Source organism: Rana temporaria, chromosome 4, assembly GCF_905171775.1.
Source record: "Rana temporaria chromosome 4, aRanTem1.1, whole genome shotgun sequence".
Classification (NCBI taxonomy): Eukaryota; Metazoa; Chordata; class Amphibia; order Anura; family Ranidae; genus Rana; species Rana temporaria.
The window spans coordinates 30,013,682-30,085,770 of NC_053492.1; the positions used below are offsets into that span (position 1 = coordinate 30,013,682).

The 72,089-nt window shown below is 45.1% G+C and overlaps 1 protein-coding gene across 1 annotated transcript; it reads left to right on the top strand.

Annotated features, from left to right (window-relative positions):
- Window positions 1-22,994: 22,994 nt before the first annotated feature.
- On the top strand, window positions 22,995-43,004 carry LOC120936076 (fucolectin-like). Its single transcript, XM_040348179.1, has 4 exons — window positions 22,995-23,158; window positions 28,005-28,302; window positions 35,963-36,138; window positions 42,894-43,004. Exons 1-3 carry the CDS (start codon window positions 23,092-23,094, stop codon window positions 36,111-36,113), a joined length of 516 nt encoding a protein of 171 aa, XP_040204113.1. The 5' UTR covers window positions 22,995-23,091; the 3' UTR covers window positions 36,114-36,138; window positions 42,894-43,004.
- Window positions 43,005-72,089: the final 29,085 nt, after the last annotated feature.

Consider the following 72,089-nt stretch of genomic DNA (forward strand, 5'->3'; position numbering starts at 1 on the left):
TTGAGCAGAGGGAAAAGGTTGCGTTGGCAGCTGCATTGCCAGACAAAGTACCCTGAGACTGGGTGAGAGATAATGAGGAGGAAGAGGACGGCTTGGTCATCCACTCTACCAAGTGTTCGGCATGTTGCGGCTCAACACGACCAGCTGACGAAAAAAAGGACGAGCGTGTCCCACGGCCACGTGCTGATGAGGATGCACCGTGTCCATGACCAGCACTGTTGCCTCTAGATGCAGAGCCTGCTTGCCCTCTTATATCGGCTCGTGACTCTCTGCCTTTCCTTGTTGTCCTTCCAGACATACTAATGGCCTGCAGGGAGATGTAGCTGCACAAATACTGACAATACTTGCTGATCACTGCCTGTGGCATTAATATGAGAACACCAGCAATTGTATTCACACCGCTTTTAGGTGCACACTGTGCAGAGGACGCAGTACACCAAGTGAAAATACTTGCAGATCCCTGCCTGTGGTATTAATATGAGAACACCAGCAATTGTATTCACGCCGCTTTTAGGTGCACACTGTGCAGATGATACACTACACCAAGTGAAAATACTTGCTGATCACTGCCTGTGGTATTAATATGAGAACACCAGCAATTGTATTCACGTAGCTTTAGGTGCACACTGTGCAGACGTGACACTATACCAAGTGAAAATACTTGCTGATCTCTGCCTGTGGTATTAATATGAGGACACAAGCAATTGTATTCATGAAGCTTTAGGTGCACACTGTGCAGAGGACACAGTACACCAAGTGAAAATACTGCAGCTAGCACAATCGCCTGCCTGCCTGTCAGTATGTTAGGAAGAGCATACAGGAACGGATCTAGCTAAACTCAATACAGTGTATAAATATATATACAACACCTGGGATGCATATATATCCTCTACACACTGTGGCCCAGATTCACGTAGCTCAGCGCATCATTAGGCGGGCGTAGCGCAACGCAGATACACTACACCGTCGAAACTTAGAGAGGCAAGCAGCCTATTCAGCAAGCAAATGCGCGCTGCGATGCGCCATCGTAACATAATTTAGATGGCGTAACCCGACGCAATTCAAAGTGGGAAGGAGGTGGGCGTGATCCATTTAAATGAAGCGTGACCCCATGCAAATTAAGGTCCGAACGAACGGCGCATGCGCCGTCACGTGATCGCATGCCCCGCGTCCCACTGCGCATGCGCCCCAATTCGCCTATCGTATTCCCCCACGATAACCCAGCCCACCGTTTCCACCCAGGGCATAAATCCGCCCAGACATGCGCCAGTCAAGTGCAAAAGTACACCTGCTGGTTTTGGTCGTTTGGTGTGGCTACTTTTGCTTTCTTCTTATCCAAAAAGATGTCTGAGGCTGTGTCTAAGGATAGGAGGGATAAAAACTTTATTATTGAGGAGAAGGCGGTCATTATTGATGCCATGCGAAAATATAATAAGTTCCTCCACGGCAAGGAAAGTGGCTCGATCAGCAAGGTCCGTAAGGATCAAATCTTGGCACAGATTGCAGCGGAGGTGAGTGCCCTTGGCTATGCCAACCGGACCCCAGACAAGATCGCCAAGAAGATCAACGACCTGCGGCGTCTTGTGAAGGAGAAGGTGGCCAAGATCAAGAAACACAGTAGGGGCACCGGAGGTGGACCAGCCCTGAAGATAAGACTGACACCTGATGAGGAGGTCATTGCCAGGTGCCTGGAGAAGGAGCAGGTGGAGGGCCTGGAGGGCTTCGAGTCAGTTGATCAGCCCTTGAGGACAGGTGAGTGTGTTTTATCTTTTATCTGGTGTCTAGCATGTGGGGGGGGGAGTGAATATGTGACAAGTGTGTGGGTCAACCAACATGTGAATGTTTTGTGTCATCCACAGATGTGCAGGATGAAGCGGGCCCATCCTCGGCTGCTGGCCAACCAACCCCATCCCAGGATACCAGTGTCCACACCTCTCCATTAGAGGAAGTGGAGGAGGAGCACGGGCACCTGGATGATGGCATATATCTGGGGGATGAGACCACCGTCGCTGGACCCTCCCATACCTCCACCTCCATAGGGGATACCCCCCCAAGGGACTCAAACTTCATTGTAACCCCCCCAAGGCCCTCAAATGTGGGATCCCCCCAAGGGCCTCCACCCTTTTGGGAAGCCCCCTAAGGGCCTCCGACCTTTTGGGAAGGCCATCCTCCCTAAGGGAAGTGCCCTCAGGGGCCTCCCCATACATTCGTCCCCAAGCCTCACCTGCACCCAGGAAGGCAACTAAGAAGACGAGGGGTGATCCTGACGCCTTAGAAGCCACTTTGGCTATGGACCTGGCAAGACAGACCCACCATGTGGGTTCTGTGGCATGTGATATGCGCCGGGTGGCAGCCAGCCTGGCCTCCATGCAGCAGACCCAGGCTGCTTTCACTGCCACCATGACCGAAAATGTGCAGGAGGTCAGTGCCAACAGCACTGCGTTGGTGACCTGCATTAGGGACCTGGATGACACAAATTCAGGCCTTGTGGCAGAGGTCAGGAGCCTGGGAGTGGCCATACAGGCCAATACAGCAGCCATTGAGGCGGTGGGGAATCAGACCACTGCGGTCCTCACCCGCATAGCCCTGGCTTTAGAGGGTATCCAGGCAGCCAGGGAGAGACTGGGGGATGTTCCTCCTCCCAATGACCCACCCCCCCCACCCGCGGCTGCCCCCAGGCAACAGAGGGCACGGAGCCTTGGCACTAGGCGTAGTCCACGTCGGGCCAGATGAGTGCCAGTTCGAATATTTTCTTTTTCTACTCATTATGATTTTTGGTTATTAACTGATACTCATGATATGAGTGATCTTATGTTATTATGATACTCGATTGGAGTTGTATTTATTTTATTATTATTCGGGATATTTTTTTGAGAAAATATTTTCAGAGAAAGATACAGCAACATAATTGGAGCCTTGACGTGGCGTTGCTGCTCCCAAGTACCGCACGGTGTACTTCGGTCTAATCCAATTTATTGTGGTTTGGGGGAGGGGGGGTGTGTTAGGGACCACAGTGGGGTGCATGCGTGCATTCTCATTGTGACAGGTTTCATGTGCGTGTTGCACATGAAAATAAGCCTACCACGAGGCATCTCCTGACTGCTCTTCCCTCAGCAGACGGGGGACCCTCGGTTGGGGGGGGAATGTCTGGTTCGGGGGTCAGGTCATGACGGAGTTCAACCTGCAGGCCCCTTCTCATGGCGAAATTGTGCAGAATGCAACATGCACCAATAATCTGGCACACAAAGTCTGGGGCATACAACAGTGTACCCCCAGACCTATCTAGGCATCAGAACCGTGACTTCAGGAGGCCAAACGTGCGCTCCACCACTCCCCGGGTACGTATATGAGCCTTGTTGTAGCTTCTTTCTCCTGGTGTTTGTGGGTTCCGGAATGGGGTCATCAGGTGGGGTCCCAGGGCATATCCAGAGTCACCTGGAAGGGAAAAGACAGGAGGAGGTTAGTCATGCATGTGCCCCTCGTGATGTCTGCATCATGGGGGGGACAGTCATGCCTGACACCCATGTCACTCACCAACCAGCCAGCTGTCCCCATACACGTTCTGTTCAAATTGTCCTGGGATGTCGCTTTGCCGGTAGATAAAGCTGTCATGGGTGGCCCCAGGGTGTTTAGCACAGACGTGCCATATGAGGCCTTGAGCATCGGTTATTACTTGTACATTAATTGAATGCCAATTCTTCCTGTTACGGTACATATGCTCAACGTCACGGGGGGGCTGGAGTGCCACATGAGAACAATCAATGGCCCCCACAGTGCGTGGAAATCTGGCTATTTTATAGAAATCGGTTCTTGCCTTTGCCTGCTGGACCTCCTGGGTGGGTCTCACAATGTGGTGGGACATCCGTCTCAGGATAGCGGGTACAACTTGGTGCACGCACCTACTCATTGTGGATTGGGACATCCCAGCCAAATTTCCACTGGTTCTTTGAAATGATCCACTGGCTAAAAAATGCAGGGTTGCCATGACCTTGAGCAGTGGCGACACTGCTTGTGATCGATGTGTTGGGCTGGTGAGGTCATCCTGCAGGGATCGTACTATTTCCATGATGGCTTCAGTGTCAAATCTCAACAAGCGAAACACCTCCGATTCAACCATGCCAAAGAGGTCCATGCGATCTCGGGGTACCCTCTCCTGTGCCCTCCTCCTCCTCCTGCGTGCTTGTAGACGCCGTAGTACTATGACCACGGCTGCCCCTGACATGTTGGCACACAGATGTGTTGTCCTGCAAGTGTTGTTGCTCAGCTCCTCTGTCACGCTGCTGCTGTTGCTGCTCTCCAGCTGACCTGTGCAAGTCCGTTGCAAAGTTACCCCTGCTTTTATGAAGGGTAACTTTAGATCGGGCGAGCAGCTTACGCGCACCGCGCGTAGCCTACGACGGACAATCGTACGCATGTGAATCGGCATTTCTCCCTCATTTGCATAATTGAATAGCAAATCAATGGGAACGAAGAATACGCCTAGCCTAAATATGCGCCTAAGTTTCGCCGGCGGAGGACAGTTGCGTTGGACGGGTGAAGCCTAAGTTCGCGTGTATGTGCTTCTGTGGGTATCGCGCATCGATACGACGGCGCACATCTACACTTACGCCGCGTATCTCGAGATACACCGTCGTATCTCTTTGTGAATCTGGCCCTGTAACTGTAACTGACTCGCCTGCCTGCCTGCTCTATCTAACTCAAAACCAATGACGTCCTTGCGGCATACTTTGGAGCAATGCACACTGGGAAATTCCACGGACGGCGCATGCGCCGTTCGGGAAAAACGTCAATCACGTCGGGTCACCAAGAATTAACATAAAACACGCCCCCTCATCCTCATTTGAATTACGCGCGCTTACGCCGGCCCCATTTACGGTACGCCGCCGTAACTTAGGAGGCAAGTGCTTTGTGAATACAGCACTTGCCTCTCTAACTTACGGTGGCGTATCGTAAATACGATACGCTGCGCCGCCGTAACAATGCGCGCCCCTACCTGAATCTAGCCCACTGCCTCTTTCTCTCTGTCTGTCTTTAACCACCCCAACACACTACACAAGTCTGCCACGGAGGCGGCCTTATATAGTGTGGGGCATGTACTAAACCCCCTGAGACATAATTGGCCAAAGCCACCCTGGCTTTGGCCAATCAGGGCTCTCCATTTTTTGTGCGCTGTGATTGGTCAAAGCATGCAGGTCATAGTGCATGCTTGGCCAATTATCAGCCAGCAATGCACTGCGATGCCGCAGTGAAATATGGGCCGTGATGCGAACGAGTGAACATACGATTTTCGAGTCGTACAAGGGTTCCAACGAGTGACGGCTCACTTGGACAGTCTTCCACCCATCACCATATAAGACCCCCCCAATCAACATTACTTCCCTGCGTTTTTTTCTGCGACCATGGGTTACCTAAAATACTCTGCAGAAACTATCCGGGAACTAAAACCATTTGCCTCTATACTCCCAGTTGTCACCAAAAAAGCTCTAAGGAATGAGCGACTGTTGAGAATCAATCGACGATCAACCGTCAAAAACTACGTGCAGGTACCCCAGCCCAAGCGCATAATATGCGCTTTGGTCAACACAAGATCGCCTGTAAAACACCGACAAGAAATCTATGATTTCATCCTTCAACACGATCTAGACTGCCTCTTCATCACAGAAAGCTGGCTGACAGCCGACTGCAACACCATTCTAGCAGAATTGGTGCCAGCAAATTATCGCATTCAAATGCAAAACAGAGTGGGGCAAAGAGGGGGGGGCCTGGCGGTGATCCACAAGACTCACCTCTCGATCACCAAACCAGTCCTTCAAAACTCGCTTCCATTCATGGAAACCCTCACTCTGCAGCTGCAAACAAATCCCCAAGATACGGTCCATATGCTACTTTGCTATAGACCACCAGGCCCAAAAACGCACCTGCTCACTTCATTGACTGAATTCATCTCCACATATACCCTAAACATCAAACACCTTTTGGTGCTTGGGGATTTCAACCTCTGGGCCAACTCCTCGCTGGACCCCGTAGCCAACGCCTGCATCGACCATCTGGAAGGATTAGGTCTGCAGCAACTAATACAAGGCCCCTCTCATGCCTCAGGCCATATGCTCGATCTCATTTTCAAACAAGATTTGGAAATTGACGTCCTGGTAAATGAGCCGCAACCATGGACCGATCACCATGCCATCAAATTCACAATCACCAAAAATGCCAGCCCAAAAAAAACGACAAAACCGGTGACAACTCACTGGACTAGATCTCAGAAGAAGCTCCAATCGGAACTATTCAAAACAACACTAGGGAACAAAATAAAAACAACCCAACAAAAACAAACAGCCACAGAAACACTTGACGCCATCAACAAGGCGCTACTACAGTCAGCTGACTTAGTAGCACCAAAACGCAAAACTTGCATCCGGAAAAACAACTCCAGCTGGTTTAATGACCAGCTGACGTTGCTAAAGCAAGAGCGTAGAAGAGCAGAAGCTGCGTGGAAAAGGTGCTCTTCAGATAAAAACCACACCATTTACAAGATAATAACAAAGAAATATCACAAAGAAATCTTCACGGCCAAAAAAAATCATTTCTCCAATATCATCGCAAATGCCCTTACCCGCCCCCGAGAACTCTTCAAGCTGGTCACTCAGACTATGAATCCAGCTTGTTTAGAGGCCCCCAATTCTGATTCACAAGAATTTTGCAACGAATTATCAGATTATTTCATTAATAAAATTGAAAAAATCCGTGAAAGTATTCAGCAAAATGGAACCGTCACCAACTCCCCCCCAAATCACAAACCTAATACCCACATAAATCCGTCGCAACCACCAAAATTCACTCTAAAACCCATTTCCATCGATGCCACTAAAAACATCATCGGGACTCTGCGTAATAGCACAGCACCCAATGATATCATCCCCACTAAACTGCTGAAAGAAAGTGCCGATATACTGGCACCAGCTATCACGCAGCTCATTAACCAATCATTCAAGGAGGGCATGGTGCCCACCTTGCTAAAACAAGGTACAATAAAACCAATTCTAAAAAAAACTACCCTCGACCCCAAAGACCCAAACAACCGGAGGCCCATAACAGCTCTAAATGTCTTCTCCAAGGTAATGGAGAAAGTAGTTGTACAACAGCTGCAACTGCATTTAGACACTCATAAATTACTCGATCCGTTTCAATCAGGCTTCCGTCCGGGTCACGGAACAGAAAGGGTGCTGCTTAAAATATGGGATGACGCTCTAGAGGCCGCAGAGGAAGGAGAATCTTGTCTCCTGATACTGCTGGACCTAAGCGCGGCTTTTGACACTGTAGACCACGGACTACTACTGGCTAGGCTAGCTGAAGTAGCCGGAGTCGGTGAATGTGTTTTACCCTGGTTCTCCTCCTTCTTGGAAAACCGATCACAAATAGTGAAACTGGGGTCTTTCACTTCTGAAAAACGTACGGTGTCATGCGGAGTCCCTCAGGGATCTCCCTTATCGCCCGTATTGTTTAATATCTATCTTCGCCCTCTCTTTGAAATCATCAGTAACCAGAAGTTACTTTACCACTCCTATGCAGACGACACACAACTGTATTTCCGCATCTGCAACAAAAAGGATCATTCTCTTGGACTAGAGAAATGCCTCACTCTAATAGATAACTGGATGACAAACAGTTATCTTAAACTCAATGGTTCGAAAACAGAACTTCTCCTGTTTCACGCTAACCGGAAAAATCACCCCGCGTCAACATGGACTCCCCCACCCATTCTGGGTAAAACTATCACCCCTAGCACCAAAGTCAAAAGTCTCGGAGTCATTTTCGATACCTACATGACAATGGATGCACAAATAGGGTCAGTAGTCAGCGGATCCTACTACGCAGACTCACGCCCTTTATCCCGAAAGAGGACATTGCAGACGTGGTGGGAACAATCATCAATTCCAGACTCGACTACGCAAATGCCTTCTATCTAGGACTCCCCCAATACCAAATCACTCGTCTGCAAGTCGTTCAAAATACGGCCGCTCGACTAGTGACTGGGAAAAAAACATGGAAATCAATCTCACCTTCACTGAGATCCCTTCATTGGTTGCCGGTAAAAGACAGAATCACTTTCAAGGCACTCTGCCTAATACATAAGTGTATTCAAGGCAACGCCCCCCAATATCTATGCAAAAAAATAAAAGCCCATAACCCCAATCGCATTCTGCGATCCACCAATCAAAACCTCCTCCAGATACCCAAGGCCAGATACAAGTCCAAAGGAGATCGAAGATTTGCAGTCCAGGGACCTCGCCTGTGGAATGCACTACCACCATCCGACTGGAGTCGGACCACTTGGCCTTCAGGAGAAAGATTAAAACCCATCTCTTCTGAGGTCAAGGGGTTCCTTACCCATGAAATGGATACAGCGCCCAGAGGCGATTCAGTTCGCATGTGTTGCGCTTTACAAATCTCTCTCTCTCTCTCTCTCTCTCTCTCTCTCTCACACGAAGGTCATCCCTACTCCCAGCAAAGATTACTCTTAACTTAGCGGTTTATGGCACTGGAACCCATCATCACATCTTGGGGTTGTGGTGGGTTATGTCCTCCCATAAGTTCCTAACTTCTTATATTATTCTTCGCCCTGGGGGAGGACAAAGCCGATCACTTAGCAAGTGTTCCTATCCCTCCAGCTCTTGACTTTGTATCTACTTTGTTACTTATGCCTAAATCCCCAGACACACAATCGCAATTTCTGATGGAAAAAGTGGCCCCTAGTGTTAACCCCTTCCCTGCCAGTGACATTTACATAGTAATCATTGCATTTTTATAGCACTGATCGCTGTATAAATGTCAATGGTTCCAAAAATGTGTCAAAAGTGTCCAATCTGTCCGCCATAATGTCGCAGTCCCAATAAAAATTGCAGATCACCGCCATTACAAGTAAAAAATAATAATAATAATAATAATGCTATAAATCTATCCCCTATTTTTTAGACACTATAACTTGCGCTTTAAATTGGTGCAAACCAATCAATATACGCTTATTGCGATTTTTATTACCGAAAATATGTAGAAGAATACATATCGGCCTAAACTGAGAAAAAATATGCATTTTTTTTTTAAAAAAATGGGGATATTTATTATAGCAAAATGTGTTTTTTTCAAAATTATCGCTCTTTTTTTGTTTATAGTACTAAAAATAAAAATCACACAGACGATCAAATACCACCAAAAAAAGCTCTATTTGTGGGAAAAAAGGACGTCAATTTTGTTTGGGTACAACGTCGCACGACCATGCAATTGTCAGTTAAAGCAATGCAGTACCGTATCGCAAAATATTGCCTGGTCATTGAGCAGCCAATTTTTCCGGGGCTGAAGTGGTTAAAGGCAAAAATTAAAAATAAAGCCAGTATCCAGTGCGGAGGGAGACCTTTGCAAGCTCCCAACATAGGTAGGCTTGTCTTTTAATCCCTACAAAACACAAAGGGAATTCACCTATGAATCCTTCCTCCCATGCCCCCATCCACAACATGTTTTACCAAGGAACCAAACCCTATCCAAAGGGGAAGTCCTGTTCTGAAAATTGAATGTTGACTTGTCGCCACCACCTGGTCCAACAAACTTTGATTTGAAGATAGGAGGAATCTGGCAATAAAATCTTAGCTCCATATTTCAGCTCTTCTGACAGATGCTGGAAAAGCAGTTGTCACAATACACTAATTAATAGGAAAAGGTTATTAACATGGATGGAGAACCTACTGGTTTCAACCATTAAGCCTGCATGTATAGCTAGTCCAAAGCTTGCCACACATGACTAGTGATGTCACAAACCTAAAATTTCGCTTTCGCGAACGGCGATTGCGAACTTGCGCATATGTTCGCGAATGCGCGAACCGGGCAAACCGCCATAGACTTCAATGGGCAGGCGAATTTTAAAACCCACAGGGACTCTTTCCGGCCACAATAATGATGGAAAAGTTGTTTCAAGGGGACTAACACCTGGACTGTGGCATGCAGGAGGTGGATCCATGCCAAAACTCCCATGGAAAATGATATAGTTGTCGCAGAGTCCGTTTTTAATCCATAAAGGGCATAAATCACCTAACATTCATAAATTGTTTGGAATAACGTGCTTTAAAACATCAAGTATAATGTTATATCGATCAGGTAGTGTAAGGCTTAGGGTTAGGGTTAGGGTTACAGATAGGGTTAGGGTAACAGATATGGTTAGGGTAACAGATAGGGTTAGGGTTAGGGTAACAGATAGGGTTAGGGTTAGGGTTAGGGTTAGGGTTACAGATAGGGTTAGGGTTATAGACAGGGTTAGGGTTACAGATAGGGTTAGGGTTACAGTCTGTAACCCTAACCCTATCTGTAACCCTAACCCAACTTTATCTGTAACCCTAACCCTATCTGTAACCCTAACCCTATCTGTAACCCTAACCCTAACCCTAAACCTATCTGTTACCCTAACCCTAACCCTATCTGTTACCCTAACCCTATCTGTAACCCTAACCCTACCTTAACCCTATCTGTAACCCTGACCCTATCTGTAACCCTAACCCTATCTGTAACCCTAACCCTATCTGTAACCCTAACCCTGTCTGTAATAACGCACCGCAAATACCTGCAAACAGTCCATTTGCACAACTGCAAACTCCCCATTTACACAAGGTTGGATACCAAGCTAGCCATGTCCCGTTCCTTGTCCTCACTGACATCAATGAACGTTTTGGAGATTGCAGACAATGGGGGGTTTTCAAAGCCTATGGTCGTGCTGAGGTAGTTCATTGACAGTTAAGTGACCCAGAAAACAATGATTCTGCAGTGTGGGCCCATTGTTGGCCTAGTAGGCTTTAATGATTTCCTTAGATGATCACAAAGAAAATTAATGTTTTTTCTATGCAAAATTATCCAGCCGATCGCTTTTGGTTTGATCACAATGAAGCAACGACCTTATCATCTGGGGTGTGCCAACATTGCCATTGCCAACACACTCATAGAGGTGGTCGCTTCATTGTGATATGCAAGCCCCTTCACCACAACAAGGTAACGATCACGAAGGGGAATTGACACATGTATGTGCCTTTTTTTTTGGTTTTGTTTTTGCAGCCACAGTACAGCACCAGAGGCCAGAAAAATTAGGCATGTACACATGCCTGAAAAAGTAGGTATTGTTGCAGCTGCTGCTGTAGCAGCGGCCAGAAAAATTTATGTTTTCCAGGCAGAAAGTGCACTAAAACATTGTGGCTTGAGCCCTAGTTGGTGGCGGATAAGTCACGCAAGTCATCCAGCATGCAGAGATAAAATACAGCAGAGTGTGGACCATTTGTAGCCCAAGGAAGCTCATCTCATCAGGCCTTTAGTCAAATGTATCGCCCACTGTCAGTTCCTTCGGGATCCATGCCCCATTCATCTTAATAAAGGTGAGGCAATCTAGACTTTTTTGACCTAGGCGACTTCTCTTCTCAGTGAAAGGACACTTGAAGCGGGGCAGGCCAGAAGTTCTATGGCAAATTGGGATAGCTCAGGCCACAGGTCAAGCCTGCACACCCAGTAGTCAAGGGGTTTATCGCTCCTCAGAGTGTCGATATCTGCAGTTAAGGCGAGGTAGTCTGCTACCTGTCGGTCGAGTCGTTCTCTGAGGGTGGACCTCGAAGGGCTGTGGCGATGCGTAGGACTGAAAAAGCTCTGCATGTCCTCCATCAACAACACGTCTGTAAAGCGCCCTGTCCTTGCCGGCGTGGTCATGGTAGGAGGAGGATTACTTTCACCTCTTCCACTGTTAGATTCCCATTGTGCTGTGACATTACCCTTGTATGCTGTGTAAAGCATACTTTTTAATTTATTTTGGAACTGCTGCATCCTTTCCGACTTCCAGTAATTTGGTAACATTTCAGGCACTTTTTGCTTATACCGGGGGTCCAGTAGCGTGGCCACCCAGTACAGGTCGTTCTCCTTCAGCCTTTTTATACGAGGGTCCCTCAACAGGCACGACAGCATGAAAGACCCCATTTGCACAAGGTTGAATGCCGAGCTACTCATGTCCCGTTCCTCGTCCAACACTGATCTCACTGTAGGTCTGTTCTTCCTCCCAGCCACGTGCAACACCACGGGTACCAGATAGGTGACAACGAGCACCCTGGGATGCCTGCTGTGGTTGGTCCTCCTCCTCCTCAAAGCCACATTCCTCCTCTGACTCCTCTTCCTCACACTCCTCTTCCAGCGTTTTTGCAGGTCCAGCAAGTGATGCTGATAAGGCTGTTTCTGGTTTTGATGGTGACCACAACTCTTCCTCTTCCTCTTCACGCTCATCTATGGCCTGATCCAGCACTCTTCGCAGGGCACGTTCCAGGAAGAAAACAAATGGGATGATGTCACTGATGCTGCCTTCAGTGCGACTGACTAGGTTTGTCACCTCCTCAAAAGGACGCATGAGCCTACAGGCATTGCATATGAGCGTCCAGTAACGTGGCAAAAAAATTCCCAGCTTCGCAGAGGCTGTCCTAGCACCCCGGTCATACAAATACTCGTTGACGGCTTTTTCTTGTTGGAGCAGGCGGTCAAACATTAGGAGTGTTGAATTCCAACGTGTCGGGCTGTCGCAAATCAGTCACCTCACTGGCATGTTGTTTCGCCGCTGGATATCTGAAAAGTGCGCCATGGCCATGTAGGAACGCCTGAAATGGCCTCACACCTTCCAGGCCTGCTTGAGGACGTCCTGTAATTCTGGGTACTTATGCACAAAGCATTGTACAATCAGATTCATCACATGTGCCATGCACGGGACATGTGTCATTTTGCCCAAATTCAATGCCGCCAACAAATTGCTTCCGTTGTCACACACCACTTTGCCGATCTCCAGTTGGTGCGGAGTCAGCCACTGATCCACCTGTGTGTTCAGGGCAGACAGGAGTGCTGGTCCGGTGTGACTCTCTGCTTTCAGGCAAGTCAACCCCAAGACGCCGTGACACTGTCGTATCTGTGATGTGGAATAGCCCCTGGGGAGCTGGGGGGGTGCAGTTGATGTGGAGCAAGACGCAGCAGCAGAAGAGGACTCAGCTGATGAGGTTATCGAAGAGGATGGAGTAGGAGGAGTAGAGGAGGTGGCAGCAGGCCTGCCTGCAAGTCGTGGCAGTGTCACCAACTCCTCTGCAGAGCCACGCATTACATGCTTGGCAGCCGTCAGCAGGTTTACCCAAAGCGCAGTGTAGGTGATATACCTGCCCTGACCGTGCTTTGCAGACCAGGTATCAGTGGTCAGATGGACCCTTGCCCCAACACTGTGTGCCAGGGATGCCATGACTTCCTTTTGCACAATAGAGTACAGGTTGGGGATTGCCTTTTGTGAAAAGAAATTTCGTCCGGGTACCTTCCACTGCGGTGTACCAATAGCTGTGATGCATTTGCCTATATGTCTCAGTTTAATGCTCCCTGCTAGCCATGTGTGTTAGAGGTAGAAAGGAATTTCATGTGTGATTCATTCCTCTAACAGGTTATTGAAGTGCTAATGTCCCCTCACTATTCTAAACGTTAATTGATCTATTGTGTTGTGTGAAGAAGATAAGTAGTTAATTATTCTGATTGCTTCATTGTGGTAATTATCTCTCTATATGCGGGGTCGAGCTGTCTAGTTAATGTATTCAGTACAACTAGTAATTAGCGTCACTGATCTCATTGTCTAAAGAAATGTGTCTGATCAGGTTAAACATAGCGGAGCCGAACCGGCTAGATACTGATTAGTTCAAAGAAATATCCTTATTTCAAAGGATCTGTATTGAAGACCCCCCACTGTGTAAGGGGGGGCGGAGATTGTCACTGTAACAGTTGTAACCACATATAAGCTCTGTGTTATACCATTAAAAGTCTGTCTGGTTCCAGCAGTAAGCTTGTCTCATGTGTGGATGATTCTGTGATGTTCTGTTATGGGAAGAAGGGGCTGTTTGACGGGGATATCATACCAATACCGTCACAATTGGTTGGCAGCAGTGGGATTTTCCCTTCTATTCCCCTTTACATCCGGATTCCAAGCAGACACTGGAAGAACTACTGGAAGTTCGTGGAAGGATTGCTAGCAACAAAACCAAGCGGGTCATCATAGCAGAATTAATGGAGATGGACCAGGAGAACGGGATTGCAGCAACGCCAGCAGTACAAGAGATGGAGACACCAGTGATTCAGGAAGAGGAATCACCAGCCAACAAGCTAATGAGAGAGAAGCTAGCATGGTTCGGGCCGAACCCAACACCGGATATGGTGCTGAAAGTGATGGACCTGTTAGCGAAGGAGGATAAACAAATAAGAGACGCAGAGCTACAGTTAAAACTGGCAGCAGTCCAACAAGCAGCCGCACATTCTCCGAACAGTGAGTACAGCACAGCAGACGCAAGGAAGATTCCGTTTAGCGCTTTTAAAGCTTTTGATGAAAAGGACTGTGAGATTGATAACTACCTGGCAGATTTTGAGTGACAATGTAACCTGCACCGAATAGCTAGAGGAGAGTGGGTTGCAATATTGTCAGGCAAACTGTCAGGCAAAGCTTCTGATGCTTTCCGGACCGTGCCAGATCAGGATATCCATAGCTACGCCCGGGTTAAAGAAGCGCTCCTGGCTCGTTATGCAGTAACCCCAGAGTCCCACCGACAGAAGTTCAGGGACTCACGCAAAACCACGAAAGACTCTTACGCGGAATGGGCATGCCAGTTATCCCTGTCGGCCTCTAACTGGGTTAACAGCAGCCAGGCCACCACCGCAGAGGACATTTTGCAACTAATGCTCCTGGAGCAATTTTACAATCACATCCAGACGGACGTCAAAGACTGGGTGAGAGATCGCAGGCCCATGACTCTACCAGAGGCTGCGAAATTGGCGGATGAATATGCGGATACTCGCAAGACAAACCAGGTCACACCACGGGTACAACCTCCACGACCAACGGCGCCCTCCCACCCACCAGCCGCTAGATACCAACCTCCTAACAGACCGGTGACATCTAGCCCTCGCTATCCACGCCAGGAGGACAACAACAACGCTGCTTCCGGTGCAAACAGCTGGGTCACTTCAAGCAGAATTGCCCCATGAATGACAACACCAGGTCAAATTGGTCTCAACCTGGGTACCGCCCACCAGCAGCAGCCCATTGTGTAGACTCGGCTTGGGATCCCCAGGAGCTGGGTCAGGAAGAACCATTGGGCACCCCTTACGAAGCCCTCACGGTACAATCTGTTATTACGGACAACAGGGAACACCATTGTCAGCTGGTCATGGGTGACAGCCATGAGCCGGAGGGGCCCTGGAGGGAGCTGGGCAGAAAGAGGCACCGCCGGCTACCCCCCAAGAAGAAGAGGTCCTGGAAGCTGTATAATCAGCTGACCTGGGAGGAGAAGAAGCGATTGGAGGAGAGGGAGTCGCAGCGGGCGTCCCAGATGCGGGCCGAGATGTTCACCAAGGGCCCACCGGTGGCCCCTTACACCACCACCCAGTTCCTGATGATGAAGGACCACGTGGAGAGCCTGCAGGACATGAGCAAGCAGGATCTGATCCGTGAGTACATAGAGCTGGAGGAGTGCATAAGCCGCATGGAGGAGGAGAACAACCACCTGAGGTCACAGCAGGCTGACCCCCCCAGGCTCCATGAACTGGAGATGGAGCTGGAGAAGCTCAAAGAGGAGAACCGGCGGCTGCGGAGGGAGCGGAGGGTGGCTGACCCTATGGGGCACTGATCCCCCCCCCGGACTCTGAGCACCAGTGCTACAGCATTTCAACAAATATTACTTTTTCTTTTTTTTTATGAATCTCCTGTGATTGTCACTTCAGAGCCATAACCTGCACTCCCATAGTGGGACACCTAGACGGCGGCGCACAGACCCATTCGCCGTCTTCACACTGACTTCTGGTGACTCTGCAGATCACACAAAGACTTGGGGACTGACCGGCGTGTGATCTGACGACCCGGTGGCATACCTGAGTCAGAAGCAGTTGCCAAGGGAGGTCAGTTACGCCAAACGGAGTTAACCTCGGACTAAAAGCTCTGAACCCGTCAACCCTACTGGACCAGGAAAGGTCCAACGGGGTTTGCCGGAGCAGGGAGAAAAAGGGGGGCCATTGTGATGCATTTGCCTATATGTCTCAGTTTAATGCTCCCTGCTAGCCATGTGTGTTAGAGGTAGAAAGGAATTTCATGTGTGATTCATTCCTCTAACAGGTTATTGAAGTGCTAATGTCCCCTCACTATTCTAAACGTTAATTGATCTATTGTGTTGTGTGAAGAAGATAAGTAGTTAATTTTTCTGATTGCTTCATTGTGGTAATTATCTCTCTATATGCGGGGTCGAGCTGTCTAGTTAATGTATTCAGTACAACTAGTAATTAGCGTCACTGATCTCATTGTCTAAAGAAATGTGTCTGATCAGGTTAAACATAGCGGAGCCGAACCGGCTAGATACTGATTAGTTCAAAGAAATATCCTTATTTCAAAGGATCTGTATTGAAGACCCCCCACTGTGTAAGGGGGGGCGGAGATTGTCACTGTAACAGTTGTAACCAACTGTTACAGTGCTCTGTGTTATACCATTAAAAGTCTGTCTGGTTCCAGCAGTAAGCTTGTCTCATGTGTGGATGATTCTGTGATGTTCTGTTATGGGAAGAAGGGGCTGTTTGACGGGGATATCATACCAATACCGTCACAATAGCTACACATTTTTTGAAGGCCTCAGACTCCACCAGCTTGTATGGTAAAAGCTGGCGGGCTAAGAGTTCCGACAAGCCAGCTGTCAGACGCCGGGCAAGGGGGTGACTCTGTGACATTGGCTTCTTATGCTCAAACATGTCCTTGACAGACACTTGACTGTGGGCAGATGAGCAGGAACTGCTGAAGGTGAGAGACGGAGTGGCGGATGGTTGAGAGGGGGCAAGGAGGACAACAGTGGTTGATGTGACTGAAGATGCTGCACCAGGAGGAGGATGGTGGCTTTGAGCTTGTGTGCTGCTTGTACTCTTCATCATGTGTTGATCCCATAGGCGTTTGTGATGTGCTATCATGTGCCTTCGCAAAGCAGTTGTACCTAGGTGGGTGTTGGATTTCCCACGACTCAGTTTCTTTTGGCACAGGTTGCAAATGGCATCACTGTTATCAGAGACAGACACACAAAAAAAATGCCACACTGCTGAGCTTTGCAATGCTGGCATTCTGGTGGTGTCAACAGCATGCATTGATTGGCGTGCTGTCTAGCTGACCCTGGGTGGCGATACATGCTGTCTGACTGTGCCACTAGCTCCTTGCGATGACCTCCCCCTGCTTCCAACTCGTCTCCTCCTCCTCTCTGTCTCCCTATCTGAACTTCCCCCCTCTTCTTCTTCTCTTCGAGCGGGCACCCACGTGACATCCCCGGACACATCGTCATCATCAACCACTTCACTTGTATCTGACAACTCAGCAAAGGAAGCAGCAGCGGGTACATCATCATCACACCATACGTCCATGTGTGTAATGCTGCCTGACTGAGTCATATCCCCTTTATCTACAACCTCTGGCAATAATGGTTGCGCATCACTCATTTCTTCCAACTGATGTGTAAATAACTCCTCTGACAGATCAAGTGAAGCAGCTGTGATGCTAGTGTTGGTGGTGGTGGCATGCGGGCGAGTGGTGACTTGAGAGGTGCCGGAAGCTGAGCTGGAGGAGGATGGTGTGTCAAGGTTATGAGCGGAAGCTGTAGAAGATTGGGTGTCCTGTGTTAGCCAGTCAACTATGTCCTCAGAACTTTTCGAGTTCAGGGTACGTGGCCTCTGAACACTGGGCATTATTGTAGGGCCAAAGGGAATCACAGCACCACGACCACGACAGCTCCTGCGGGGTGGCTTGCCTCTGCCAGTCATTTTTTTTATTTGTTTAGTTGTACTATGCGTGCAAGCTACTGTGACACCAGATATGCGTGGCACTGTGCACTGGCAGAAGTTGGCAGAGTAGACGCTGTAGGCCTGACACACGCCTGCAGACAACTAACTTCTATTCTATTGCAGTCAAAATTGTGTTTTTTCTTTTTAAATTTAATATACTATGCCACCAGATATATGAGTGGTGGCACTGGGCAAGTGGGCACAGTTTACACTATGAGCCTGACACACGCTGGCAACTGACTACTATTCTATTGCAGTAAATTTTATGGGGTTTTTAAATGTTATGTACTGTGCCACCAAGATACAGTATATGAGTGGTGGGTGGCACTGGGCACAGTGTACGCTGTACCCCTGACACACACTGGCAGCGAGGCAACTGACTAAAATTATATTGCAGTAATATATATTTTTTTTAAATGTTATGTACTGTGCCACCAAGATAGATGAGTGGTGGGTGGCACTGGGCACAGTGTATGCTGTACCCCTGACACACGCTGGCAGCCAGGCAACTGACTACAATTATATTGCAGTAATATTTTTTTTTTAAATGTTATGTACTGTGCCACCAAGATAGATGAGTGGTGGGTGGCACTGGGCACAGTGTACGCTGTACCCCTGAGACACGCTGCCAGCCAGGCAACTGACTACTATTATATTGCAGTAATACAAATTATTTTTTTTTTAAATGTTATCTACTGTGCCACCAAGATAGATGAGTGGTGGGTGGCACTGGGCACAGTGTACGCTGTACCCTGACACACGCTGCCAGCCAGGCAACTGACTACTATTATATTGCAGTAATACATTTTTTTTAAATGTTATCTAATGTGCCACCAAGATAGATGAGTGGTGGGTGGCACTGGGCACAGTGTACGCTGTGATCCTGACACACGCTGCCTAGCAGGCAACTGCAATTAGATTACATAGAAAAAAAAAAAGCTGACTGATATACTAGCCCTAAAATGGGCTTTTTGGGGTGCTGTCCTTACAGCAGAGATCGGATGAGTCTTTCAGGACTGGAGTGGACACTGAAAACACTAGTCTAGCTAGAGCTTTTCCTATCAATTCAGCAGCAGCAACACTATCCCTCCTCTCACTACGAATGCAGGTTCAGAATGAATCTAAAATGGATGCTGCCTGAGAGGTGGGAGGGTCAGGGAGGGAGGGTATGCTGCTGATTGGCTGGAATGTGTCTGCTGACTGTGAGGTAGATGGTCAAAGTTTGCTCAATATTAAATTAATAGGAGGCGGATCGAACAGCGCATATGTTCGCTCGCATCGGCGAACGCGCAAAAATCGCCGCAAATTATTCGCCGGCGAACAGTTCTGTACATATCTACACATGACTAGAATTTTGGTTTATTTTTTGGGAATTGGCTTAAATTTGAACCTATGTGTGGCCCTGCCAACACCACCTGGCTCAAATAAATTGAAAGATTGAAAGCAATGGGTGAAAAAATGTTGGCCGAGCAGTGATTGAGCAGTCACATGTTTGTGTATTTTGCCAACTGACAGAATACATAGCCAGCAGTGGGAGATGTGTCTATATACGGTATATCTATACTGTTTTGATTTGATAAAGGGAAGCTGACCATCTATACTCAGAATGCCTACAGTAGAGAATTAGAATATCAATCTAGAATATAGCATGTCAGCCACTAGTAAATGATGAAAACGAGTCCTGCAAGAATTCAGTTAATTTGAACAGATTAAAACGCGATAGCTTTACAGGTAATGACAGATAACCTCACTTGTCAATGCCAATTATAGTTTATATAGGAGAAACCCCTATAAATAAAGACTTTAACATTAAAGAATGTTATTTGTTTTTGGTTATCTGATTTATTTTTTTATCTAGAAAGGGTTGGTAAGAAATTCACAAGAAGCTATTTTCCTTGAGGAAATGTACAAAGTATGAATATAACGGTACTTATTGCCGGGTTCAATACTATATAAGAGACACTTTGTAGCTCAATTTTAAACTGGACAGAGAAGAAGACAAAAACGTTTGGGCTCATCAGGTAAGCACATCTTAGTTCATTGTCAGATGAGGTTAACCAACCAATGAAGAAATGGACAGACTATAAATTCATGAGTAATTTGTATACTATAAACACAAAATATGTGCCCTATAAATGTATTTTAATGATTCTAAGGTATTAGTAGCCAATAACCTGTTTTTCTATATCTCGTTTGTAGGAACCTGGTCTACCAAAGGATATAAAGTATTGGTGAGTACAAAGAACAGTCAAGAGTGCATTGGATTCATTGGTTGCTGGTTCTGAAACTCTGATTCTGTTAGTTCTCAGTATGTTTCCCTATATATCCCCATCACATCAGTACCCCACATCAGAAGCGCCCCATCACATAAGAGGCTTCTCCTCACATCAGAAGCATCCCATCACATCTGATGCCCTTTAGAACAGGAGATACAAGTGTCAAACAAGCTCTAATGCCACGTACACACGGTCGGAATTTCCAACAAGAAAAGTTTGATGTGAGCTTTTGGTCGGAAATTCCGACCGTGCGTAGGCTCCATCTAACTTTTTCTGTCGGAATTTCCTTCAGGAAAAATTTGAGAGCTGGTTCTCAGATTTTCCGACAAGAAAAGTTCTTGTCGGAAATTCCAATCGTCTGTATGCACCAAAAACCACGCATGCTCTAAATCAATATGACGCATGCTCGGAATCATTGAACTTAATTTTTCTTGGCTCGTCTTAGTGTTGTACTTCACTGCATTCTTGACAATCGGAATTTTGTGTGACTGTGTGTATGCAACACAAGTTTGAGCCAACATTCTGTCAGAAAAAATCCAAGTTTTTCTCGTCGGATTTTCCAATCATGTGTACGCGACATAACTCCAAGACACATACAGAAACTACATACTGTAATCACCAGCAGTTCAGAGACACCATGGCTGAGATTCACTAAAACTTGTGCACTCAATATCTGCTGCAGCTGTGCATGGTAGCTATTCAGCTTCTAATTTCAGCTCATTCAATTAAGCTTTGACAATAAAACCTGGAAGCTGATTGGTTTCTGTGTTGCCCTTGGTAAATACACCTATTTTTTTATTTTTTTTTAGACCTTACCCCACACATTTTTAACCACCCCTCCCTTGGCAGAATGAAATTTAACGCAATTCAGAAAAATCTTCTTCAAAAAGGCTTACAAAGTAACTCAACTTTTGTTAAGGAAAAAACAAACCCCTCTAGGTGATCAATGTGCATTGCAAGGATTTTAGCCTTTTTTTTAACAAAAAAACTGAGACATTAGTATCACTTTAGGCTTCCCATCACTTTTTGTGTCGGTAACAACTATGGATGCACTAAGCTCCGGCTGAAGCCAGCTGTTCCCCACCTATCAGCTGCACGTAACAAATTGGTGGGGATGTTGGTGAGATCATTGACCTAATATGGCTATATAGCTCTATCAACTATCCTTATCTACTCTAAAGCCCCATGCACACTATCAGTTTTCTTGCAGGTTTTTCTCTTCAGGTTTACCAAAACCATCTAATATGAGGTCAAACCTTAATGCCGCGTACACACAAGTTGTTTTTCGGCATGAAAAAAACGACGTTTTTCAGCATGTCCAAAAAACAAAGTTTTTCCAACTTCATCATTAAAAACGATGTTGCCCACACACCATAGTTTTTGAAAAATGATGAACAAAGCGCGGTGACGTACACTACGTATGACGGCACTCTAAAGGGGAACTTCCATTTGCCTTTGGGCTGCTTTTAGCTGATTCCTTGTTAGTAAAAGACGATTCACGCTTTTTTGTCTGTTACAGCGTGATAAATGTGCTTGCTCCATTATGAATGGTAGTTTTACCTGAACGAGCGCTCCCGTCTCATAACTTGCTTCTGGGCATGCGTGGGTTTAAAACGTTGTTTTTGCCCACACACGATCATATTTAACAACACGAAAAACTACATTTTTCAGAAGCCGAAAAACGATGTGAAGCCCACACACGATCATTTTAAATTACGTTTTTAAAAATGTTTTTTTTCATGCCGAAAAACGACCGCGTGTACGCGGCATCAGAGTTTCAATTTGTATGTAATCAGGCAGGCCCTTGCACTACATGGTTTTGGTAAACCTGAAGAGAAAAACCTGCAAGAAAACTGATAGGGCTGGATTCACGTAGATCGGCGCATCTTTGAGGCGGCGTAGCGTATCGTATTTACGCTACGCCGCCGTAAGTCAGAGAGGCAAGTGCTGTATTCACAAAGCACTTGCCTCCTAAGTTACGGCGGCGTAGCGTAAATGGGGCCGGCGTAAGCGCGCCTAATTCAAATGAGGATGAGGGGGCGTGTTTTATGTAAATGATTGGTGACCCGACGTGATTGATGTTTTTTACGAACGGCGCATGCGCCGTCAGTGTACATATCCCAGTGTGCATTGCTCCAAAGTACGCCGCAAGGACGCATTGGTTTTGACGTAAACGTAAATTACGTCCAGCCTCATTCACGGACGACTTACGCAAACAACGTAAAATTTTCAAATTTCAACGTGGAACGACGGCCCTACTTAACATTGGCTACGCCACCTAGGGGGCAGCTTTATCTTTACGCAGCGTATCTCTTACGGAAATGGCGTATCTTTACTGCGACGGGCAAGCGTATGTTTGTGAATCGGCGTATCTAGTCATTTACATATTCTACGCCAAAATCAACGGAAGCGCCACCTAGCGGCCAGCGGAAAAATTGCACCCTAAGATACGAGTTATGTCGGCGTATCTACTAATACCGGCGGCGTAACTCTCTGTGAATCCAGCCCATAGTGTGTATGGTGCTTCACAGTGGGACAGCTTTGTTCGGCCAGTGAGCAGACGTGCCAGGTGGTCACTTGGGTCTTCTGGTGGGACGAGGGAGCCTCAGAGACCCATGGAAGGTGGCAGGAGGGGGGTGTCCCCTCCTGCTGCTTGTAAAAGCAATTCAATCCAGTGGCTAGTTAGTCAGCTGAAGGCATTATCCTGGAATAACTGCTTGAAGTCCCGCAACGTACGGGTACGTCTCTGGTCAGCAAGTAAATATTGATTACGTTTTAATGGTTAGGTGAGGTCTACACAAACCTGAGAATTCTAAAATCAAACAGCAAATACAGTGAAATCAGTTTGATGCTTTACCTAACATTTCATTGTGGTAGGATTATCATTTGTCTGTTTTCCTTTCTTTAGGTGACTTTCTGAACCTTTCGAATCACGAGAATGACATTTCTACACATTGCCGCCGCCTTGTGGCTCCTCTGTGGGGTTTCTGCTCATCTCAATAAAAGTTAGTCCTGTTTGTTTAGAACTTTATATACTTTATATTAGACTGACATTAATATTGTAATCATTTATTAACCCTGTAGCCACATGTAAATGATGAGATATATAGATAGATAGATAGATAGATAGATAGATAGATAGATACAGTAGATAGATAGATAGATAGATAGATAGATAGATAGATAGATAGATAGATAGATAGATAGATAGATAGATAGATAGATAGATAGATCGATCGATCGATCGATAGATCTAAGGTTTATCTATCTATCTATCTATCTATATATCTATCTATCTATCTATCTATCTATCTATCTATCTATCTATCTATCTATCTATCTATCTATCTATCTATCTATCTATCTATCTATCTATCTATCTATCTATCTATCTATCATGTGCTAAAGAATCAAATAATGTCATAAATGTAATCACATTAGATATCATACATAACCATTCAGTGAGTACAGTTTTTTTTTTAAACATTTAAACATATTTTACATAAATGCCCCCACCTTTTGTAAAGCATGAATAGGGGAAGGGGTTTTCAGACTCTTTTATTAACAAATGGCCTCTTTTTTAACCACTTCCTGCCTGGCCTATAGACAAATGACGGCTGGGCGGTGGTTTAGTTATCCTGAGTGGACGTCATATGACATCCTAACGATCTGTTAAGGGTAGATCATTTTGTATTCTGGGGGGGGGGGGGGGGGGGTTAACAGCAAATTTAAATAAAATAAATTGTGCCAAAATTATAAATACTGGAAAAAGGAAAAACAATATGTGTTGCCCCTAGTAAGCAATCACATCCTTAATTCTATTTTATCAGGTCCTATAGAAAATCGAACCTGATTTTGTTTTTTTTCCTTCTTCCAGTTTTTATGAACGCTGTTGGCTATTGTCCAGTATTAGTGTCCAAACTGAATAGGTGCAAAGTGAGTGTGCTGCCTACCTACAAGCAGGGCCGGATTCCTGACAAGGCCACTGTGGCCTTGGTGCGGCAGTGGGTGCAGGGGCGGCGCTGCAGCAACAGGGGGGTGAAAAAATCCTGTCCTCCCGGCCGGTGTCCTGCCGAAAAAGGTGCCCCGGCAGATAAGGACCCCCCTGTACTACGCAGGCACAGTGCAGAACCGTCAAAAATAGCTGAAGATGTAGAGCTGAGAGTCAGCTCTACACGGCGCCTGCGCAATGACTATTACACATGCCGCACGCTCCCGTTGCTATTGCTACTCTGCAAGGGGCGGGGGTGATTTTAGCAATAAAGTACACGTCTTAGCGGGGCGTGTTAAAACAAAATAGGAGGTATTTTAAAATGATGGACAGAGATAAGGGCAGGTAGTTCAATGTTGATGGCAAATTTCAATACTTGTCACAGTTTATTGTTATTATGCTTATGGCTTAACCCCTTCACCACAGAATGGCTACAGGGGATGCATTTAAACTAAACGTTTATTATGTATGGAGTTTATTGTTATTATGCTTATGACTTAACCCCATTGCAAAACCCGCCCATCAACATTGCAAAATCCGTCCTTCATTTGTTTTAACACGCCCCGCTAAGACGTGTACTTTATTGCTAAAATCACCCCCGCCCCTTGCAGAGTAGCACTAGCATCGGGAGGGAGCATGCGGCATGTGTCATAGTCATTGCGCAGGCGCGTGTAGAACTGACTCTGAGCTCTACATCTTTGGCTAGCAGATCACATGACAGTTGTGCACAATAGATGGCTTTCTTTCAGGCTATCCAATGTGTACAATTGTATTACTGGCTGTGATTGGTCAATTTGATCACATGGTACAGACAGGGCCAATCACAGCCCATCTGTACCATGTGATTAGCTTTAACCAATCACAGCTAATGACAAGAAAACAGAATAAATAAATCAGTTTCATTATGTAAAATGCTTGCTTAAAGCGGATCTCCCACGCAAAACACATTTCTTTCTTAAGGGCTAGCTAAACTATTAATGCCACTAATTTGCAAAACTCACGTTTTCTGTCTCCCACGGCCGCTCCGCTGCCATTCTGTATTAAATATTAACTTATATTCTAGCTTCCGTTTCGGTTTCCATTTTAACTGTGGGCATAATCCCACAACCCGGCACTTCCTTCTTCCAGTGGATGCTGATGTCCCAGCATCCACCGCTCGATCTCACGCATGCGCACGAGCAACGGGTAGCAGCGTCTCGAGCGTCTGTGTTGCCCGCCCTCCTTGCTTTGTTTATGCCGCGCGTCACTTCCTTCTTAGGAAATCGTGCGATATTTGATGACACGGCTGCGCAGTGAACACGGGGAGCTGTACAGAGTGCACTGAATTGACAAGGAAGTGACGCAATGCCCGGATAATTCCCGCAGTGAGACAGACCGGAAGGCTCACTACTGTACAGGTACTGTACAGATTTACTTAAACAAAACATCCGTTTTTATAATGTCATACAGCGGCAGTGTTTTTAAATAAATGTTATAATTAGGGTGGAGATCCGCTTTAAAGCAATGTAATGAAAGCAAACATAGGGCCAGATCCACGTACCCTGGCGCATATTTCCATCGGGCGTAGCGTATCTAAGATACACTACGCCGCCTTAATTTACTTTTTTTTTTGGAATCCTCAAAGAATGCGCGCCGTAAGTTATGGTGGCGTAGTGTATCTTTGGCGGCGTAAGGGCGCGTGATTCAAATGGATGTGATGGGGGCGTGTTTTATGTAAATACGTCTTTCAACAGCGCATGCACCGTCCGTGGGGGTATCCCAGTGCGCATGCTCGAAATTAAACCGGAACAAGCCAATGTTTACGACGGTGACGTCATTCTACGCAAGCCCTATTCGCGAACGACTTACGCAAATGACGTAACATTTTCAAAATTCGACGCGGGAACGAGGGCCATACTTAACATAGGATACGCCTCATATAGCAGGGGTAACTATACGCCGGAAAAAGCCGAACGCAAACGACATAAAAAAATGCGCCGGCCGGACGTACGTTCGTGGATCGCCGTATCTAGCTAATTTGCATCGAGCCCAGATGCAGTCGTATCTTGTTTTGTATATACAAAACAAAGATACGACGTGGGAACTTTAAAATTACACGGCGTATCAATAGATACGCCGGGGTAATTCTTCTGTGGATCTAGCCCACAGTGTGTAAAAAAAAATCCCGATCACTTCCTCAGAGAAGTACAATGTTCATGCGGTAACATTATATTGCTCTTGTCACACTGTGTTGAAAAAAAAAAATCGTACAATTAAAAAATAAATAAATAAATAAACTTTTATATATACACCATAGATTGTGGACTCTATAACTTTCACACAGACTAAATAATATACACTGATTGGGTTATTTAGAAATGTAGCAGAATATAACATTTTAGGCTAAGTTTGTGAAGAACAATTATTTACTTGCAAAATTGTATAACAGAAACAAAGAAAAACATTTTTTCCCTTAAATTTTCAGTCTTTTTTTTTAGGCTACTTTCACACTGGGGCGGGGGGCTGTAAAGTGACACTATTTTTGGTGGCACTTTACTTCTGCTATAGCAACGCTTTACTGTTGTTATAGCGGTGCTTTTCGGCTGCTAGTGGGGCGCTTTTAGAGTGGAGTTCCACCCAAAAATTGAACTTTCGCTTTAAGACCCCTTTGACACTGGAGCATATTGCAGGTGCTATAGCATTAAAAATATCGCCTGCAATCCGCCCTTAAACAGCTGTCACATTCACTCCAGTGTGAAAGCCCAAGGGCTTTCACACTGGAGCATTGCGTTAGCAGGATGGTAAAAAAAGTCCTGCTAGCTGCATCTTTGGAGCGGTGAAGGAGCAGTGTGTTTACCTCTCCTTCACCGCTGCTGCCTATTGAAATCAATGGGACAGCATGGCTATACCGCTGGCAATGCGCTGCTGCAGCATTTTTAACCCTGTCTTGGTTGCTAGCGTGGGGTAAAACCACCCCGCTAGCGGACAAAATGCGCTGCAAATCCGCCCATAGCGTTGGCGGTAGAAATAGCGGAGCTTTACCGCCGACGCTATGAGGGGCTCAGTGTGAAAGGGGTCTAAGTGCTGGTGACCACCTGACATGCCACATTCGGCATGTCATTTTGTTTGGGGGGGAGCGGGTACCCAGTTTTTATAGGCACCCAGCTCACACTTCCGGCACTGGAAGGAAGTTCACTTCTCCCCCCTCCCTCTCTGCAATCTTCTGGTACACATAACAGGTCCCAGAAGGTCGCAATGTTGCGCCCGGCTGTAAAGCCACAGCTGGGCACCCACAGTTATAATGCCAGTGCCGGGAAGAGGAGGGGGAGAGGAGTGAGGCTTCGGACGGCTGCATCGCTGGACCGTGGGACAGGTGAATGTCTGATTATTAAAAGTCAGCAGCTACACTTTTTGGAGCTGCTGACTTTTAAATGGGTGGAACGTCGCTTTAACCCCCGTTAGTGGCCGAATAAAGGGTTAAAAGTACCCGCAAAAGCAGCGCTGCCCATTGATTTCAATGGCAGGGGCAGTTTAGGAGGAATATATACACCGCTCCCGCACCACCCCAAAGATGCTGTTTGCAGGTACCGAGAGAGTCCACATTGTTCTCGGCAGGGTTCATCCCTAGCCACACACAATATATGAGGATCTAGAAGCGGAGGTCTGGGGCAATAACTCCAACTAGACTGTAAGGTGAGGAGACCCAGTGCCATCACTGGGTCTCCTCACCTTGTAAATGTCTACTATTCAACAAAATCTTTATCATGATTCCATTTATTAAGAATCCCCCATGTGTTCCTGTTCTATGTCTCATGTACCTCATATCTCTTACTGTTTGTACATTGAGTAATATGGTGCTCTGCTCTCACATTGTTGAACAGATCGGAATGTTGCCCTTCAAGGTCGAGCAACTCAGTCCACAATTTTAAATGATGAACACTATGGCTTCCTGTCAGCAGCAATAAATGCCATAGATGGGAACGAGGATCCGCATTTTGACCATGGTTCCTGCTCCCATACACATAATGACGTGTCTCCCTGGTGGAGGGTGGACCTGCTGAAATCGTACAGAATTTCCTTCATCTCCATCACTAACAGAGTCAACTATGGTGAGAGAATAAATGGGGCTGAAATTCTGGTTGGAAACTCTCTGAGTGACAATGGAAACAATAATCCCAGGTAAGGATGATTCTTGGATATTATTCCCCTTCAGTTATCACTCATATATACCCTATATGGATCAGAGCAGTTTTTTCCTTTCTGCTAAGGGGCTGTGATAACTCCAAATACAAAAAGGTTTATTCACAGTTAAGCCTTGTACACACGATCGGATTTTTCGCAGACACAGCGTAGGACTTTGGTCTGAAGGGCGTTGGCCAGGAACTAGTCTTGCATACAAAGGGCACACAATTGTCGGCCCACAAACACGAAACAACATGTTTTTTCAGCTTTTTAGCGCCACCCTTTGGGCACCTTCTGCATATCCTGTGTTTGGTGAGCATTGCTTCCGAGCATGCATGTTTGTACAGGCAAATGTCCGCAAAAATTTTTAAAGCCTACCAACCCACATTTGTCTGTGGAAAATCCGACAATTGTCCAATGGAGCGTACAAACGGTTGGATTTTCCTCCAACAGGCTGTCATCACAAAATTCCCGTTGGAAAATCTGATCGTGTGTACGAGGCTTAAGAGCTGTGAAAATGTTGAAAATATTGAATAGACTCCCTCCAGAGGTAGTTCTGGCAGGCTCAGTAGATTGCTTTAAAAAAGGCCTGGATTAGTTCCTAAATGTACATACTATAACTGGGTACCAGGGCCGTAGATAAAACATTTTCCTGTGGGAGGGTTCAGGTCTTTCAAACTCAAAGGCATCATTTACACTTTTTTGTTGGGGGATGTACGGTAAAAACATGTCACAGCAGAGTGGGGTCATGAGGCTATGCAAAGAGACCTTGAAGTCATTTCATGCTTTTCAGGGGGACCCCTTCTTAAATTCAGGGGATTGGGCACAATAGAAGGGAAGCTGACTGATGCACTCCAAAACTCTGATTGCTTCTACTGTGCTGATGCTGAGGCTAAACAGCAGGGACACTGTTGGGGCATTTTGCCAGGATGCTCTGGGAGGGGGGGGTTGAACACCCCTGACCCCCCCCTTATCTACGCCCCTGCTGGGTACTAACATTTATAAGTAAAGTTGATGCAGGGAAAAACTGATTGCCTCTCGGGGGATCAGGAAGGAATTTTTCCCCTGCCAGAGGAAATTGGAGAATGCTTTGCTGGGATCTTTTGCCTTCCTCTGGATCAACTGTGGGTGACAGATTGTGTATATGGGATTGTATTATTATTATAATAATTATTATTATTATTTGGTTGAACTGGTTGGGCTTGTATTTTTTTTTTTTTAACCTGACTAACTATGTAACTTTCTCATTACACCTGAGAGATTATCTGTTTAAATCTTGTAGCTCTAAAATGCTCCACAAGCCAAATCCCATTCATCTCAATGACCCCTGTTCACATATGAGTGTTTTGTCACCTGAAGCAAAATGCCTGTTGCTCCAAAAAGTACATGAGCTTGCATATTTCAAGCGTTTCCTGCACCATAGACTTCAATAGGAACACCTGAAAACATGTGACTTGAGCATTTTACAATAGTTTTTGTCGCTCGTTTTCTGCTCAAACAGCAGCTGTCCACCCCTAAATAGACATGTACGGAAACATTTGTTTTGTTTTGTTTATTAGTTTTCTAACGAATTCCAAAAAATGATCAACCGATTAAAAGAAGAATGTGAAAAAACAGCTGGTTGTTAAAGCGGAGCTTCAGCAGCCGATTGTTTTTTTTTTCTGTGCATTCAATGTGGGTTAACATCACAAGTTTGTACTAACTTGTTTGGCGAATAAAACCATTCCCTGTCCATTTTCGTTTAAAAGATTAACTTTTAAAAATCGATCTAGGGATTTCCCATTTTGCTTGTGGGCATTGTGAAGCCCACAAGCACTGACTTCCGGGAAGCGGTGAATGCACGCCTCCCGGCATTCACCGCTCCTTCTTGCGCATGAGCAGTGTTGACGGCGAGCAGCGCCGTCAACACTTTCTGGTTGCCATCACAACTGGCTGCGTCATAGAAAGTATACGCCCCGTTGTGATGGCATTCAAAACTCTCACAGCTAAGAACGGGGACAGAGCATCATGGCGATTACAGCTACGCCCCGTCATGTGACCGGCCTCCAGTACACACTGCGGTTAGCTCCCAGAGAACACTGCGGCGCTGGGGAGACGCCACTTTAACTGCATTTTAGACTAGTTTAAAAGTTAGGATATAAGATCAGATATTAGTATTTCCCAAACAGTGTGTCTCCAGCTGTTGCAAAACTACAACTCCCAGCATGCCTGGACAGCTTGCTGATGTGCGGGGGGGGAAATGTGAGAAAGGAGTGTTTTTTGTTTTTTTAGCAAGACAGGCACGCAGACAAAGACGCAGACAAAGACGTAGACAGCTACTAAACTAGAATAAAACGACTACACCTAAAACTTTTTTTTTTTTTTTTTTTTTTTTTTTACACGGACAAAGACGTAGACTACGACACGGACAGCTACTAAACAGGAACTAAAATACTACACCTAAAACTTTTTTTTTTTTTTTTTTACATGGACAAAGACGTAGACTACGACACGGACAGCTACTAAACAGGAACTAAAATACTACAGCTAAAACTTTTTTGGGTCTTTTTTTTTTTTTAGACTGATTGACGCAGACAAGGATGAGAACTACAAATACTAAACTAATATGCACTAAACACTAACTCTACTTACACAAACTTATATGATTAAACTAAAGCTAAATGTTTTTTTTTTTTTTTTTACACTGACTGACAAGGACAAAGACGAGGACTACAAATAATAAACTAATATGCACTAAACACTAACTCTACTTACACAAACTTATATGACACTAAACTAAAGCTATTTTTTTTTGTTTTTTTTTATACACAAAACACAGAGACTAAACACACACTAAACTAAGCTACCTTAAAGAAATGTACACTTACACTAACTACACAGAAATCTATCTAACACTAAGCTACACTAACCTGGACAAAACAACACAAATCTGAGCTTTTAGAAAAGCTGTTGGGTCTTTTGCTTTGAAAAAAGCAGTTGGTTATAGAAGCAGGAAACTCAGAACTGAAAGCACTATAGGAAGCACAATGCTCTAAGCTCTAAGATCGCAATACACTGAAAAAACGCACAGAAACACTCCACTCTCTCTAGCCACCTTGTGAATCTGCACTGAAATACTGCTGGGAGTGATCTTATATACTGGTCGTGCAGGCAGGTTCCTATTGGTTGCTATGGAGGTTGCTAACCTCTGACAACTGTGGTAGGAGAACTCTGATTGGCTCTGATGCAAAAGAAGGGCGGAGAAAGTATTTGCGAATATTCATAATACGAATATTCGCGAAAGCGAATATTCGTCAACATAAAAGGATCGCCTCAGCTACTTGGCCCAGGGTCTCTAATCATACCAGCAATGCTTTTAGACGTCGATGGAGATCACTAGGATGTGATCTGTTTTAAAAATAAATTTGAAAAAATATGAATATTCGTAATAGCGAATTTTGACCGCGGTATTCGATTTATTCGCGAATACTCGAATATGCAATATTCGTAACGAATATTCGCAATACGAATATTCGTGAGCAACACTAGTCACAACACATCTATCATCAATAGCACACAAAGCAGCATCACACAATGAGAGGTCTTTCAGAAGCAGACTCAATTAGCATGTCACTAGCCAGGGTTAATCATTGAAAAGAGTCAGTATTGACTGGTTGGGTCACAATATCCTTTACAGACATTTAAAGAATATATGGTAGATAACTGCCCATGTCAAAACAATCCAATATATGTCTCTTTATTTCCTGGCTCAATCTGTGCCCAAAAGTGACTCCTGTTACATGGCTCCCTCCTTGTGGAACACTCCGGCAGACCCGGCTTGATCCTTTTCGGGTCAACTTGGGGATGTCCGGAACTAGGAGGCCGGGATGACGTCTGTTTGCCGGGATAAACCATCAGCATTGCCATCTGGCTTACCAGGTCGGTAGCTGATGGTGAAGGTGAATAATGGAATTCAGTTCTGGAACAGTCACTTGCTTTGCTCTCTCAATGGCTATCAAAACTTGTTGTTGATGCTCTTGGGCGAGATAGGGCACAACCTGCGCGCAAATCCCATTTAACCTTTTGGCAATTTCAGCCTGTTTGTGCATTTCAATGTTAAAGCCACGGGACATCTCATAATACATGACGTAGTGTCGTTGCATCTCCGATTTCTCACTGGCCAACTTGTCACATTCCCATTTTAGACTGTGATATTGTGCCGGATCTATGGTACATGTTGGGGAAGGTAGTCTTACCCAGGTCTCAGCAGCAAGCGAGTTGGTTCCAGCAACGCAGGTCGGGGCACAGGTAGTCACTGTGTGGGCTTCAGCGGGGGGCGCATCGGGGCGTACGCAGAAACAAGGGGGGCCAAATCATTCCCCAGTAGTACATCCGCTGGCAAATCCTTCATCACCCCCACATTCACATGTCCCGAACCAACCCCCCAATCCAGGTGAACCGGGGCAACGGGTAGCCGGAAGACGGTGCCTCCCGCTACTCTTACGGCTACAGTGTCTCCGGTGTGCTGGCTCTCTGGGATGAGTTTCTTCTGTAGCAGTGTCATCGTGGCCCCAGTATCGCGTAGTCCATTGGCTACCTTTCCATTGACCCAGACAGTCTGCCTGTGTTGCTGCCTGTTGTCCTGGTTAGCTGATTGTATCGGATCTGCCTCGTGCAGAACGCCCCAATGTTCTTCCTCCTCAACGCAGTGGGCCGCAGGCATGGGTGTGCGGGGGTTCCCCCTTTCTGGCTGTCTCCATGACTGTGACTGCCTGGGTGGATTCAATGGACAGTCTAGCTTTCTGTGTCCTAGCTGTTTACACCCAAAACACCTGATGGGCTGTGAGTAGTCCTGGGAGTTGAATCTGGGCTGCTGAGGATAAGTGTCCGCTGGAGGTGGTGTTGTAGGACGATCCGACTGGGGTTTGTAGGCAAAAGCCGGCGGGGGTGCCGCTGATCGATAATCCACCCGAGCTGTTGTCTTGACCACAGAGTTGTCCAGTTTGCGGGCATCTGTTTATTCGTCTGCCAGGCGAGCTGCTTCAGACAAGGAGAAAGGTTTTCTGTCCCGGACCCACTCTCTGACTTCCCGGGACAGTTTGTCAAAGAAGTGCTCCAGCAGGAACACCTGCAGCACCTCTTCCCCGGATTCTGAATGGCATCCATCGACCCAGTGGGATGCTGTGCGGTGTAGGCGGCATGCCCACTCGGTATATGAGTCTCCAGTCTGCTTGCTCGTCTCTCGGAACCGCCTCCGGTATGCCTCTGGTGTGACGACATACCTGGCCAAAAGTGCTTCTTTTACCAGTCCATAATTCATAATATCCTTGTCTGGGATGGCCCTGAACGCTTCACTGGCCCGGCCGGACAATTTCCCAGACAAAAAGGTAACCCATTCCTCTGTGGGCACCCGGTGTAGGGCACATTGCCGTTCAAAATCAGCAAGGTACCCATCAATCTCCCCTTCAGTTTCAATTAAGTTCTTAAAATAAAAAATGTATCTTTCTCCTTTCAGTTGGTGCTGCTGTGACTTCTGCTGCTGCAGAACGTCTTTGCCGTAGCCAATTTGCGTCCACAGCCGCTATAACTCGGTCTATGATCTCCGGTGGAGGGTTAGGACCATAGTGTGCCAGTCGTAGTTTGACAGCCTGATCAAAACTTGCCTCCTCTAGGGTCCTTTCTGTTACGCTGGGCCTTTCCGTTAAGTTGGGTCTTTCCGCTCGATCCATTTGGACAAGTTCTGTGATCACGTCCATCTTCTTATGGTTGCTGGCTGGTCTGCCATGGTTCTCCAGTAGTCCTTGTAGCCGTCCTTTAAGCGATGAAATTATCCCGCTGCTAGCCACCAATTGTAACGGTCACCACCGTTTACGACCTTCCATCACCCCACAACAGCTTATCGACACTCCAACCAACAGGACCCGATCCATTCCATAAGAATTCCCTCAATAACGAGACTGACAAGCTCTGTTACTGCGTCAAAATATGAACTAACTTTTAATGGTTTCTTCTCAGCTTTTTATGCAGTTACAAGCATGTGACAGTAATCAAAGGGACAATGAAATCTCCACCCCCCTTCACACCGTGGGGCATCAATCACATACTTTTATCAATAGAATTCACACAAAATACCATCACACAATGAGTTCCCTTCAATCCACATCCTTTTAGAAAATTACATAGAGGAGTTAATTATCCCCCAGACGTTACGTCTCCGACAATAAGTCATTCATCTGCCCAATCCCCACATTGCTATCATCAATAGCACACAAAGCAGCATCACACAATGAGAGGTCTTTCAAAAGCAGACTCAATTAGCATGTCACTAGCCAGGGCTAATCATTGAAAAGAGTCAGTATTGACTGGTTGGGTCACAATATCCTTTACAGACATTTAAAGAATATATGGTAGATTACTGTCCATGTCAAAACAATCCAATATATGTCTCTTTATTTCCTGTTACACTGTTGACTCCTGTTACAACCACCTAAAGAAATCTCTATTTGTGGAAAATAAAGGACATACATTATATTTGGGTACAGTGTTGAACAACCGTGCAATTGTCAGTTAAAGCAACACAGTGCTGTATCAGGAACAAATTACCTGGTCATTAAGGGGGTAAAACCTTCCGGGGATGAAGTGGTTAAAAATAAAAAACAATGTCCCTGATGTAGATCCATCTCACGCCAGAATTATCACACAAGGTCCGGCAGTGCGGCGGTAGATGGTTCTACATCAGGAGACATGTTTTTTTTATTTTAATAAAGGAATTGTCATAGGCTCTTGTTGTATCCTTATTCACTTTTTACATTTCTATTATGTTCTATTTTACTCTTTTCTATTCTATTCTGCCCTGTCCCTTATTTTCTATTATATTCTTTTCTTTTCTATTCCCTTTTTTCTATTATATGTTATTCTATTCTTTTCTTTTCTAATTTATTCTGTTCTGTTTTACTCTATTCTGTTCTATACCTTTAATGTCTATTTTATTTTATAATATTCTTTAATTTATTTAATTTAATTTTTTTCTATGCTATTATTTTATTTTCTATTCAGGTCTATTCTTTTATTTTATGTTCTATACTATTATTTTCCATTGTATTATATTTTTTTAAGTTCTATTCCTTTATTTTCTATAGTATTTTATTCTATTCTTTTATTTTCTATTCTATTCTGTTCTGATTGACTCTTTTCTATTATTTTCTTTGCTCTTTCCTATTCTATTCTTTTCTACTCTATACTATTATTTTATATTCTATTCTATTCTATTGTAGTATATATTTTTTATGTTCTATTCCTTTATTTTCTATAGTATTTTATTCTATTCTTTTATTTTATATTATATTCTGTTCTGATTTACTCTTTCCTATTACTTTCTTTGATCTTTCCTATTCTATTCTTTTTTATTCTATTTGTTTCCATAACAGTCTGGGCTCAGTGGAAGTGGGATGATGATGATACCGACTATTACTGAACATGAAATACTGTGGGAGGGAAGTGCAAGACTTGGAGATCTTTGCAGATTGCAAATATTTCCAGCTTTGAAGACAAAGCTGTTATTTTTAAATATATTATTGAGCTATTCTGCTTTACGTATTATGTAGCTGCTTTTTAAAATAAATACATACATGTATCATGATTGATATTACTGTTACTTTTATTACTGGTCACTTTGCAGGTGCGGAGTGATCACCTCTATCCCAAATGGAGGAACACAGACCTACTACTGCCATGGCTTGGTTGGCAGATACGTCAATATAATTATACGCGGAAAGACCGAATTTCTTACATTATGTGAAGTTCAAGTCTGGACCTCTGACAGTGATTGAATGGCCCACTTAAAAAGAGCAACAGGGGGGCGCATGCGCGGCGCGACGCTGATGGGAAGTGCCTAGTCTCTTCTCCTCCACACCCGGGCACATAACGGCCGATTCCCCAGGGCTATAACGCTCGTTTTTGGATAAAATTCATCAGCACCCCTGTGGGAACTCGAGGTGCATGCCAGGCACAAAAAAAAAAGAAAAATCGGAGCCAGCAACACTCGCTCACCAACTTTCTTCTGAACGTGGAGCAGAGAGCAGGGAGGATGTCCCAAAATGGCACCAGCAGCAGCATGTGGGGAGAGGAGGAAATCATCTCACATCCTCCTAAAAGCATGGATAACCGTGAGTACAACACCCCCCTCTCTAAAGCTGATCTAGATGAGAGTCTCACATCAATCTTTAATAAACTGGTGGAAAAGATAGAAAAAGAAGTGCATAAATCCACCGCTGCACTTTCCCAGGAAATTGCTAATATAGGAGGACGCACCGATCTCCTAGAGACAAAACATGATGAACTCTCCTTAGCACATAATGACCTGAGAAAAGACTATGAAAATCTGGCTGATAATTTTGCCTTTATGCAAGCCCAGGTTGAGGATTTGGACAATCGCAATCGCCGCCAGAATATTAGATTGCGCGGCATACCTGAAACCATCACAGATTTATTACCAGCAGTGTCCAAAATATTTCATGGTCTCCTCCCAGAGAAACCATTATCAGCCTTTGCCTGTGACAGGATACATAGGGCCCTCCGTCCTAAACCCCCCCCTGAAAACCCCCCCAGGGATATTATCATGTGCATGAAGGATTTCCTGGTAAAGGAAGACATCATGCGTGCTTCCAGAAACAGCCACAACATCTCCTATGAAGGGAAACGTGTACAAATCTTTCCTGACATCTCCCCAGCCACCTTAGACAGAAGACGCAGGATGAAGGAGGTCACTTCTGTCCTACAATCAGCCAGGATAAGATACCGCTGGGGTTTTCCCTTTAAACTGACAATTCCACACAATGGATCCACATATACAGTTTACAATGTGATAGAAGGTAAAGAGCTGCTGATTAAATTGGGTCTTTTGCCCAATGAACCCCACCCGAGACTTCCAGTCACTCCACGACCCTCTCCCATTTGGTCTACACCTTCCAACAGGCGCAGCCAGAGAGACCAGAGAAGATTATTCAACCCACATCAAAACTAACCCATTCCAAATCTTCAACTGTCTCATCATGTCTTTGCACTATCCCTACTAAAAGATCCTGCAAACCAAGATACTACAGCTACATAACAATTTACACATGCAGCCAAAGTAAATCATATTTGCAGTTTCTGCAGAGTAGACAGGAGGCTGCCAGGTCTTCCCTACTTCAGCTCACCCTGAAAATCTAGGATTTACATATCCTCCACGAAAGCTCCACTCCCCCCTACTGGAAGAATCTCAACTCTCCTCACTAAGCTACACAGCTGTTTCAGAAGATGCTGCAACAGTCACTTCAAGAGCCAGTGCTTTTTGCACTGTTCTACCTCCATCCAACAAATACTTTTCCTTATTCTGTACAATATACACAGCCATACAGATTATTTCTATACTGCAAACATGTGCAATTCATGCACAAAAAGGAGAATCATTTTGTATCGCCTAAAACCTGTTTCCCAGGGTACTACACGAGACTGCCACATATTCTGCAGAGTAGACATGGGGCTGCCAGGACTTCCATACTACTTCAGCTCAACTTGAAAACATGGGATTTACATATCCCCCACGAAAGCTCCACTCCCCCCTACTGGAAGAATTTCAACTCTCCTCACTGAGCTACACAGCTGTTTCAGAAGATGCTGCAACAGTCACTTCAAGAGCCAGTGCTTTTTGCACAGTTCTACCTCCATCCAACAAATATTTTACCTTTTTCTGTACAATATACACAGCCATACAGGTTATTTCTATACTGCAACCAGGTGCAATTCATGCACAAAAAGGAGAATCATTTTGTACTTCCTAAAACCTGATTCCCAGGGTACTACACGAGACTGCCACACATTCATCCTGGGCCTCACCATCCTGGCTGAAATGAACATAATTCTATCCTCAGGATCACATCTCTCTTCTACTCCCTCCTAAACAATTTAATGCTATAGTCAATTGCTTTGGGCCTGTTCTCTGTTCTCTATTATTAGAGTGTTATTGTTGCTACAATGCAGTTCTTAGTTGCCAGCATTGACATGCGGATTCTCTTACAGTTTAACCTGTTCTTTTGCCCGGGTGTGTCCGCCGATGCTAGTTTGACCCCACTCCTGCCTCGACCCATATCTAGGTCACCTCTGCGATGGCCTGGCTGGATCTGACGCAGGATAAGGATAATTTTTTTTTATTATCCTTCATATTGTTTTTTTTTATTTTTCTCTTTAGTATATCTATTTTGACTAAAACCAGTTCAAAAGGGTTTCCACCCCTTTTACTGAAACTGGTCCACTCCAGGAGTTATATCTCCTATAAATCAATACTGAAAAATTCGTATTTATTTTACACAAGCATAGAGTATAAGTTCTATTGTTCCTTTCTTCCCACAGGTATACATAACCTATATTTTTTGTATCTAAGTAATTTCCAGTTATTGACATGTATTTCAGAGATGCTAGGTCTACACAGCTCTCTCTCGCATTCACAATGTTTTCTACACCATAGGGACAGGTCTTGCAGGGTTCACAGCTACACTACCCAGTTAGACCTCCCTCTATATGGCTGGCTTTTGATAGTATTGGTTGTTCTGTTGATAGTTGACCACAGTTCTGATCATGGGTATTAAAATTATTTCCCACAACACAAACGGGTTTAACTCACCCAATAAACGGAAAAAAGCCTTTCAACAATACAAAAAACTTGGGGCAGACATTATCCTACTCCAAGAGACCCACTTTGCCTCCTCTAATCACCCCAAATATTTTCACAAATCTTATAATCAAGTATACTTCACCACCTATGATAATAAAACAAAAGGTGTTGCCATTCTTATACGAAACTCAATTATCTTTGATGTTCAGCATGTATTCAGAGATCCTGAGAGTAGATACATAATTCTTAAGGGCACTATTAATAATAGGGAAATCACCATAGCCTCTGTATACGCCCCAAATGATACCCATACATCCTTTTTTCTCAAATTTTTTGAGACACTGGATAAATACCACTCACCTCACATACTAATTGGTGGGGACTTTAACCTAGCTGCCCACCCAACCCTCGATAGAAGTTCCATATCCCCCCATACAAAATCCTTTTCTAAGACTATAAACAGACTAATCAACAAAACACAATTATTAGACACATGGAGAGCTCACAACACAGGGATCAAAGCATATACCCACTACTCACATCCACATGACTGCTATGCTAGGCTCGACTACATACTCTCCACTCCTGTCCTCCTAGCCAACTCCACTCAAGCACAGATTCACCCTTGCCCTTGGTCAGACCACAACATATGCACATTCACTACATCATACATAGGCCTATCTCCCTCTCCCCACAACTGGCGTCTCAATGACACCCTCCTAACAAACACCAACAGCAAGGCTACCATATCCACACACATAGTAAACTACTTTACAGATAACATCAATCAGGAAACCCCACCTACCTCAATATGGGTGGCCCACAAAGCAGTTTTGAGGGGCCATATAATTAGCTTAGCGGCATCCAAGAATAAAGAAAGACTGGCAGACATCAAACGCCTTACTAATGAGCTTCATCATCTATACATCAAATTGCACCATGCTGTGGATCCTGCTACTACTGCGCAAATACAAGAAAAACGCAAAGCCTTAGACACACTCCTCTCAAGCAATGTTGAAAAATCCCTCAGATTCGCCAAAGCTAAATACATGCTGCATTGCAATTCCCACTCAGCCATGTTTGCAAGGAAACTTAGACAAGACAACAACCCCACACACACATACAAACTTAGAAACAATAATGGTGAACTGGTCTCCCATCCACAAAAAGTAATGGAAATTTTCACCTCGTTTTATCGGGACCTTATGTCAAATCCCAACTCCCCTCCAAACGAGGCTGCAAAATCCTGGCTTGAAAACCTTAACCTTCCCTCCCTCAGTCGGGAACATGCTGACTCTCTCAACTCACCCTGCACAGTAGATGAAATCTTACGTATTATCAAATCACTCAAATCCTCTACAGCCCCAGGCCCTGATGGTTACACCTCCTTGTACTATAAGAAATATGCCCCCCTACTTGCCCCACATCTAAAAAACCTTTTCAATCACATCCTAGAAGGAAATTCATTCCCAAAAGAAATGCTATTAGCTAATCTATCCCTGATTCCCAAGCCCAACAAAGATCATTCACTACCCCAAAATTTCCGCCCCATATCAGTCCTAAATAACGACCTTAAAATTTTCGGTAGGATCCTAGCAGACAGACTCGCCAAAGTAATTTCCCCCCTTGTACACATCGACCAATCCGGTTTTATACCCAACAGACAAATTACAGACAACATCAGACTAGTGGCTAACGTGATTCAGGACGCTAACCTTCATAAACGACAAACCTGTCTCCTTAGTCTTGACATCCACAAGGCGTTTGACAGCGTCAGCTGGCCCTATCTGAATTACTTACTCCCCAAATTTGGAATCACTGGGGCATTTCTACAGGGATTTAATGCCCTATATAACTCCCCACAGACCCGCATCCGATTGCCTGGCATTAACTCTGATTTCTTTCCACTAGGTAAGGGTACCAGACAGGGCTGCCCCCTATCCCCACTCCTCTTTGCTTTAGCAATAGAGCCCTTAGCCCAAGCTATCAGAGATAACCCGGATATAAGGGGGTATACCAAAGAACATCAAGAATACAAAGTTAGCTTATATGCTGACGATGCACTGATATATATCACAAACCCACATACCTCACTACCTGTACTTCTCAGACAACTAGACCTCTTCCATAAAGTTTCAGGACTTAAAATTAATTTAAGCAAATGTGCAGTATTACCCATTAACTTCCCCTTACAGGAACTAGGCCTTCTTCAATCCAACTTCCCCTTTACGTGGATTTCTTCCTCATTTAAATATCTCGGTGTAAACATCACTCCCCTCTACAATGGTTTATTTAAAGCCAATTATACCCCATTATTCGCACGCATCACCTCTCTTTTAAAAACTTGGTCCTCCTACCATATCTCTTTTTTGGGCAGAATCTGTGCAATTAAAATGAACATTCTTCCCAAACTTTTATATTACTTTCGCACTATACCAATTAACGTTCCTAAATCTAAACTTGAGGCACTTCAAAGACTCATTAATAAATTCATATGGGCTGACAAGCGCCCAAGATATAGTTACGCCCTACAATATAAATCACAACCCAATGGTGGTCTGGGTCTTCCCAACTTATTTAAGTACTATTTAGCAGCACGCCTATCACAGATAACTCAATGGTATTCCCCAAATAGAAATGTTCCTTGGATAAGCTTTGAGTCCTCATCTATATACCCATTATACTTACAAGGGATACTCTGGTCCAAATACGTCCTTTATAAAGACCTCATCAAACGCAACATAATAGTTGCTCACGCATTTAAACTATGGCAAAACATACAAGACACTTTCTCACTTGCATCAACCATCTCCCCATTCACATCATACCTAGGCGATCCTAGACTACCTCTTGCGTATAAAAACAAACACTCATTCACCATCTGGATAGCTAGTGGACTAATTTCCTTAGGATCACTACAGTCTAAATGGACATTTAGAAGTTTTGAGTCCCTTCAGAAAGACTTTAATCTCCCCTCTTCAGAAAAGGAGAGATTCTCCTTAATTAAATCATTTTTCCAAACACATTTTTCACTCTCCACGAACCCAAATATTACAATCTTTGAGAGGATATGCAAATCTTCCTCCAGAGACAAAGGTACAATCTCTAGACTCTATAATTATCTCAATGACTTCTCTACCCCCGAAAAAACCCAACCCATGCTACACTGGGAAACGGATCTAGACATTAACCTTCCCCCGGACACATGGTATACTATGTCAGAAAACCTCAGAAAAAGCAACAAAGCAGTTTCCTTTAGAGAAACCCCAATAAAATTATTTACAAGGTGGTACCTTACACCCTCCAAAATACATACTTTCTACCCGTCGGTTTCCCCTGACTGTTTCAGAGGTTGCCGTGCTGAGGGTACTCTGCTTCACACCTTCTGGAGCTGCCCACGTCTATCACATATCTGGCATGAAGCAGCTCGCAAATTCGAAGACTCCTCCAAACACAAAGTCTCCCTCACCCCATTAATTTGCCTTCTATACGGAAATGTTCCAGATATTCCCCCACCATGCACCAAACTCCTCCATTCACTATGCAGTTCAGTGCAATGGATGATCGCATTCAACTGGAGAACTGACAAAGTTATATGGTCACAGGTACTCGATAGAATGGAAGTATTAAAACTATCGGAGAAAATTTTCCACACAATACATGATAGTCTTCACATCTTTGAGGCCAAATGGTCATATTGGTAGGTCAATATGTGATGCCTATGTTTTATCTCTTATTATTCTTTATTTTTATATATACATATTAAACTTTGGTGATATGCTGCTGGATTACCCTATACTCACCCAAGGACCAAACACTAAATTGTGCCTTATGTGTTACCATGTCATTAATATACCTCTAAAGAGGGTTATGTTTATGTTTTTTTTACCTATGCTTGTACTCTAATTTTTATTCTCACAATAAAAATCTTTTGTAAACAAAAAAAAAAGAGCAACAGATGATTACAATAATACAATTTTAAATGTATTGCCTTATGTGTCAGTAATCTGAAGGGGAAAGCAATTAATCAAATAATCAAATACTGATTAATAAACAATATTCAGCATTATGTCCGTGTTGTCAAATGTGTTATCCGAATTCACTGCATTCCAGTATACAGAGAAAGCATGTTACATGCATTAGATTTAAATGCAGGGGATGTATTAACCACTTAAATACCAGGCATTTTCACCCCCTTCCTGCCCAGACCAGTTTTCAGCTTTCAGCGCTGTCACATTTTGAATGAAAATTGCGCGGTCATGCAACATTGTACCCATATGAAGTTTTACCACCCCCCTCCACATATATAGCTTACTTTTGGTGGTATTTGATTAGTGATGGACGAACATCCGACGGGACGGTTTACAAACGCTAACGCAAACTTTCGCAAATGTCCGCGAACCCCATTGACTTTAATGGCAGGCGAATATTAAAAACCTTTAGGTCATATTTGCAGCCACAAAATACTTACTAGCTGTGCACAAATATTCCCACAACATGGACACTGACCTAACAGAAGTATTAAGTAAAAAACTGGATACATAAGTAAGTGCCGGCCATTACAGGCCGCAAAAATTAGCCGACAGGCTTCACCTGACAGCAAACAACTTTGTATTCTGTGGCTGGAGGTACATTAAGCTATTCACCGGATACAGAAGTAAGTGTCAGCCATTGCAGGCCCCAAAAATTAACCCACGGCGACAGGCGTTCACCTGACAGCAAACAACCTTGTATTCTGTGGCTGGTGGTACATTAGGCATTGTAACAGCACTGGTGAACAGATTGGACCTCAACTGCGGTTAGCAAGGAATTCAATGCGATTCTCTATGCGACAACTCAGTATTAGGCCCCAGGCGTCACTCCTCGCAACATGAGTTTGGGGGATCTATACATCATCTCTGTGTCACATAAAGAAAGGCGTTGAGCTACTAAGCATGGACAACATGCGACCAAGGCTTAGCGTTTAAAATTAGTTCAGGGTCAATATCCCAATACACCACTACATGCAGGTGATTATCAGTAGGGGACCCCATGCGTCACTCTTAGCAACAGGAGTTTGGGGGTTCTCTACATCATATCAACCTTAGCATGTAGAGGTGTATTTAGGCCACTAGGGGAGATGCTATGAAATAGCATCAACCCCTAGCATAGAAAAGTTAGAGCGAACATGTTCAACAATTAGGATGAGGCCTATAAGTATTTTATATTTCTGTCAAGCACGTAGTAAATTGTATATGTAGTAACAAGTATTAATTGCATACAAGAGATAGTGTAGCTCAAGTACTTTGAGGATACATGTATAATACACAAGTTGTACTGGCAACTAATAGAAATGTATGAGAGGCAATATAGCTCAGGTACTTTGAGAATACATATAGTATTTGTAGTAAGAAGTATTAATTGCATATGAGAGGCAATATAACTCAAGTACTTTGAGAGTACATATAGTAATTGTAGTAACACGTATTAATTGCATATGAGAGGCAATATAGCTCAGGTACTTTGAGAGTACATATAGTATTAGTAGTAACAAGTATTAATTTCATATGAGAGGCAATATAGCTCAGGTACTTTGAGAGTACATATAGTATTTGTAGTAACAAGTATTAATTGCATATGAGAGGTAATATAGCTCAGGTACTTTGAGAGTACATATAGTATTAGTAGTAACAAGTATTAATTGTGTATGAGAGGCAATATAGCTCAGTTACTTTGAGAGTACATATAGTATTAGTAGTAACACGTATTAATTGTATATGAGAGGCAATATAGCTCAGGTACTTTGAGAGTACATATAGTATTAGTAGTAACAAGTATTAATTGCATATGAGAGGCAATATAGCTCAGGTACTTTGTGAATACATATAGTATTTGTAGTAACAAGTATTAATTGCGTATGAGAGGCAATATAGCTCAGGTACTTTCAGAGTACATATAATATTAGCCCACGGCCACAGGCGTTCGCCTGACAGCAAACAACTTTGTATTCTGTGGCTGGTGGTACATTAGGCATTCAACGTATACAGAAGTAAGTGTCGGCCATTAACCACTTAAGCCCCGGACCTTTAGGCAGCTAAATGCCCAGGCCAGGTTTTGCGATTCGGCACTGCGTCGCTTTAACAGACAATTGCGCGGTCGTGCGACATGGCTCCCAAACAAAATTGGCGTCCTTTTTTCCCCACAAATAGAGCTTTCTTTTGGTGGTATTTGATCACCTCTGCGGTTTTTATTTTTTGCGCTATAAACAAAAATAGAGCGACAATTTTGAAAAAAATTCTATATTTTTTACTTTTTGCTATAATAAATATCCCCCAAAAACATATATAAAAATGTGTTTTTTCCTCAGTTTAGGCCGATACGTATTCTTCTACCTATTTTTGGTTAAAAAAATCGCAATAGGCGTTTATCGATTGGTTTGCGCAAAATTTATAGAGTTTACAAAATAGGGGATAGTTTTATTGCATTTTTATCAAAAAAAATGTTTTACTACTAATAATGGCGGCGATCAGCGATTTTTTTCGTGACTGCGACATTATGGCGGACACTTCGGACAATTTTGACACATTTTTGGGACTTTTGTCATTTTCACAGCAAAAAATGCATTTAAATTGCATTGTTTATTGTGAAAATGACAGTTGCAGTTTTGGAGTTAACCACAGGGGGCGCTGTAGGAGTTAGTGTTCACTTAGTGTGTGTTTACAACTGTAGGGGGGTGTGGCTGTAGGACTGACATCATCGATCGAGTCTCCCTACATAAGGGATCACTCGATCGATGCAGCGCCATAGTGAAGCAAAAATAGAGCGACAATTTTGAAAAAAAATAATTTTTTACTTTTTGCTATAATAAATATCCCCCAAAAACATATATAAAAATGTGTTTTTTCCTCAGTTTAGGCCGATACGTATTCTTCTACCTATTTTTGGTTAAAAAAATTGCAATAGGCGTTTATCGATTGGTTTGCGAAAAATTTATAGAGTTTACAAAATAGGGGATAGTTTTATTGCATTTTTATCAAAAAAAATGTTTTACTACTAATAATGGCGGCGATCAGCGATTTTTTTCATGACTGCGACATTATGGCGGACACTTCGGACAATTTTGACACATTTTTGGGACTTTTGTCATTTTCACAGCAAAAAATGCATTTAAATTGCATTGTTTATTGTGAAAATGACAGTTGCAGTTTGGGAGTTAACCACAGGGGGCGCTGTAGGAGTTAGTGTTCACTTAGTGTGTGTTTACAACTGTAGGGGGGTGTGGCTGTAGGACTGACATCATCGATCGAGTCTCCCTACATAAGGGATCACTCGATCGATGCAGCGCCATAGTGAAGCACGGGGAAGCCGTGTTTACATACGGCTCTCCCCGTTCTTCAGCTCCGGGGAGCGATCGCGACGGAGCGGCTATAAACGAATAGCCGCGCTGTCGTCCCGGATCGCTCCCCGCGGGAATCCGACCGCCGCATGTAACGGGGGGGGGGGTCCCCCCTCCCACTAGGCCTAGTACACACGAGAGGATTTATCCGCGGACCGTTTCCGCGGATAAATCCTCTCGAGGATTTGCGAGGATTTGGATCCGATGGAGTGTACTCACCATCGGATCGAAATCCGCGCCGAAATCCCCTCGCGATGACGTGTCGCGCCATCGCCACGATGATGACGCGGCGACGTGCGCGACGCTGTCATATAAGGAATTCCACGCATGCGTCGAATCATTACGACGCATGCGGGGGATCCCTTTGGACGGATTGATCCGGTGAGTCTGTACAGACCAGCGGATCAATCCGTTGGGATGGATTCAAGCGGATAGATTTGAAAGCATGTCCTCAAATTTCTATCCGCTTGAAATCCATCCCAGGGGATAAAAATCCGCAGAAACAGATCCGCTGGATTGTACACATCAGGGGATCTATCCGCTGGAGCCGGTCCGCGGATCAATTCCAGCGGATGGATCCTCTCGTGTGTACGGGGCCCTAGAAGGAAAGGACGTACATGTACGCCCATTTGCCTGTACGTGCCATTCTGTGGACGTACATTTACATGCGGCAGTCGGGAAGTGGTTAAAGACCCCAAAAATTAGCCCACAGCCACAGGCGTTCACCGGACAGCAGACAACTTTGCATTCTGTGGCTGGTGGTACATTAGGCATTCAACGGATACAGAAGTAAGTGTCGGCCATTACAGGCCCCAAAAATTAGCCCACGGCCACAGGCGTTCACCGGACAGCAAAAAACTTTGTATTCTGTGGCTGGTGGTACATTAGGCATTCACCGGATACAGAAAAAGTGTCGACCATTACAGGCCCAAAAAAATAGCCTACAGGTGTTCACCAGAATTTTAAAGAAACATGGTCTACTGGTCACATGTGTTGAATTCCTCCGAGATCCATGCTTCATTCAGTTTTATAAATGTGAGGTAGTCAACACTGTTGTGAGCTAGGCGAGTGCGCTTATCGGTCACGATCCCCCCTGCTGCGCTGAACGTCCTTTCGGACAGGACACTTGATGAGGGGCAAGCCATCAGTTCCATTGCAAATTGTGCAAGCTCTGGCCAGAGGTCAAGCCTGCCCACCCAGTAGTCCAGGGGTTCATCACTTCTCAGTGCGTCCACATCGGCCGTTAACCCGATGTGGATGCACTGATGCTGGATCCGGAGGACAGCTGTCGACAGCTGTCGATGGGTCGGCTGAAAGAATGATCTCATATCATTAGTGACTAAGACATCTTCAAACCGCCCTCTTCTTGCGGGCGCTGTTGGATTGGTACCCAAAACTGTTTCTCTGTGAGTGGAAATTCCTCTGCCAGCGGACGCAAAAGCAGAATGCAGTATTTCTCGAAGCAAGGCCTGGAAGTGCTGCATTCTGATAGCCCTCTGTGATGTGGTAACATTTCCGCCATGTTTTGTTTGTACCCGGGGTCTAAGTACATTGTCACCCAGTACTGGTCCTTGCCCTTTATGCTTCCCTCTTAAAACACTGGAGCATAAAGGCCCCCATTTGCACTAAACTGGAAGCGCTGTACCGACCTGGCTCTTGCTCATCATCCAGGATAATGTCGTCCTCGTTCTCCTCCCCCCATCCACGGACAACACCAGGGATCCCAGAAAGGTTTAAAGCATGCTCTTCTTGCTCCTCCTCCGCCCCGGCACCATCCTCCTCTGACTCCTCCTTAGACTCCCGTTGTTGACTTGTCTCAGGCGGAGTAGCCCCCCCTGGGAATTCATCCAGCATTGCGACTTCCTCATCTTCCTGCTCCTGCTCCTCGACGGCTTGATCAATGACACGAAGCAATGCACGCTCCAGAAAGAAGGCGTAAGATACAATGTCACTGATGGAGCCCTGGCTGCGACTGACCAGTTTGGTGATCTCATCAAATGGCTGCAGAAGTCTGCATTAGTCGCGCATGAGCAGCCACTGGTGCGGTGAAAAAAAAAACAAGCTCCCAGAACCTGTCCTACCGCAGAGTTCGTACAGGTAGTCGTTAACTGCACATTTCTGCTGGAGCAGCCTATCAAGCATATACAATGTTGAGTTCCATTGTGTCGGGCAGTCACAAATAAGACGTCTGACGGGCAGGTTGTGTCGCCGCTGAATGTCAGCAAGGCGAGCCATGGCCTGTAGGATCTTCTGATATGGGCCGAGATTTCCCTGGCCTGCCGCAAGATATCCTGGAGCCCAGGGTATTTGGCAACGAATCGCTGCACGACCAAGTTCAGGATGTGTGCCATGTATGGCACGTGTGAAATTTTGCCCTCTTTCAGCGCCCTCAGCAGATTGGCACCGTTGTCGCACACCACTTTACCAACTGTTAAATTGAGTGGTGTTAGCCACTGATTTGCCTGTGAACGCAAAGCTGAAAGGAGTGCAGGACCAGTGTGGCTCTTGTCTTTCAGGCACAACAGATGCAGCACAGCATGGCAACGTCTCACCTGGCATGTTGAATAGGTTCTGGGATCTTGGGCGGTGCAGTGGAAGAGACGGTGGAATCGGAAAATGAGGAGTCAGCCGAGGAGGAGAGGGAGGATGGAGTAGGAGGAGGAGGAGAAGAAGAGGCAGGCCTGCATGTAATCCGTGGTGGTAAAACCAAATCTACATGGGTGCCACAGGTTACATGCTTGACGGCCGTCAGAAGGTTCACCCAGTGGGCAGTGAAAGTTATATACCTTCCCTGCCCGTGTTTGCTAGACCACGTGTCTGTGGTCAGATGTATCTTGACACCGACACTGTGTGTAAGGACAAGATATATACCTATTATATAGTGTCAAAGGTGTATACTAAAATATACGTAAATATGAAAAAAACACTGACCAGTTCAGTGTTAAGCAATTACAAAAACTGTGATAGACTAAAATTGCATATGCCAGTAATAAATATCCACAAAAATTGATTTGAGTGAACAATAGAGAAAATCTCGTGATACAAAACTCAGGTAATGAATGGTGTGCTCCCAAAACCATACATCAGAAATAAGTCCAATATTATAGTGATGATAATAATGTCCGTGTTGTTCTCAAGGTGAGGGTGAACCACTATTTTGAAATAGTAACAAATCCTCTGTGTATTCCAAAAAAAGGAAAAAAAAACATGCAATCTTCTCATAAACAAAGTGCTTCAATAATCTCTTCCACCACTTATGCGATCGACACCCAAAAAGTGCTGATAATAGAATGCGCTTACCAAAGCGATTGGACTCCTTTAATTAAAAACAGAGTCAAATTCGCTTATGCAGATTGATGCCTGCAAACATATGATGCGTCTTCCAGTATTAGCATAGATACATCCTCTTCAAGGAGTCTCACAGATGGAACATAGAACAAAAAGACAGCTCCATAGTGCAACCGTTTTATTTAAAACTTATTTAAAAACAAAAGCATGGGCCAAGTGGCCACTTACACTAAAATTTGCCCATCCCGGCACTGGGTCTGCTGGCTCGATTCAGGGAGGCACAAGCCTGAATTTCCGTGCGGCGTATGTCCTCCTCTCGCCTCGCCAACTCACAGAGCCGGATGATAGGGGAATCAGCTACAAGCGTGACCAGGCTGCCCCTCCGACGATCGTTTCGTAATACGTCTTCAGAGGGGCGTGCCTGGTCACTAGGGTCACGTTTACTTAGCTACAAAAAACGGAAGTGATTGTCGAAACTGACAGGAGTTGCAGCCAATTACAGCGCAGTCCCGGCGGAATAAAAAAAAACGGAAGTGACCAAACTGATTGACAGGAGTTGCAGCCAATTACAGCACAGTCCCGAGGCACTGGGAAATCAAAAGTGGGTAAATAGATTGACACATGTTGCAGCCAATTACGGCGCAGTCCCAGTGGTGGCTTGGGCAATTACATCTCGCAGTATAATACTAAAGAAATAGCAATAGACTGGACACATTTACTTAAAGCGGTGGTTCACCCTCCTTAACAACAGTCTAGCATTAAATTCGGCATAGTAGCGCGAGCTACAGTATGCCTGTCTGTATTTTTTTATCCCCGTACTCACTGTGCAATTGTATATTGAAGATTCCGACTCCCGCGGGGAATGGGCGTGCCTATGGAGAGGGAGGATGATTGACGGCCGGCTCTGGCACGTCACACTCCCCGAAGACAGCCGGAGTAGGTCTCGGCTCTTCACGGCGCCTGCGCACAGGCTATGCGCAGGCGCCGTGAAGAGCCAAGCCTATTTCGGCAATTTCCCGGAGAAGCGTGATGTGCCAGGGCCGGCCGTCAATCACCTTCCCTCTCCATAGGAACGCCCATTCCCCGGAATCTTCAATATACAATTGCACAGTGAGTACGGGGATAAAAAAATACAGACAGGTATACTGTAGCTCGCGCTACTATGCCGAATTTAATGCTAGAGGGAAAAAAAAAAAAAATATTTTATATAGGGTGAACCCCCACTTTAATCTCACCAGGTATCCTGACAATTCTTGAAATCACTACTTAAAATCTATTACAAATATTTAAATTGATAGCAAAGAATTAAAAAAAAAATAGATATAATGGCAACCATTTAATAATTAGATTAAGGACATATCTAGACTAGCAGAGAAAAATATTTTAGCATAATCCTTGCCATATATATTTAAACCAATAGATGACACCCCCACTCACACTTCAGGAATTTCATAGGTGGTGTTTTGGAGAAGGTGTTTTTAATGCAAAAAATGCATTAAGGGGAAGGGAGGGGGAAGTTGAAATAGGTTCATATATTGAAAGGAAACTCCATATAACCTCATGGATTTAATAATTGAAGCCTCGTAATTGGCTGCAACGTGTGTCAATCTATTTACCCACTTTTGATTTCCCAGTGCCTCGGGACTGTGCTGTAATTGGCTGCAACTCCCGTCAATCAGTTTGGTCACTTCCGTTTTTTTTTATTCCACCGGGACTGCGCTGTAATTGGCTGCAACTCCTGTCAGTTTCGACAATCACTTCCGTTTTTTTGTAGCTAAGTAAACGTGACCCTAGTGACCTGGCACGCCCCCCTGAAGACGTATTACGAAACGATCGTCGGAGACGCAGCCTGGTCACGCTTGTAGCTGATTCCCCTATCATCCGGCTCTGTGAGTTGGCGAGGCGAGAGGAGGACATACGCCGCACGGAAATTCAGGCTTGTGCCTCCCTGAATCGAGCCAGCAGACCCAGTGGGTAATGGGCACTTTTTAGTGTTAGTGGCCACTTGGCCCATGCTTTTGTTTTAAAATAAGTTTTAAATAAACCGGTTGCACTATGGAGCTGTCTTTTTGCTCTATGTTCCATCTGTGAGACTCCTTGAAGAGGATGTATCTATGCTAATACTGGAAGACGCATCATATGTTTGCAGGCATCAATCTGCATAAGCGAATTTGACTCTCTTTTTAATTAAAGGAGTCCAATCGCTTTGGTAAGCACATTCTATTATCAGCACTTTTTGGGTGTCGATCGCATAAGTGATGGAAGAGATTATTGAAGATTGCATGTTTTTTTTTTTCCTTTTTTTGGAATACACAGAGGATTTGTTACTATTTCAAAATAGTGGTTCACCCTCACCTTGGGAACAACACGGACATTATTATCATCACTATAATATTGGACTTATTTCTGATGTATGGTTTTGGGAGCACACCATTCATTACCTGAGTTTTGTATCACGAGATTTTCTCTATTATTCACTCAAATCAATGTTTGTGGATATTTATTACTGGCATATGCAATTTTAGTCTATCACATTTTTTGTAATTGCTTAACACTGAACTGGTCAGTGTTTTTTTCATATTTACGTATATTTTAGTATACACCTTTGACACTATATAATAGGTATATATCTTGTCCTTACACACCAGCGCCCCCTACCATCTATCATTCACTAATCAAGAGGTATATCACTTCTTTTTTTTAGGGGAGCAGCTTTATTTATTTATATTTCATATTTTATGTTCCACATTTATTTATTTTTGGCGCGAAAATTCTTTATTACCGACACTGTGTGCCAGAGATACATTCACTTGCCGCTGAACATAGCCATATAGCTCTGGGATGCCCTCCTGTGAAAAAAAAATATTTCCTGGGACCTTCCATTGTGGTGTTCCAATAGCCACAAATTTTCGAAAGGCCTCCGAGTCCACCAGTTTATATGGCAGTAGTTGGCGGCTATCAGTTCCAACAAGCCAGCAGTCAAGCGTTGGGCAAGAGGGTTATCCGGCGTCATAATTTTTGCAGAAAAACGTGAGGAAGGCATGATGAAAGGTGGAGTGGAGGACAATTGTGAGCATAGAGGGGAAGGAGAAGGAGAAGAGGCTGGATGGTAAGAGCCTGGAGTGTGGCTTTGTGGGTTCTGATGGCGTTGCTCCCACTGGGCTCGGTGATGGAGGCCAGGTGCCTTCTTAAGGCGGTCGTCCCTAGGTGAGTGTTGAGCTTACCGCGACTTATGCGTTGACTGCAAAGGCTGCAGATGGCAACACTATTGTCTGCAGTGGACACGTTAAAAAAAGACCACACTGCGGAGCCATGGGCCGACGTCCTGGGAGCGCCAGATGTGACCATACATGGTTGATGGCTCGCTCCTGATACATTAGGAGTCTGGTTTGTCCCTCCTGTGCAATGTAAGTTCGGCCTGCTTCTCCTCCCTATCTGTTGGTCCATCTCTCTCTCTGAACTCCCCTCCTCTTCCACTCTTGTGGGCACCCACGTGATGTCTGTAGACACGTCATCATCAACGTCACTTTCCCCATCACTAACAATAGAGATCTCAGAGTAGGCAGCAACAGCGGGCACCAACCTCTTTGGGCTTATCTGAGTACTGTCGTCAGACTGCTGAGTGCCGGCTGTTGCTACCTACTCTTCCTGATCCAATGCCAAGAATGGCTGCGCATCCAAAATGTCTTCTGATGGATTGGAAAATAATTCCTGTGACTCCAGCAGAGGGTATATGGTGGTGTTGGTGGCGAGCCACTCAACCAAGTCTGGTGCGTCCTTTGACGTAATCGAACGAACATTGTGACACTTCCCGCTTTGGCTTTCGGACTGGTGCTCCTACCCTACCCCTACCACCCCTGCAGAAGGGCCTGCCTCTTCCTCTGCCTGTCATTTTTTAAATGACCCTGTGACAACAAAAGTCTCTAGAAAAGCGCAGTATATGTGGAAGAATGTATATAACACCCCGCTTCAATCTGTCGTTTTGGGGGCCACTGGTTTATCGCACCAGTTATGAAACTTTTTTTTCAGGAAATGTTGTCACTGTGTGTAGCAGAGGTAACACAGCAAAAGCGACAAAAATTCTGCAGTACCCAAATACACTATTACTAAAGTATATTTTTAGATAACACCCCGCTTCAATCTGACGTTTTGGGGGGGCCACTGGTTTATCGCACCAGTTATGAAACTTTTTTTTCAGGAAATGTTGTCACAGTGTGTAGCAGAGGTAACACAGCGAAAGCAACAAAAATTCTGCAGTATCCAATTACACTATTACTAAAGTATATTTTTAGATAACACCCCCGCTTCAATCTGACGTTTTTTGGGGGGGCACTGGTTTATCGCACCAGTTTTGAAACTTTTTTCTCAGGATTTTTTTAATGTGTGTAGCAGAGGTAACGCAGCGAAAGAGGTTGGCGTTTCCAGCAGGGACAGACTTTAGCGACACAAATCGCTACCTAAAAGGGCAAAAAGGCCTTTCAAGCACTGGTATAGGTGTTTTACTTGCTCTGCAGTACATGATAGTGTGTAATACATTCATATATTTTTTGTCAGTGTAGGGAGAGGTTGGTGTTTCTAGCAGGGACAGACTTTAGCGACACAAATCGCTACCTAACAGGTCCACAAAAGTCCTTTCAAGCACTGGTATAGGTGTGCTACTTGCTGTGCAGTACATGATAGTGTCTAATACATTCATATATTTGTTGTCAGTGTAGGGAGAGGTTGGCGTTTCCAGCAGGGACAAACTTTAGCGTCACAAATCGCTACCTAACAGGTCCACAAAAGTCCTTTCAAGCACTGGTATAGGTGTGCTACTTGCTCTGCAGTTCATGATAGTGTGTAAGGCCCCATACACACGAGAGAATTTATCCGCGGATACGGTCCAGCGGACCGTTTCCACGGATAAATCCTCTCAAAGATTTCCGCAGATTTCTATGCGATGGAGTGTACACACCATCGCATTGAAATCCGCGCGGAAATCCTCTGGCGATGACGTGTCGCGCCGTTGCCGTGATTATGACGCGGCGACGGGCGCGACGCTGTCATATAAGGAATTCCACGCATGCGTCAAATCATTACGACGCGTGCGGGGAATCCCTTTGGACGGATGGATCCGGTGAGTCTGTACAGACGAGCGGATCCATCCGTTGGAATGGATTCCAGCAGATGGATTTGTTGTGCATGTCAGCAAATATCCGATCTGCTGGAATCCATCCCAGAGGAGATTTCTCCGCGGAAACAGATCCGCTGGCGTGTACACACCATAGGATCTATCCGCAGATACCCATTTGCTGGGATTTATCTGCGGATGGATTCTATCGTGTGTACGGGGCCAAATACATTCATATACTTTTTGTCAGTGTAGGGAGAGGTTGGCGTTTCCAGCAGGGACAGACTTTAGCGACGCAAATCACTACCTAACAGGTCCACAAAAGTCCTATCAAGCACTGGTATAGGTGTGCTACTTGCTCTGTATGGATTGTAAGGGGGAACACCTACGCCAAAGAAAAAGCGTGGGGGTTCCCCCAAGATCCATACCAAACCCTTATCGGAGCACGCCGCCTGGCCGGACAAGAATGGGGGTAGGGATGAGCGAGCGCCCCCTCCTGAGCCGTAGCAGACCGCATGCCCTCAACATGGGGGGTGGGTGCTTTGGGGAAGGGGGGGCACTGCGCCGCCCCACCCCAAAGCACTCTTGTGCCCATGTCGATGGGGACAAGGGCCTCTTACCGACAACCCTGGCCGTTGGTTGTCAGGGTCTGCGGGCGGGGGCTTATCGGAATCTGGGTGCCCCCTTTAATAAGGTGGCCCCCAAATGCCGGCCCCCCACCCTATGTGAATGAGTATGGGGTACATCGTACCCCTACCCATTCACCTGGGGGGAAAATGTTAAGTTAAAAAAACACACTACACAGATTTTTGAAGTAATTCATTAGTCAGCTGGGGGGGTCTTCTGCCGCCCCCCCTTTAAGCTCTTTTACATGAGGGAGTAGGCCCGGTCTTCTCCGCAGTTTTCTGCCGGGTGGGGGAGCCGGACTTCACCACCGCCTTCTGCCGGGCCCCCTCCCCCTTTAAGCTCTTTTACATGGGGGGGAGGCCCGGTCTTCTCCAACGTTTTCTGCCGGGGGGGAACTGGACTTCACGCTGTCTTCTGGGGGGCCCCTCCCCTTTCTTCTTTAAGCTCTTTCACAAAGGGGGGGTGTACCCGGTCTTCTCCGCTGTCTTCTGCCGGGGGGGCGGTCTTCTCTGTTCTCTCTTCTGCCGTCTTCTCTGTTCTCTCTTCTGCTGTCTTCTCTGTTCTCTCTTCTGCCGTTTTCTCTGTTCTCTCTTCTGCCGGGCTTTACCGCGGGGGCCCAGTCTTCTCCGCTGTCTTGTTCCGTCTTCTCTTCTAGCGATGTTGACACGGCGAGCTCTCCCGCTGTAATGCCGTGTGAGCATTGCGCAACGTCTTATATAGGCATGGGGCGTGGTCACTGGGTGCTGCCACCCGGCGACCCCACCCTTTGTTACATCACATTCCCAGGGCATGATGGGAATGTGATGTAACAAGGCGTGGGGTCACTGGGTGGCATCACCCGGTGACCACGCCCCATGCCTATATAAGTCGTTGCGCAACACTCACACGGCATTACAGCGGGAGAGCTTGTCGTGTCAACATTGCTAAAAGAGAAGACAGCAGAAGAGAGAACAGAGAATATGGCAGAAGAGAGAACAGAGAGGAAGGCAGAAGAGAGAACAGAGAAGACCACCCCCCCGGCAGAAGACAGTGGAGAAGACCGGGTGCACCCCCCCCTTTGTAAAAGAGCTTAAAGAATAAAGGGGGAGGGGGCCCCCCAGAAGACAGCGTGAAGTCCGGTCCCCCCGGCAGAAAACGGCGGAGAAGACCGGGCCTCCCCCCATGTAAAAGAGCTTAAAGGGGGAGGGGGCCCGGCAGAAGGTGGCGGTGAAGTCCGGCTCCCCCCGGCAGAAAACGGCGGAGAAGACTGGGCCTACCCCCCCATGTAAATGAGCTTAAAGGGGGGGCCCGACAGAAGACCCCCCCAGCTGACTAATACATTTCTTCAAAAATCTGTGTAGTGTGTTTTTTTAACTTAACATTTTCCCCCCAGGGGAATGGGTAGGGGTACGATGTACCCCATACTCATTCACATAGGGTGGGGGGCCGGCATCTGGGGGCCACCTTATTAAAGGGGGCTCCCAGATTCCGATAAGCCCCCACCCACAGACCCCGACAACCAACGGCCAGGGTTGTCGGGAGGAGGCCCTTGTCTCCATCGACATGGGGACAAGAGTGCTTTGGGGTGGGGGGCGCAGTGCCCCCCCTGCCCCAAAGCACCCACCCCCCATGTTGAGGGCATGCGGACTGGTACGGCTCAGGAGGGGGGGCCCTCGCTCCTCCCCACCCCCATTCCTCTATGGTCAGGCGGCGTGCTTGGATAAGGGTTTGGTATGGATCTTTGGGGGAACCCCCATGCCGTTTTTTCGGCATAGGGGTTACCCCTTGCAATCCATACTAAACCCAAGGGCCTGGTATGCTCCTGAAGGGGAACCCACGCCGTTTTTTTTTTTTATCTGGTGCAGAGTTCCCCTTCATGAGTGTAACAAAAACCCATTCTGGTGTGTTATTTAACCACTTCCATACCACGCCTATTCTGGAACTTCTCTCCTTCATGTAAAAATCATTTTTTTTTACTAGAAAATTACTCAGAACCCCAAACATTATATATATATATTTTTTTAGCAGACACCCTAGGGAATAAAGTGGTGGTCATTGCAACGTTATATCTCTGATGGTATTTGCGCAATAATTTTTAAAACATCTTTTTTTTTGCAAAAAAAAAAAACGGTTTCATGAATTTAAAAATGACAAAACAGTAAAGTTAGCCCAATTTTTTGGGATAATGTGAAAGATGATGTTACACCGAGTAAATATATACCTAACTTGTCACGCTTTAATATTGCACACACTCATGGAATGGCGCCAAACTTCGGGACTTAAAAATCTCCATAGGCGACGCTTGAATTTTTTTTACAGGTTACCAGTTTAGAGTTACAGAGGAGGTCTAGTGCTAGAATTATTGCTCTCGCTCTAACGCATGCACCAACACCTCACATGTATGGTTTGAACAGCGTTTACATATGTGGGCAGGACTTACATGCACGTTCACTTCTGAGTGCAAGCTACTAGGGACAGGGGCGTTTTCATTTCTTTTTTTCATTTTTTTTCCGTCAGCCGCGATTCCACCTTTGTTTGTGTTTATGTTTTTAAATCTCTATGCTCCTCATTCGGCGGCGGACAATTCGTTCTCCGGACCTCCGATGGCACAGGAGAGCCCGGAGAAGCACCGAATGGCGGTGGGAGAGGGGATGTCCCCTCCCGCCGCCTGTAAGAATGATCAAGTGGCGGAACTGCCGCTATGATTGTTCTTATGGTGCGAACAATCGCCGCCTGTAAAAAAGGATATCTGAATGATGCCTGTAGCTGCACCCATCATTCAGATATCCCCACTGAAGTCCAGGACGTCATATGACATCCTACGGTACGGAAGTGGTTAAAATTTGCCTTGGGGTCAGGGCCGGTGCTACCACTAGGCAGCCGCCTAGGGTGCACTGGAGAGAGGCGGTGGCACTACCACCCAGGGCACCCGGCCACCGGTGATCCTACTCCCTCTCAGCAACTAACTTAACAGGCAGCTCCGTACAGTGTTAAAGGCGCTGGCACAGCAGCGGTGGAGGAATGGAGGAAGGAAAGAAAACATCCCTTCTGCGCCCCTGATCATCACAGTGCCACTGGCAGTGAGTGTGACCTGTCTGTGTACCTGCAGTCACATCGTTACCGTCCACCACCAGTCTGCCTCTGATGTACCGCTCCACCTCCGCTACAGCCAGCCAGCTCTGCCTCTGAGCCTCTGCATTTCTGCCCAGTGCTGCCTGTGCCCATACGTCGCATGTCCCCCCCCCCCTCCATCATGGAGGCCGCTCTCTCTCTCCTGTGTTTTTCCTATTGCGCCAGCCAGCGCAAGATTTACAGTACCCTGTCGCCGAGAACCATAGTGATGAGATCATGCTGAAAGTACAATAACGGCGGCAGGTACTGTATGTCCCTTAGGTGGGACCTGGGCCCCCATACCCATTTTAAGGCCAATTACTAGAAGATAAGTCAGCCAAGTGGGGTCTAGCAAAATGAACAAGTCAATTCCCATAGACTGCAATGGTATTAAGTGCCCATGTTAGGCTCTTTGTTTGCCCACTGAGACCAAGGGGTGTTTGTCCTATCTCTAATTGTGTAGCATGCTGAATGTTGTGATTCATTTTGGACAGGGCTTTGCCTTATTTTATGCTAGCTGCATTTCTGATGATCTGAGCATGCCCTGGGACTGTTGCGGGGGGGGGGGGGTTATTGGGGGACAGGCTTGAAGTGCTGATTTACAGCACTGTGCTTAAATCTAGCACAACGCAATCCTATTCTAATTGTGGGTGTTTGAGGGAAACCAAGTGAGTGTTAGAACCCCTGCTTGTGTTTTTTGGGTTGGGCTTTGTGTCCCTTGTCTTAAAATTGGCTTCACTTCCTGTCACACAGCTGAACAGGAAGTGAGGTTAAAATCCTACCAATGTCTTTTCTTGGGGACACACAGGTCTATCTAACTAGTGTCCCCATTAAGCAAATTGCACTCCAGCACCAGAGGCGTCCCTAGGGGGGGACCAGAGGGGGCCCTGACCCCCCCAACATCATGCTGTGCCCCACCATGTGCCCCCCCAAAAAAAAAAAAAATTATTTTTTTTGTTTTTTTTTTTGCAATTTTTGTATTTTGCTCCCCGAGAGGGAGAGCGTCCCCAGTCAGCTCTGCGGGGGATTCCTCCCCCTCCCTGTGCTCGCCGACACTGCATAATGCGAGCGCTCACACAACCAGATATTCTAGCCTGGGCCGTGTTTAAGTGTGTGCACTGCAGACTGCAGTACACTGTAATCACTGAACTACATTATCTCCATCCCTTCTCTCCCCCCCATCTGTCTCCCTCCCCCTCTCCTGTTCTTTTAAAACATTCACAATTTACTTTCACTTTCAGTTAGGCAGATAATATACGGTGCAAATTTCTTTCCTGCATCCACAGATTGCAGGAAAGAAACTTGCATGATTCCCCCATCAACACAGACAGTGCTGACAGGGGAATATCCCTCCTGCCCAGCAATTATATTCTCCCGACAAACAGTGATTATCACTAGTGACTATACAGCAACCACTAGTGATAATCATAAGAGAATCTGCTCATTAATGGTTCAAATCTCAGCCAGTTTCTGCTGAGATTTAAACTGTCTATGGCTGGTCTTAGCTCTTAGGCAGCCCATACATTGATTAGCACTGTGGAGTGTCGGCTTCCTGGCGTGATCGGGCATGTGGGATTTCAAACACACCCGAGCCCATCTCTATTGGTTGTAGACAGTTGAGCTCCCTGCAGGTTGCTTAGCAGTAGTGGACCCTTCTCTGACATGCTGATCGGGATGCAATCCAGGTGATGCTCCCAGTCAAATCCTAGTCATAAATATCAGTGATTTTATTGACTCTGTCATTTCAAAGCCACTGTATCTAATATTTAGGGACTCATTAAAGACAGGAATAGTACCACTGGATTGGCGCAGGGCCAATGTGGTGCCCATATTTAAAAAGGGAACAAAGTCTTTACCAAGTAACTATAGACCTGTTAGTCTAACTTCTATAGTTGGGAAGATACTGGAACGTTTAATAAAAGACCACATGGATGAGTTCTTGCTGGAAAAAAACTATTTAAGCAGCAGACAACATGGATTCATGAAAGACAGAAGTTGTCAGACAAACCTGATTTCCTTTTATGAAGAGGTAAGTAAAACCCTGGGCAGAGGAGTGGCTGTGGACGTGATATATTTGGATTTTGCAAAAGCGTTCGATACAGTTCCGCACACACGGCTCATGTGTAAGGTAAGGTCTACAGGATTGGATATATCAGTTTGTAAATGGATAGAAAACTGGCTGAAAGACAGAATTCAGAGAGTCGTGGTTAATGATTCTTACTCTGAATGGTCTAAGGTTATCAGTGGTGTACCCCAAGGTTCAGTGCTGCGACCCTTACTTTTCAATATATTTATAAATGATATTGGGTCTGAGATCAAAAATGTAACATTTCTGTCTTTGCAGATGACACCAAGCTATGCAGTGGAATAACGTCCTTGCAGGATGTCTCCAATTTACAAGCCGACCTCAATGCTCTGTCTAATTGGGCGACTGAGTGGCAGATGAGGTTTAATGTAGATAAATGTAAAGTTATGCACTTAGGGACTAAGAATATGCATGCATCATACATACTAGGGGGAGTACAACTGGGGGGATCTGTAGTGGAGAAGGATCTGGGGGTTTTAGTTGATCATAAGCTCAATAATGGCATGCAATGCCAAGCTGCGGTTTCCAAAGCGAGCAAAGTCCTTTCTTGTATTAAGAGAGGTATGGACTCCAGAGACAGAGATATAATTTTGCCCCTGTACAAATCATTAGTAAGACCTCATCTGGAATATGCAGTTCAGTTTTGGGCACCAGTTCTCAAAAAGAACATCGGAGAACTGGAGAAAGTGCAGAGAAGGACAACCAAACTGATAAGAGGCATGGAGGAGCTCAGCTATGAGGAAAGATTAGAGGAACTGAATTTATTCACTCTTGAGAAGAGGAGAATAAGGGGGGATATGATCAACATGTACAAATATATAAGAGGTCCATACAGTGAACTTGGTGTTGAGTTATTCACTTTACGGTCAACACTGAGGACAAGGGGGCAATCTTTACGTCTGGAGGAAAAGAGATTTCACCTCCAAATACGGAAAGGTTTTTTCACAGTAAGAGCTATGAAAATGTGGAACAGACTCCCTCCAGAGGTGGTTCTGGCCAGCTCAGTAGATTGCTTTAAGAAAGGCCTGGATACTTTCCTAAATGTACATAAAATAACTGAGTACTAAGATTTGTAGGTAAAGTTGATCCAGGGTAAATCCAATTGCCTCTCGGGGGATCAGGAAGGAATTTTTTCCCCTGCTGTAGCAAATTGGATGATGCTCTGCTGGGGTTTTTTGCCTTCCTCTGGATCAACTGTGGGTATGGAGTTGGGTGTATAGGATTTTACTGTGTTTTTTATTTTGTTTTTTTATTTTTTGTGGTTGAACTGGATGGACTTGTGTCTTTTTTCAACCTGACTAACTATGTAACTATGATCAAAGCCCACACTTTACAGGCATAGAGCCCACATGGCTGCTGATCATATGGTTGAATATATTTATGTGGTTGTACTCTTGATGCTAATAAATACTGTGTTTATTAGATCTGACTGGGAGCATCACCTAGATCACATGCCAATCAGCATGTCAACAGAGAAGGTTATACAGCATTACTGCTGCTAGGTGACCAGCTGGGGGCTCGGCTCTCTATAACCAATAGTGCCAGCCTTCCCCTGCATGCACCCATAATGTCACCAGCACTAGGTCCTAATAGACTGCCGCCGCTGCCAAGGAGACAGATGCCAGACCAGCGCTGTAAATAGCAGGGACAGGACAGCTGGGGATCCCCACTGTGGCAGAACACCAGGGCCCGGTGGCAAGACAACCTTTGCAACCCTGATAGTTCTCCCACTGCTTTGGACCCTTATATTTTCTTGGTGTGCTGGTGACATATATCTCTTGTTTTCTGCCACCCTGGGGGGCCCCAGTATAGTAGGAAGGGAGCTCACTGCAGAACATGTGAAAGGGCCCATAGTGGGATCGTAGTAAAGGGCCCCAGGATATATATATATATATATAATTGCATTTTATAGTTGGCCCCCCTACTTTTGTCCCTGTCCCCCCATGTGCCCCCCCTAAATATGAAAGCTGGAGACGCCACTATCCAGCACTGCTGTGTACACCCCAAATGATTAGGTAGTTTTGGGTTTAGTAAAGGCAAAGCCACTCTGTAGTACAAGTGTAGTCGCTGAAAATCTGAGGGGAAGCACTGATGATTTTAACATCCAATCATGTAGAAGCAAAGATTTTTTTTCCTTCCTTGCTTATCCACTTGTAGTGCAAAGTGGATTTGACTTTAGTAAATAGACTCCAAAGTCCAAGATCCCTAATAATTTGGGGTGTACACAGCAAAATGCTAGAGTGCACTTTACATAATGGGAAACTATTTAGATTGATCTGTGTGTCCCCAAGAAAAGCATACCTCCCAACCGTCCCGAATTCCGCGGGAATTTCCCACGATTTGAAGTAAGTCCCGCGGTCCCGCAATCAGGGCTAAATTCCCGCAGCCCAGTGCCAGAACAAGTGAGTTCTAACACTGGGCTCCACTCAGTGGGAGTATCCTCACTGTAGCCAGTAAGGATTTCTGCCAGCAGGATATGTCAGCTTCTCTCTCCCCCTTCAAACTTCTCCTTCCCCTTAAACTTCTGTAGAGACACTGGTTGCCAGGACCGCCGGCGTCCTGGCAACCGATGACGTGATTTGCGGGTGCGCACTGTGGAGGAAGCTACCTCTGATCAGAGCGGCTCTCTCTCCCTGCTCCGCCCCCCCGACTCCTGGCTCTGAGCTGCAAATGTAAGGTAAGAGAGGGTCTGGGACAAAAGCTAGACAGGTTCTGTGGAGGCAGAGCAGGTTACATGTGAGAAGGAGGAGTAGGGGAGGTCACATGGTAGCCAGTCTAGAGCACGTCGGGCTGTGCTTCCTATAACACCCCCAGTCCCTTCGGCAGCCCAAGTGATTGTAAAGCCATTTAGAGCTGCCCTGTGCTAGTGGTATGTGATTTCACTCACTGAGCTCTTCTCCTGGCTGCATTCACTAAAGAAAAAATCCACCCTTATGCCACGTACACACAATCATTTTTCGGCATGAAAAAAAAAACGTTTTTTTTTCAGCATGTCCACAAAACAAAGTTTTTCCAACTTCATCATTAAAAACGACGTTGCCCACACACCATCGTTTTAAAAAAATGATGAACAAAGCGCGGTGACGTACAACATGTACGACGGCACTATAAAGGGGAAGTTCCATTCGCCTTTGGGCTGCTTTAGCTGATTCCGTGTTAGTAAAAGACGATTCACACTTTTCTGTCTGTTACAGCGTGATGAATGTGCTTACTCCATTATGAACGGTAGTTTTACCAGAACGCTCCCGTCTCATAACTTGCTTCTGAGCATGCACGGGTTAAAACATTGTTTTAGCCCACACACGATTATTTTTTACAACCCGAAAAACTTCATTTTTTAAACCGACGTTAAAAAATGCAGCATGTTCGAAAAAAAAATTGTCGTTTTTCAGAAGCTGAAAAATGATGTGTAGCCCACACACGATCATTTTAAATGATGTTTTTAAAAACATTGTTTCTTTAATGCCGAAAAATGATTGCGGCATCAGTCTCGGCTCAGCTACACCCCCTCCCCGTGTGTAGCAGAGAATGCCAGCCAGGGGTCTGCACGGAAGTTTAGCAGGTCAGTTTACTGTGCTGTATGTGTGTGTGAGTGTGAGTGTGTATATGAATGTGTGTGTATTAGTTACAGTGGGGATCGAAAGTTTGGGCACCCCAGGTAAAAATTTGTATTAATGTGCATAACGAAGCCAAGGAAAGATGGAAAATACTCTAAAATGCATCAAATTACAGATTAGACATTCTTATAATATGTAAAAAAAAGTTAGATTTTATTTCCATCATTTACACTTTCAAAATGACAGAAAACAAAAAAATGGCGTCTGCAAAAGTTTGGGCACCCTGCAGAATTTATAGCATGCACTGCCCCCTTTGCAAAGCTGAGACCTGCCAGTGTCATGGATTGTTCTCAATCATCGTCTGGGAAGACCAGGTGATGTCAATCTCAAAGGTTTTAAATGCCCAGACTCATCTGACCTTGCCCCAACAATCAGCACCATGGGTTCTTTTAAGCAGTTGTCTAGAAAACTGAAACTGAAAATAGTTGATGCTCACAAAGCTGGAGAAGGCTATAAGAAGATAGCAAAGTGTTTTCAGATGTCAATATCCTCTGTTCGGAATGTAATTAAGAAATGGCAGTCATCAGGAACAGTGGAAGTTAAAGCAAGATCTGGAAGACCAAGAAAAATATCAGACAGCACAGCTCACAGGATTGTGAGAAAAGCAATTCAAAACCCACGTTTGACTGCACGATCCCTCCAGAAAGATCTGTCAGACACTGGTGTTGTGGTACACTATTCCACTATAAAGAGATACTTGTACAAATATGGTCTTGATGGAAGAGTCATCAGAAGAAAACCTCTTCTACGTCCTCACCACAAAAATCAGCGTTTGAACTTTGCAAATGAACATATAGACAAGCCTGATACATTTTGGAAACAAGTTCTGTGGACCGATGAGGTTAAAATAGAACTTTTTGGCCGGAATGAGCAAAGGTACGTTTGGAGAAGAAAGGGCACATAATTTAATGAAAATAACCTCTGTCCAACTGTTAAGCATGGGCGTGGATTAATCATGCTTTGGGGTTGTATTGCAGCCAGTGGCACAGGGAAGATTTCACGAGTAGAAGGAAAAATGGATTCAATAAAATGTCAGCAAATTTTGGATGGTAACTTGATGCCATCTGTGAAAAAGCTGAAGTTAAAGAGAGGATGGCTTCCTCAAATGGATAATGATCCTAAACACACCTCAAAATCCACGGGGGATTACATCAAGAGGCACTTGTTTCCAGCAATATGGAAGAATAAACCATAACCCTTGTTTTTCAACCACCCACGGCTGCCTCTCTGTATAATTCAGTGTGTAGTGAACCCACTCAGGAGGTCACACACCCCGCTACCGAGCTAACCCCTTACACATGGTGGAGTGCCGTGGGCAGTTAAAGTAAACCCAAAATGGAGGAGCAAATCAACAGCAGACAAATGCAGGTTTGCAGCGGAGCCTTGCAGCTCAACAAAAAGCTCACCAAGAGAGCATTGCAGCTCACCAAGAGAGCATTGCAGGCTTGGAACAGAGACACCAGCAGCAAATGGAGGCCATCGTGAAACAGCTTCAGAGACAGCAGGCCGAGGTTAGGGGTCAGGCCAGTAACATACCGACTTTTCGGGTAAGCCACTTATTGCCAAAGATGACTGCAAATGATGACCCTGAGATGTTTCTGACCACGTTTGAGAGAACAGCAGAAAAAGAGAGTTGGCCTAAAGAACAGTGGGCTGGACTAGTGGCCCCCCTATTATCTGGAGAAGCCCAAAAGGCATATTTTGATTTGGAGCTTGTAGATGCAAAAAACTATGATCGGTTAAAAGAGGAAATATTGGCACGTTTTGGTGTAACCCTGGCTGTCCGTGCTCAGCGGGTCCACACTTGGAGTTATCAGCTGAAGAAGCCACCTCGATCGCAGATTTATGACCTCATCCATTTGGCCAGGAAATGGCTGCAGCCAGAAACTCTGCCCGGACCAAAAATTTTGGAGCGAGTAGTCATGGAAAATTTTCTTAGGTCTCTTCCTAACACCCTGCAGAAATGGGTGAGCAATGGCGGTCCGGAAACCGCAGACAAACTAGTAGACCTGGTCGAAAGGTACCTAACAACAGGTACCCGCCAAACAGAGTGAGAGTTCCCCTCATCGAAGTGTGATTGAACATGTGGCACAAATGCAAGATAGAATTGCCCAAGTGATGCAGATTGTGAAGGTACATTTAGCCCAAGCCCAGCTGGCTCAACAAAGGATTTACAATCGTGGGGCCCAGGTCCATTCCTTTGCACCTGGTGATAGGGTGTTGGTGCTGGTCCCCACGGTCGAACGTAAATTCCTAGCCAAATGGCAGGGTCCCTATGAAGTGTTGGAGAAAATGGGGGTGGTGAATTATAAAATTAGCCAACCGGAAAGACGAAAACCTGAGCAACTCTATCACGTGAACTTGTTGAAACCATGGAAGGATAGAGAGTCCTTGGTCACTAAGACTACCCGATCCTCTGCTCCATTTAACCTGGCTGTCCCTGAAGTTTGGATAGCGGAGACTCTGTCCAAAACTCAGCAACAGGAGGCTAAAGAGTTTGTGCTCCGAAATAGGGAGAAGTTTTCAGACTTGCCAGGTTGGGTCTCTGGAGTTGAACATGACATTATCACCACACCAGGGGATAAGGTCAAGTTGAAGCCTTATCTAATTCCAGAAGCCCGGCGAGAGGCAATTCACCAGGAACTAAAAAAATGCTTGAGCTAGGGGTGATAGAAGAGTCAAATAGTGATTGGTCCAGTCCCATTGTCTTAGTACCCAAACCAGATGGAAGTTGGCGGTTTTGTAATGATTTTCGCCGCCTGAATAAAATCACTAAGTTTGACAACTATCCTATGCCCCGCATTGATGAACTGATTGATCGCCTAGGCACTGCCCGGTACATGACGACGTTAGACCTGACCAAGGGTTATTGGCAAATTCCTCTCTCGGAGTCGGCCAGGGAAAAAACAGCATTTGTAACTCCAGAAGGATCTTTCCAATATCGGAGGATGCCTTTTGGGTTACAGAATGCTCCCGCCACATTTTAACGCACCATGGATAAGACCCTTCGGCCTCATCAAGCCTATGCTGCTGCATACCTCGATGATGTGGTCATCCACAGTGAGGATTGGGACTCACACTTACCAAAAGTTCAGGCTGTGTTGGATTCCATCTGGGAAGCCGGGTTTACAGCCAATCCAAAAAAAGTACCCTTGGGTTAGAAGAGGCGAAGTATCTGGGGTATACCATTGGAAGAGGTCTAATCAAGCCCCAGATAAACAAAGTTTAAGGCTATTCAGGATTGGCCACGTCCCGCCAATAAGAAACAGGTTTGTGCATTTTTGGGGATTGCGGGTTATTATCACCGTTTTATCCCCCATTTTGCCTCACAGGCTGCTCCCCTGACCAATTTGGCCAAAGGGAAGGAGTCTGTCATGACCAAATTGACTCCCGAAGCAGAAACAGCTTTTCAGGCTTTAAAACAAGCCTTATGTAGTCAGACAGTTTTACATTTTTCACAGGACTTTGTGGTTCAGACAGATGCGTCAAATGTGGGGTTAGGAGCTGTACTGTCCCAGATTATCAAGGGGGAGGAACACCCTGTTCTTTACTATAGCCGAAAGTTGAAAGCCCATGAGGAGAATTATGCCACCATTGAGAAAGAGTGTTTGGCGGTGAAATGGGCTTTGGATTCTCTCCGGGAATACCTTGTGGGTAGACAGTTTGAACTGGTGAAGGATCATGCCCCATTGAAGTGGATGGCACAAAACAAGGAGACCAATAGGAGAATAAATAGGTGGTTCCTGGCCCTTCAGGAATTTAGTTTTGTGGTAACGCATCGCCCCGGTGTTAAAATGGGGAATGCAGATGGTTTGTCCCGAGTACATGCGTGCCTGGCAACCTGTGTCCCAACCCTAGGGATGAAACAAGAGGGGGGGTATGTGACAGGAAGTCAGGTAAATCTGGGGGTGTTGTCACAGTCAGGAGATACATTTCTGCCTTGTTTAGAAAATTCACCAATTACTATCAGGTGTCGGCTGCAGAGGTAGCCAGAAAGGTTTAAGGACGTTGGATAGCTTCAGCTGTTCAGAATGAGAAAATTAAGGCCTCTATAAGTTGTCCAGAGGATTACTACTGAATGCTGCATCCTGAGGCTTGTTGAGTTAAGGAGAGCAGTGAGCTGAGGAAGACTTCTGAAGGTGAAGTGGTTGTTGATATTTTGGCTGTGTGATAAGAAAATCAAAAAGACTATTGTTTTCTGCTGGAAGACCAGCAGTGTCTGCCCAGCAGTAGGCTGTGCCAGACTCCATAGGTAGGTTCCTGTGTTGTGAAGGTAGACGGCCCAAGTAACCAGGGTTTATTTTATGTTTTGTTTTGTTTGTGCTGTTTGGATGCTTGCACTTGTTTCCAGCAATATGGAAGAATAACCATAACCCTTGTTTTTTCAACCACCCACGGCTGCCTCTCTGTATAATTCAGTGTGTAGTGAACCCACTCAGGAGGTCACACACCCCCGCTACCAAGCTAACCCCTTACAACATGTATAAAGAAGTATAAAGAGGACCTGTCATGGCTCTATACATGTATATAGAGGACCTGTCATGACTCTTTACATAGGACTATAAAGGTTATTTGACATGGCTCTATACATGTATAAAGGTGTATAACGAGGGCCTGTCATGGCTCATGGCCCGCTCCTCACAGGCAGCGGCGCCGCTCACTCTCTGACTGCCCCCCCCTGCGAGTGTCCTCCCAGGCAGCCCGGCGCGGGCGGAACAGGCTGGTGGGCGTCAGCATGCCGCCCCCTTAAAAGTGCCGCCTGGTACCCATGGTACCACCCGGTCCCATCATAGGGCCGGCCCTGTGCCTGTCGGTGATGCATGTCCTGTCGACAAGTACATACAAGATTAAGAGGATTAACTGAGTTTCAATCAATGGCTAATCTCAGGACATTTGGAATCAAAGACTTTATCTTGTGTATGTCTACTAGTATGTAGTATAGTAGTATGTAGTATATGCACTTCAGTGTCCTTGCAAACTCATGTACATAGGTCGCACTAAACGCACTTTAGGTAAACGAGTATCAGAGCACATCAATAATATTAAGATTGGTTACAAGGAACACAGCATTTCCATGCATTTTAAAATGAAGCATAAGAGCGACCCATCAGGATTGAAATTCTGGGGGATTGAAAAAATGCACCCTGATTGGGGAGGTTATCTAAATGCAAAACAAAATAGATTTATTTGACAGATACTCTTAGCCTAAAAGGAATAAACGTTGCGCTGGACTTAAATTGTTTTATTAGCGACTATTGATTTTATATATCATAGCAGGGGTGCCCAACCTTTTTTGAAGAGCGAGGGCCACTTAAGCGACTTGGTAACCGGTCGCGAGCCACAATGTGTGGAGCAGATGGATGGCATGTCCGTGTCTGCTCTGCAAATGCCCACAATATTTTTTTAGCAGATTGTATTGGTGGTAGAACACAAGTCGGTTTATTTCTGCCACTACTTTAGAGGTGAATGGTGGAACCAATTGGTCGGACTGTCCGTCTGACCGTGTAAGAAAGCGGTCCAAGGCTTCTTTCACACTGATGCGCTGTGGTTTACCCGCACCACGGGTGCAACAGACTTCTATTATATTCTGCAGGTTTGGTGCACTTTCAGAAAGCTCACCAAACTCGCAGGTAATAACAGAAGTCTATGGCTCAGTGCAGGTAACCCGCAGGTAAACTGCTCTGCACCTGCGGATCAGTTTGAAAGCAGCCCAGTAACCACTGCAGGAAAGATATGGCGATATATACACTGTGATTTTAGTAATAAACTGACCTTTAAAAACGGTATTCTATTCTATTCCATCTCAGAGCAGGAGGTCGCGGGCCACATCAGATGGCTCCGCAGGCCACATGTGGCCCCCAGGCCGCTGGTTGGGCATCCCTGTATTATAGGAATGACACTTTAAGGGGTTATAGCATATTTGGTACGTTTAACCTTTCACATATTTTATTTTATTTATTTTTTTATATGACATCACTTATGATATGAACTATTTAATTCTAATTTTAACATTGCAGATTTTTGCACTATTCATGTAGGGTTAGACATGAAGATGATTTGTCCATGAATCAATTAGGACGTAATCCAATTAATAGCATCGTATAGGGCAATGGAATATTGAAGTATTTATTTGTAGGAGGTTTCACGCTTTAAAAGTTGATTGAATTCACTGAAATTTTAATATGATGGCTCAGTGTATGGGATTGTCATAACATTTGAAGAAACATTCTTATTCTAAATCGGCTATTATAATATAATGTAATATAAGTGGGACCTCAACCGAATGCCTGTGGGTGCATTAATTTTCAAATAATATTTCATATATAATTTGGCCGGTGCACCGATTTGCACATAAAATGTACTTGGTACCATACATTGAGCGATTAATGTTGTTGACGATCAACCTAATGACTGATTTTATCACTCACTGGGTTTATGACATGGAGACGATGAATAGCCACGCATTGTCATAAACAGGGAATATGAGCGCAAATGGGTTAATTATCGGGCGATTATACATTTATATAAAAGCTGGGAGCTGCGCTGTGTGGCCACGCCCTCTGACGAAAGCAATGAGGAAACACATCAGGGCCCAATCACGCAGCAACCCACTCTGTTGATCAGCTGTAATACCTCACCCGGGAATACCGCAGTAAGAAGGTACCGGTATATCAGGATCTAATGACCTAACAAGAGATAAATTTACGCATTTTAATTCTGTTACATTGTAAGTGCACATCCTCATGGGATCACTTTTAGCTCATTAATAAAAGATTTTAAAATTGGATCACGCTATGTGCACTTTTGTTTCTTTGCTTGTCACAAGCAAAACTCAGATGGAGGCATTCAGAGTATGCTGATAACAGCCATCCCACAGCCACCCACAGACTCAGTTTTATCTGATGAAACAAGAGTCTATGACAACAACCAGTAAAACCGGAGCAAAGTTGCATGAGGCAGCAAAATGCAACCAAGGAAGGTGGAACTTTAAATGAAGCTCATGGTGACAAAATTAATGGGGTGGTGGAAAGTAAAACATTTATTGATACATACACAACATGTTTAACATAATTAAGGTCATACATACAGAAAAATGCACGATCATATGGTGCCAATTTCTAAACTGGTAATAACATGTTTATAGACATTAATCAATGGGTAAAATTTAGGGGTCCACCAAAATTCATGCTAGATAAAATAGTATACAGGATAATATCTGCACAGTCTACAGCCTTTCTATTCCTTATCAATGTAAAGGATGATAAATGAAAACACATATCTTGATAGGTGTGTAATTGATTACACGGTAACATTGATAGCTCGACGAGTTTCGCGACTTTAAGCCTCTCTTCAGGAGCAGATATGTAGAGAATCTGTAATGAAATAATTAACTAAATAAAATTGAGGGGGGAATGATGATCCCCCCAGAAACCATCTAAAACAAGATGACTTGCATATATGTGTGCATTGAGCAGTATAATGCCAAAAACCATCAACCACCCAAGGACGTCGGCTTCGGGAGCCGAAGGGGCATGTGCGGCGGCAGCACCCACCCCGGACGGTACCTCAAATGGATCCGGGCCCCCCGAGCAACCCTAGTGTGAATGTGAAAAAACGTGTGTGACTCAGTGGGGAAGAGTGCAATAATTTTTAACTATGTGAGTGCAGTATTAATTATAAGGGTGGACTGAATGGGAAGAAATAAGTGAAGACTAAGTGAAAGAGTAATAGATAAATAAGCAGGGGTAAAGGTGGAAGACCATGATGAAGGGTCATCACCAAAATACTTGTTGCAAATAGAGGTAAAGCAAAAAAATTATGACAGTGGGGTAAAGAATGTACCTGTGGACCAATAAAGAGCAGGACAAAATTAGTAAAACCAGTCCAGGAAGTTATGTGAGGTCAGTGTAGAGGAGATCTCGAAGACCCAGAATCCATCAGGGCACCAGCCCATATATAGG

Excerpts from the sequence above, each read along its gene's own strand:
- LOC120936076 (XM_040348179.1), top strand. The coding sequence starts at position 23,092 with ATGACATTTCTACACATTGCCGCCGCCTTGTGGCTCCTCTGTGGGGTT. Across the intron at positions 23,159-28,004 it reads TTCTGCTCATCTCAATAAAA|ATCGGAATGTTGCCCTTCAA; the intron begins GTTAGTCCTGTT and ends ATTGTTGAACAG. Across the intron at positions 28,303-35,962 it reads AATGGAAACAATAATCCCAG|GTGCGGAGTGATCACCTCTA; the intron begins GTAAGGATGATT and ends GTCACTTTGCAG.